General features: G+C 33.7%; 5 protein-coding genes and 1 long non-coding RNA gene across 6 annotated transcripts in view; 5 read left to right on the top strand and 1 right to left on the bottom strand.

Moving 5' to 3' along the window:
- Positions 1–1917, top strand: part of LOC11413239 (phosphoenolpyruvate carboxylase 2) — a 5141-nt gene extending 3224 nt beyond the window's left edge. The window contains exons 8-10 of the mRNA XM_003597076.4: positions 1–722; positions 815–1201; positions 1479–1917. The exon at positions 1–722 is cut by the window's left edge and continues 277 nt beyond it. Of these exons, the coding sequence (XP_003597124.1) occupies positions 1–722; positions 815–1201; positions 1479–1775 (1406 nt within the window). The 3' untranslated portion in view covers positions 1776–1917. The remainder of the gene's footprint in view (positions 723–814; positions 1202–1478) is intronic.
- A 34364-nt stretch (positions 1918–36281) lies between these two features.
- Positions 36282–39554, top strand: LOC25487801 (myosin-11). Its single transcript, XM_013609807.3, has 2 exons — positions 36282–38366; positions 38881–39554. The coding sequence occupies exons 1-2, from the start codon at positions 36641–36643 to the stop codon at positions 39552–39554; spliced, it is 2400 nt and encodes a 799-aa protein (XP_013465261.3). The 5' UTR covers positions 36282–36640.
- A 66-nt stretch (positions 39555–39620) lies between these two features.
- On the top strand, positions 39621–40349 carry LOC120578097 (uncharacterized). Its single transcript, XR_005644027.1, has 2 exons — positions 39621–39787; positions 39885–40349. It is a non-coding gene; the product is annotated as an uncharacterized lncRNA (long non-coding RNA).
- Positions 40350–44242: 3893 nt separating this feature from the next.
- Positions 44243–46121, top strand: LOC120578096 (gelsolin-related protein of 125 kDa). The gene has a single exon (XM_039830170.1). The coding sequence runs from the start codon at positions 44595–44597 to the stop codon at positions 45570–45572; it is 978 nt and encodes a 325-aa protein (XP_039686104.1). The 5' UTR covers positions 44243–44594; the 3' UTR covers positions 45573–46121.
- Positions 46122–57915: 11794 nt separating this feature from the next.
- Positions 57916–61385, top strand: LOC120578263 (structural maintenance of chromosomes protein 4). The gene is made up of 3 exons (XM_039830808.1): positions 57916–59386; positions 59531–60010; positions 61163–61385. Exon 1 carries the CDS (start codon positions 57963–57965, stop codon positions 58884–58886), a length of 924 nt encoding a protein of 307 aa, XP_039686742.1. The 5' UTR covers positions 57916–57962; the 3' UTR covers positions 58887–59386; positions 59531–60010; positions 61163–61385.
- Positions 61386–62846: 1461 nt separating this feature from the next.
- Positions 62847–66569, bottom strand: LOC25487795 (spindle pole body component 110). Its single transcript, XM_024776346.2, has 4 exons — positions 66405–66569; positions 64238–66027; positions 63411–63592; positions 62847–63316 (listed from the first exon to the last, which is right to left on the bottom strand). Exons 2-4 carry the CDS (start codon positions 66009–66011, stop codon positions 63194–63196), a joined length of 2079 nt encoding a protein of 692 aa, XP_024632114.1. The 5' UTR covers positions 66012–66027; positions 66405–66569; the 3' UTR covers positions 62847–63193.
- Positions 66570–72089: the final 5520 nt, after the last annotated feature.

Below are 72089 nucleotides of genomic sequence, written 5' to 3'. Positions count from 1 at the left end.
ATCTCCCTAAGACAGAAGAAATTTCCGATGTTTTGGAAACTTTCCATGTCATTTCAGAACTTCCCTCAGACAGCTTCGGTGCCTATATCATTTCAATGGCAACATCCCCGTCTGATGTGCTTGCTGTTGAGCTTTTACAACGCGAATGCCACGTCAAACAGCCGTTAAGAGTTGTCCCACTGTTTGAAAAGCTCGCTGATCTTGAGTCTGCTCCTGCTGCTGTAGCGCGACTTTTCTCTATAGATTGGTACAGAAACCGAATCAATGGAAAGCAAGAAGTTATGATAGGATACTCAGACTCGGGAAAAGATGCAGGTCGTCTATCTGCAGCTTGGGCACTATACAAGGCTCAAGAGGAACTCATAAACGTAGCGAAGGAGTTTGGCGTTAAGCTAACAATGTTCCATGGCCGAGGTGGGACAGTTGGAAGAGGAGGTGGTCCTACTCATCTTGCTATATTATCACAGCCACCGGATACTATTCATGGCTCACTTCGGGTAACAGTTCAAGGTGAAGTTATTGAACAATCGTTTGGAGAGGAGCACCTATGCTTTAGAACACTTCAGCGTTTCACTGCTGCTACACTCGAGCACGGAATGCATCCTCCCGTGTCTCCAAAACCGGAATGGCGTGCCCTTTTGGATGAGATGGCTGTCATTGCAACAAAGGAATATCGCTCAATTGTTTTCCAAGAACCTCGTTTTGTTGAATACTTCCGATGTGTAAGTGTCAATGAAAATACTTGAGTTATGACATTGCAATTTATTTGTCTTTTGTTTTTTCTTTTGTTTATGAATATTATTATGAACTGCAGGCAACACCGGAGTTAGAATATGGACGAATGAACATTGGCAGTCGTCCATCAAAACGAAAGCCAAGTGGAGGAATCGAATCACTCCGAGCTATTCCTTGGATTTTCGCTTGGACGCAAACAAGGTTTCATTTACCAGTTTGGCTTGGTTTTGGAGAAGCATTCAAGCATGCAATTGAGAAAGATCCAAAGAATCTTCAAATGCTTCAGGATATGTACAATCAATGGCCTTTCTTTAGGGTTACCATTGACTTGGTTGAGATGGTTTTCGCCAAGGGAGACCCCGGGATCGCTTCCTTATACGACAAACTCTTAGTTACGCCAGAGTTGTGTCCATTTGGTGAGCGTTTGAGATCTAAATATGAAGAAACCAAGAGCTTTCTCCTAAAGGTAAATTCTATTTGCTTTGAAACTTGCCATTTGGGATGTAGAGGTTAAATATATTTTCCTTCCTGCAATTTTTGTAATCATTTTTAAAATAAAAAAAATACAAAAATGTAACCCTTGATATTAGATTGATGAAGGACTAAAATTTTCATAGGAAACAAATAAAAATATATTTTAACCAAATTTCAATATAAACTATTGCTAGAAGTGGGAGTGGCCAAGATTTGAGAATTCTGAAATAGAAATGAAGTTAGTTCTAATGAGCTCTTTTTATTCCTAGGTTGCTGGTCACAAGGATATTCTTGAAGGAGACCCTTACTTAAAGCAAAGGCTACGCCTTAGAGACTCGTATATCACAACCCTTAATGTCTTACAAGCCTACACATTGAAGCAAATTCGTGATCCAGATTACCATGTGAAAATGAGGCCACATTTGTCAAAGGAGTATATGGAATCAAGCAAGCCAGCAGCAGAACTTGTTAAACTTAATCCAAAAAGTGAGTATGCTCCTGGTCTTGAGGATACCCTTATTTTGACAATGAAGGGTATAGCTGCTGGCATGCAAAACACTGGTTGATTAAGCTCCATATTATTATATATGTATTTGTATAATTTGGCTACATAGACAATGTAACGTATTATGCCTGACAGAGATTTGGATTGGCATCAAATAACTATTACTATATATATTATATAATAAAGAATTTGGTTTTGGACTAGGTGTTTCTACAAGTAATATGTATTTATCCTATAAATGTTTAATCAAACTGTTTATTTGTGAAGGCATTCTTGATTTTTTTTTCTTCAAATTTTCACTTTGTTATTTAATTTGTTATTTTATCAGTATATAAAAAATTATGTTTCTATTAATGTAATGTAGCATATGTCTAGAAGTCCTAACTCAACTAGCAAATGTCGAAATTGCAAGGCCGGACGTCGTGACCCGGGTTCGAACCCGGGACCTCACAGTTTTATGTGAGTTTAATTTGAGCGGATTACCACTTCATCTAAGACAAAAAAAAAAAATGTAATGTAACATATAAGAATGACACATGTCATTGTCATATATATATATATATATATATTATGGGTGTGTTTGATTTGCAAAATGATGGATACTGCACAGAATAGTACAGGACAAATGTCTAAGTTATAGGACAACTTTTTGTACTTTACTTGTTTGATAAATGGTGCACAGAACAAACAGTTGTGTCTGTACCTTGTTTGATATGTTAATGTACTGGACAAAATAATCAAAATTGACTATAATACCTTTTATGATGTGAAATGTTTGATTTGCACTATGTAAAGCTTATAAAACAATTTTTGAACATTTTCAACTATTTTATTTATTATTATATTATAATAATATTATTAACACACTTGAAAATTATTTAAGCAATATAAATTTATTAATATACCAAGAAAACTACTTAGTATATTCCTAAAATTTGAAATAATTAAAACTAAAACATAAAAAATGCATAAAATTAATATCCAAAATATAGGCTAAATAAACATGTTAACCATGTTCCAAGTTTAATGTTGATAAGATTCAAAATAAGTCTTAACTAAAACATAAATTATAAATGTGACTTGTATAACATGTCTTCATATATCATCGTCAAATTCAAACATCTTGTCACATTCTCATAATCTTTCTCACAAAAGTCATTCTTTGGGAACCTTCAAACTCCCAAAAGAATTTTTCATATTGTTGGTTGTGAGAAAATTTGATTGCCAAGTCAATTTCATCTTCATCAGTTAATCTCAATTTCTTAATCTCTTCAACCAAGTTGGATTTTGAAGGATCCGGCTTCGAAGGATCTGGAAATTTGCCTATAACTTTAGCTAAATCAGTTGACACAACTTTTATTTTACTGTTAAAACTCTCCAGAAAATTAGTGGCTAATTGAGCAAGTCGAGATCGTTTAGAAGATGATCCTCCAAAAATAGGTGAATCATCATATTGGTGTACTAACTCATCATTCGATATTGAAGAAGGAACACACAAAAGATGAATGAAAAAGGTACAAAAGCATAGTAAACAAGCACATGCAAAAAAAAAAATATATTAAACAAAGGAAGGTAGCAACATGTGTAAATGAGCAGAAGCAGCAGGTATGACGTGAGATGAATACAAAAATATTAACCAAAGAATTGTAAAAAAGCACAAAAAATCGTTATCCGACAAATGAGGTGTAGCCGCAGTCAATTCAGCAAGTACAACGTGAACAATATTACAACAAAGTGAGGAAGCGAGAAAACCAATTATATAAAAACGTATTTTTAATTTAGTAATTCGTTGGACAAAAAGTTGTCCCCAACTAAAGTGGTGGACAAAAAAGCGGCTACTTGTCCCGTCTTTGGTTATTTATTTTGTGCCGTCATTTTTTTTTAAACAAATCAAACGCGTTACAAATACTTTTGTTCGGTCCAATCCCTTATTTTTTAGCAAATTAAACGTACCCATTCAAAAAAAATTGTAATATTATAGGTGTAGAGTTGTTGAGACTTGAGAGAGTCATGTAGAAAGGATAATGATGGATCTCGCGAATATAAAGGATCACGAACTATTCACGACAGTGTAAGTAACTATATTGCCACACAACTCTTGTATTTCCATTCCATCAACCCCTGTATTCCATTAATCCCCTAATCTAACGGTTTCCAAGACTTCGTGATACCTTCGCTGTGTATTTTCTCGTTAGAAATAGCATCACCCACAATTATAATAGATTAATCAATGTAAAATTATTCTTTATGTTTTTTTATGACATTTCATTTAAAAAAGTTATGACATTTTCATTTAAAAATTTAATTATATCAAATATTTTTTATTAACATTTTTTTATTAAATTGTCATTAATTAATATAACGACAAAAAATTAATTATATTGAAAAAAATATACTAATATCTTTCTAATTAATTGGTATTAATCACTAAAATTTTAATTCAACTTTCTTAATTTTGAAAATTTAAATATTCAATTTTTAAGGTGATATTAATGTTTTTTTGGACTACCTTATAATTAATTAATACTACATACATCACTCTCAATTTAATATATTTTATTTTGTATTCATCAAAATTGTTGTTGAAGTTTCTGCGAAATCGTGGCATGATTTTGGTTCGGAAATTTGGAGGAAGTTACTTAAAATATCATGGAGCAATTGGCAGAAATCACGACGCGATTTTGGATTAGATTCAGTACTGTATTGGTGTACGGAGCTTCAAATCGCGGTGTGAACCCGACAAATGCAACACGATTTTGCCTAGGTCTGAACACTGTATAAGGCCTCATTCCTCAAGTTTTTGCGAGAGCTTCAAAGAGAGAGAATCTCGGTAAACCAAAGGAGGAAATTTTAGGGTTGAGGGTCTTTGGTGAGATGCTTATGGGTTGGGAAACACTTCACAAACACATTGGGTAGTGAGATCTCATTACAGAAATGATCAAAATGTTTTTTTTTTTTTATTGTTTTCTCTTGAGATTCATTGTAGACTTGTGTGACTTAAAGAATGTGTAGAAATTAGGATATGTTCTTTGTGAGCTAATTCCATGTAACCTCTATGTATCACTCTTATCATAGTGGATTGAAGAGTTGATCTCTCCCCATGTGTGACTTGAAATTTGATATTTCTTATCTTTATTGCTTAGGTTATGTTTGTGGTGTTGCTTCGCACTTAGATTTAGGTCTATTTATTGTTGTTGATTTAAACTACTTTGCTCTTGATTACTCATTCCTTTTGCTCCACACTCAAAGGTTGTGTTTGGTAAAAAAAAGCTATAAGCTAGCTGATAGCTGATGGCTGAAAAGCTAGTTTATAGCTTATGGCTGATAGCTTATAGCTGAAAAGTTAGTTGATTAAAATTAAAAGTGTTTGGTAAAATTAGTTGTTGAAGTGACTATAAATATAAAATGGCATAAAAAGACATGCTTGTTTAATTTTTTTTAATATCATATATATAATTTTTATTACTTAACACATTTATTTTTAAATATTTAAATATATTTCAAATTATTTTCATCTCCAAATAATAAATGTATTTATGAATTCAATCGAATTTTTTTATTTAATAATTTTTCTTTTATTTTTATGAATTTTATTTAACTAAACTTGCATCACTATTATAAATTTTATATAAAATTATATATTATATGAATTATGAGCAAAGTAAAAAAAAACAAAAATGTGGACAATAAAATTTAAAAATCCATATATGCTACACGTGGTTAGTTTAAGAAGATCGTGGGTAGTTTTTTTTATTATAATAAAATAAAATAAAATTAAGAAAAGGTTAAAATGAGAAGAAAGTATAAAAAGCCACAAGCTATAAGCTAAAAAGCTACTTGGATTAGCTTCTTAAAAAACGCTATAAGCTAGTGAGAAAAGCTTTTTACCAAACACATCTCATTTTATCAAAACAAACTTATAAGCTAGTCCAACAAGCTATAAGCTAATTTTTTTGTGTTACCAAACACGACCTAAGTTTATTGTTGTGATTTTATTGTTTAAATTCATAACAATAATAATATGGGTCATGCTAACCGGTGCCTCTGAGACACTGGTTAAGCATATCGAAAAAGAAAATATTACCATAAAAGAAAACTGGTTTTGACTCTTTATAAATTAATTACACAATTTCAATGCATTAACTACTATATAATTTCCTTTTTAGTATGTTTACCCAGTACCCCGGAGGGACCATTTAACATTTCCCTAATAATATTTATCTTTCATTTACCTTTTTTAAAATTTGTGTTAATTGATTAAATATACATATTATTGTTTGACAAAGGGAGTAATAATGTTTTAAAAGTGAATAACTCTTTTTTCTTTATCGAAAGTGACCAGATACTCACAATGAACCAAAGTTTAGATTCTAGTTTTAAGAAATAGACACATTTAGTGTTTAACACGCTTATAATAGGATCACATTAAGCTGGTAACCTATGAAATAAATAGCAATAAAATGTCTTTTGGTTTTTTCTCTATGATCACATTTAATTATGTGATCCTTTACATTGATTTCTTTGCAGAGTATGACATATTTCCGTGTCGATTGGCCTATAAATGTAAACTGAAACCAGTGTCCTCCTTCACTGATAATGACTTCATCACACACCACAATCCATATTGCAAAAATCATCACAAATTAAGTATTTGTTTCAATTCATTATGACTCCTAAAATCCTAAGACCTCTTCTTCTATGGTTTCTTTTATCCAACATATTCATAGCAAATGCTTCACTTTTCCCAATCCTTAGCCAAAAGAGCCTCACCATCAACAACTATGATGAAGAAGCCAAAATTAGAGCTCCAACTACTACAGGATATCCTGTCAACAACAAGAAGAATCCAAGCTTAGTGTTCCAGGTTCTTCCCAAAGGGCAACGAGTTCCACGGTCCGGCCCTTCAAAGCGCGTAAACGTCGCTCAAAATTGATTACATTGAAGATCGTAGACCAGGACCATGCTCTTGACTGAAAAAGGGACCAATTCAAATCACTATAGTTGTTGATGCTTTGTGTAAATTCAGCCATTCCTATTATATGATATGATTAAGGTTATATTTTAGTTAGTTACCAATTCATGTTTTTTTTATTAGGATGGAGAGTAGTACTCTATTCCTCATTTCTACAAGACTATTTTGAGATTTCTGTTTATATTTTTATAAGATTTTTTTAGTATTAATTGTTCTGTCTTCAAATTACTCTCGGTTCTTTCACCATCTTTCTGGCATGAATTGGAATAAAAGATGTGATGTAATGGATTCTAATCCAAATCAAGTTAATTACAAACTAAATTAACAATTTTAAATTTTAATGAAGAGTAGTACTAGCTAGTTAAACGAGTCTTGTAATATCAAGGGGCCAAGGGAATATCACAAGGGTTTAGTGAAGTGTTTGATGTTTAATGTGTGTGATTATTATAAATTTATGTGCGGAGTTTGTTTCCTCTATTCATAAGAAAATGGAAACAAGGGAGTAAAATGATAGGAAAATATGCTGACATGATGCAATTAAACATTAAATCGATTTCTCATTTTCAGTTTGCCGATGATACACTTGTTTTGGAAAAAAAAAAAAAGTGTTGGGTCTGTGTGAGGGCTAAGCGGGTTGTTTAGTTTCTTTTTGGATTGATTACTGACTTAAAAGTTAATTTTAATAAAAACTTGATGTTGGGAGTTAATGTTAATGATTTGTGGTTGGCAGAGGCCACGGTTGTTTTGAATTGTAGAATTGGTCGTTTTCTTTTTGTATAGTTCGGCATGCCTATAGGGGGTGACGATGGTTGACTAGTTTTTTTCCTAAAGTTTGTCATGTCATCTCTCTTCGAGTTCAGATCCCATTGGAGAACCCATTTAGGTTCCCCTTGCTACTGCTCTCTAATCTATGTTCTTCCCCTAAATGGGTTCTCCAATGTGAACCAAAAGCACCGACAAGTGGATGAAGGGGAGACTGGCGTTGATAAACTTTATTTCTCCGATGGACGGTGGACGGGGACACGACTTTGAGGACTGGCCTCCGCCGTATGAGCATCGTGAATGTTTTTCTGTTTAGATCAGAATGTTTTTTGTGTTTTTTTAATTAAAATGTTTGAATTAATGTTAAATAAATCTGGGCCATTGATAAACTTTTTTACACGTGTCAATTGTGTATGGCTATAAATTGAGATTGCCATTTACTCACCAAATGGAGAGGATCTGGACTCCATCTCTTCCGGTCTACTTTCTTTCCTTCTTCAAGGCTCCCACATGTATCACTTCTTCTCTAGAACTTTTATTTAATCGCTTTTTTTTTTTTTTGGTGGTGACAATTCTAAAATATTTTTCAGGATTGATTGCGATACTATTTGTTTGGATAAGGAGTTTTATAGTTTGAGGGTTAGGAGAATGAGAGAGTTTAATATTTCTCTTTTAGGAAAGTGATGTTGGAGGATGTTGGTGGATAAAGGGAGGTGTGGTATAAGGTATTGAGGGTGAAATATGGTCAGAAGGGGGGCACTTGAAGGAGGGGGTAGGGATAGTTTTATTTGGTGGAAGGAGTTGATGTGGATCAGTAATGATATTGGGTTCTGGGAGGGAAATTGGTTTGAACGAAAATTAAAGAGGGTGGTGGGTGATGATGTTAGTACTTACTTTTGGTTTGATCATTGGTTGGGGGGTATTCCTCTCAAGGAACGGTTTAAGAGGTTGTTTAAATTGTCTATGAATCAGTGGGTGTCAGTCACATATATGTTTTCTTTGGGGTGGAAAGAGGGAGGAGAGACTTGTAATTAGAGGCGTCGATTGTTTGTGTGGGTGGAGAAGTTGGTAGAGGAGTGCAGGGCTTTACTTAACAATGTTACTTTACATGTTAACATGGTGATCATTAGCAATGAAAACTAGATCTGATTGTTGGTTACTTTGTCATTAGAACTTATCAATTGCTAGTTAATTTTATTCCCCATTTTTATTCACTCGTTTCAGATCTTATTTGGCATAAGGACATTCCTCTGAAGGTATCTGTGTTTGTTTGGTGTCTTCTTAAAAATTGGCTTGCTACCAAGGATAACTTATTTAGGTGAGGCATCCTTAATCAATACTCTCAACTTTATGTGAGTGGGTGTGGTGCTACATAATCTGCTAATCACTTGTTTTTGGATTGTAATTTCTTCTACAACTTTTGGCAACATGTTCATCATTGGATTGATTTCTCTTTAGTTAATTCTTCAAATATTTTAGACCATTTTATGCAATTTGTTTTAAAATCAGGCGGTTCGAAATATCAACGTTCTTTTATGTATGTTATTTACTTTTATTGTGTTTGAGTAGTTTGGGAAGAGCAGAATAATAGAATATTTAGCCAAAATGAAGACTATAGTTATGATCCATTGGATAAAGTCAAGTTATTTAGCCAAAATGAAGACTACAGTTCATGTTGTAGCGCACGATGACGTGCAATCTTGTCCTCCTACAAGTTCTCAGCTAGTTCGGTCCCCTCACGTTGAGACGGTGGTGGTAACAGATGTCAAGGGGCAACCTAAGGAAGTTACTCCAGTTCATGAGACCCAAGTCGTGGTCCCATATGATAGCGGCATTATTATGGTTGTGCATGAAGATAGACTAGCAACACATAACAACTCGAACATACAACATAACATGGAATTATGGTGTCAAATCCGTTAGTATGATAAGGAGACCGTTGATATGCCGTTCATGTGACACCCTAAATCCTAAAAAATAATTATTACTACTATTTATTCAAAAATAGAGTTTGATTCACAGCGGAGAATGTCAAATAAAAAATAAAAACATTTCTATTGATATAGAAATTATTCTACAAGATTTAGGATAACACATTAACTCATAACAAACATAATTCATATTTCACTTCCTTGAAACTTATAATAATATTAACATCGAATCATTTACTTTTGAAAATACTTTCTTTTACATCATAGAAAATGGTTTTCTTATATAAAACTAAATAAGTAAGCACACCCCTTTTCCAATGTGACTATCGGAGCACATTTTTTCCCAAATTAAAAGACGACACAAGACAAGTCCAAGACTCATAACCTATAGAACTGCGATTTAGCAACCGCAGGGTCAAGCCAGCAAACACAAACAACGAATGGGTGAGTTTCGAGAACATGTAATAATATAAAATAAATGAGAAGAACACATAGGCAATTAAGTCAAAACTGTATCACATCCCAAACATAATATTCAAAACTTTGAAGAATATATTATATCAGCTCATTCCACATTAATAAAAACATATAATTACAACATAAGAACCAAAATCTTCACAAACACAACGTCACAATTCAATTCCAAAAGAGTCACAACACAAATAATCAACAATAACAATCAAGGCAGTCAAAAACATATTCCGACGAGGTAATCAAAAACACATTCATAATAGGAATAGTCACAATTCAAGTAATGGTAAAAATAGTCACAAATGGCATTCAAGACAATCAAGAACACAATTTCACCAGGTAATCAACATCATTCACAGCACTCACTAATTTAAACATCAACAATTACACATCATTCACAACATGCACCATGTTCAAACATCATCATTTACATGCAAATGCACTTCATTTCTATCACCTATATGCATGCCGGTACCTGTCTCTACTCACCAAAATTTAAAGACATAGTTATGTTACTGAGAAATACACATCACCAATTGTCACAAGAATCTTAATAATGATACAATGCATGAAGAAAAACTCATCAATAACAACACTTGAGATATGATGCATGAAGAATCTTAATAATGACCAAACTAAAAAAGGATTTAGCATAATTCATTTTTTAATTGCTAAGATATGTCTAGTAACCAAACCAAATTGAATTTTGGAGTAATCCCTACTAATATTTTGAATTCATCTTACATTATTTCTACTATGTTTTAGAGTCAGTTTAGTAGACATTAGAAGTCATTAATGAGGAGTTTTAGAAAAGTTTCTCATAGTTTAAGGGACACTTTGTATTGTTTTCAATTGAGTCGTGCAATTTTTTTTTCATAAGCCAAACAATTTTATAAGTGTTCGAGTCTTTTCATGATAAATCATGTAATTTAGAAAACAAGACACCTCATGGTAGTTTTGGAAGATAAGGAACGAAGATTATCAAGGTTTTAGAAGGCTTTGAAGACATTGCAAGTTGGAGAAATTATGTCTCAAGTCCTAAGAACAAGTAGAAGGAAAACACTCGAAGAACAATGAAAAAAAGGCATTTTCCGCACCTGATGCCACACGCTCCGCGCATGCTATTCTTTGAAAAATCATATTTTTGATTATTTTTTCCTACGAGTTGGCGGAAGAAGCCCATAATTTCAACTTAAAACCTAGTTGAAAATATGCCTATGAATAAAGCTTCTTCCACACATAAACATGCATTCAGAAGAACTTGGTGGTTCAAGAGGAAGGCAAACATTTGGAGCATTAATGAGGAGTCTCATACGTCGTCCACTTTTTTTCTTGATTATGTTTTATTTCTCTCTGATTATGTATTTTTCTAACATGAGTAACTAAACACCTTGATTAGGGTTCTAAGATGAACCTATGTTTATTTTATTGGATTTTATTAGTACAGGTGGTTTATTCAATTATGATATGGGTTATATTTAATTTTCATATGTTTTATGCTTAATGCTTTCTTGCACTAGGGAGGTGATATACCTAACCATTGGTTAAACTTAGATTAAGGTTGAAGATTGGTATCTTGGTTTAATTAGAATCGTTACATATGCATTTTATCATGGTATGTTTCATTTACTAGGGATCCTTAAGGTATGTGGTTAGGTTCTAAGAATCGTGTGTGGCAGCATTGCTTCATGGACATTTTCTAAAGCCTCTATAAATATATTTTCATATCAATACAACATCAAGAAACTTTCATATTCAAGAAATCAAAGATCAAATATCACTTTATCACAAAAACGTTCAAACTTCAATTTTGTGAAACCTTGATTATATTTTCATATCCAAAATGGTTTCTAAGAATTAAGATATATTCATTTGAAAGTGATATTGATATTGTTATACCCTGATTTTGGACCTAAAAATACTCGTTCAAATTTCTTTTCTAAACACTGATACTTGTCGGTTCGCTGTTATTTTTCTCTGAATCTTTACTCTCTTTTTAAAACGAATTTTACTGCCTCTGTCTTTTCTTGCATTACAAGTCATTTAAGAACTCTCTGAAACGTCGCATTACTTTTCTTGCATTTTATTTCAAAAAATCATACAAAAGGGTATTTTGGTCATTTCCTGCAGTGGAACCCATTTTAGTCCATGTGTTTGCCTCTGAGTCTTTTCAACTTGTCTGTACGAATTATTGTTGAGTCTTTGTTTAAAAATCATTTCAAAAAAATTGCATCTGAGTCAGTCTGAGTCAGTTTAGTCCCTAGGGGCATTTTGGTCTTTTCCTGTTAAAATTTCGGCAGAGAGGTATTTTAAAATACCTCATTTTTGTAATTGGTTCGTTTTAGTCCTTTTGTTGATTTTAATTTTAGTTTCACTTTACGTTTGTCAAAATTACTTTTTTTAGTTCAATTTTATTTTTAAATCACAATTTAGTCCAAAACTTTTTAATTTTTATTTTTTGTCCATTTTTAATTGTTGTCCAGTCCTTTTTTTTTTTTTTTTTTTTTTGCAGAAAAGGTCCCAGGGGCATTTTTGTCCAGAATTTTCGCACACTTCAGTCCCGGTCCAGATGGCATTTCCTCATTGGCCCACAAATACACATGGCAGGCTATAAATAGATGTGTCAGATCCAAATAAAAAAAAGAGAATCAGTCACATCACAAAATCAGAAATTTCTTTCTCTCTCCAAAATCAGTTAGATCCAAAACAGAAAATCACCAAAAATTCTCCAAGAACACCAAGAACAAATCTTCACAAAATAACAAATCCGAACCGGATTCACTCGAAACCACCGCGAAACATCACATCAACACAAAAAACGTACCGGATTTTCGAGCAAAAGCGGCACCACCGGAGCCACACGCGCGCGCGCGGGGAGGAAGAGAAGAGGCTCGGATTTTTTTTCGTTTCAACGACGAAGGTAACGCGTTTTCTTCGCTTTCTAGGCCATTTCCGCGTTTTTGTGCTTGAATAAACATGTGAAAAAGTTTGTTACGGATATGTATCGGTAGATCTAGGCTTGTACGTTCGGATTTTGAATATTCTAAGGCCGTATTCGGACACTAGAGCAAAAAGGATATATAGATCCGTGGTTTTTTTTTAAAAAAAAAGTGTGAAAAAATTTTCAAAGAAAAATGTAGATCTAGTCCGAACCGAACCTTTCTCGCTAAAACTAGTGCCGGATTTGTGTAGAGGAGGAGGAAACGAAGCTTTTGGTATAAAAATTTTGAAAAAAAAAAATAAAAAAAATTCCGACGCGGTGGCGCCGCCGCCGGAAACCGGCCGCCACCTCCTTATCAGCTCCGGCCGCCACCTTTTTTAGAGAGAAGGGAGAGCTTCTCTCTCTAAGTTTAACTTAGAGAGAGAAGAGGAAAGAAATTGTGAGATTTTTGTGAGAGAAATCCTTTTTATACTCCCTCCGATCCCACGCGCGCGCGTGCGTGCTCTTGTTGTGTTCCCTCGCTCTGTGAACCATCAGATCTGGATTGTTCCAAGATCTGATGGCTGCTGTGTGTTTGGTTTTGAATCCTGTGCATGACTTTTTGTGTGAAATATGGTATATCTTCTGTTTGAACCGTTAGATCTTTGATCTAACGGTCACTGTGCTCCCTGTATTTTACACTATCTTTTATGCTTTTTTCTGGACCCTTTGATCTTTGATCAAATGGCTGTGATGTGATCTTGAGGGCTTGATCTGGACCTCTGGATTCATCCAACGGTCCAGATTAAATCATGCTGAGTTTTTTTTTAATTGCTTTTTAATTGTGTTTTAAATACCTTTTTTACACTTTCTTGGTGTTTTATGCTTCTAAAAAATTTCTAAAAAAATATTTCCCTATCATTTTAATTTTTCCTCTAAGTATTAGAATTTATTTGCTTATTTTTGCATTTATTTCCTTTACTTTGTTCTTTAATTCTTGCTCATTAAAATTCCATATATGTTCTTGATGCATTTTTACATATTGTGATTGATAAATTCTCATGTTTTTACCCCTTTTTATTGCATATTCATTTGGTGCATTTTTCATCATTCCCATTATATTTTTCCTTGTTTCACTAACATTTTGTTCCTTATGTGACTTCACCCATAGCATTTCACTATCTCCTCCACTTTCTTTAGCTTAGCATTTATTTTTGCAAATTTTAATTCATTTGGTGATGTAATTTGTTATCATTGGTTTGTAGCTTGGCAAAGGGGCCATAGAATGTATTTAGGCAATTTTTGTAATATGGACTATGGACACTATGACGCACCGGCACGCACACACTCACCTTAGATGTATGCATAGGATTGTATGGTTAGATGAATGCTTAGGCTTAAACACTTAGATAAAAATCAACTTTTTTCCAAAACATGCAAATAACACTTGAAAACCTTTTTGAAAATAAAATGGAGTCAAAACTCCTTATTTCCCCCTTTATTTTCTTAAGTAAAATTTTCAATAAATCTTAATCCTCCTTGGACTTTATTTTTGCAAAATGACTAATTCCACCTCACACTTTCCAAATCTTATGCCCTTGAGGCCTCTCATCTCCTTTCTTCAAAATCTCTTTTCAAACTTAAAATCAACCAACAAAAACAAAAACCATTTTTGAGAATGAACTACGAACGGTTTTGATCCCTTAAAAGGGTACGTAGGCAATGAGTCAAAACTCATCCAAGCCGAAATAAAAATCAAATTCTACTTCTTCTTCCCCCCCATTCTTCACTAATCATACCTCCGTTTTTACAAATGAGCAATAAAACTAAAGCGTAGAAATAAACTTAGGAGAGCGGTTCTTATGGAATACCATAATCGCTCCGGGTGCCTAACACCTTCCCGTAGCGAAAACGACCCCCGAATTCGGAAACTCAAGGGTTTTTCTCCTTTTACCCTTCCCAAGAAAAAAGAGAGATATCAACGGTCAAAAGGTTCAAGTCCAATTAATGGCTTGGCACTGATGTAGTATTTTTTTCATCAAACAATTGTAAGTATTTATATCGTCTCCTCAGGGACTAGTGCGATATCGCGGACCGTTCGACACCAAATACCATTCCAAGTTGAAAAGATAATTGGTTGTTTGTTTTAGTAACTCATTTGCAAACGATAAAATTGAGATTAATAGGGCGTGAAACTTGTTAGGATTAGAGTTCCTTGATCAAGCGTCGCACGTAACCTAATGATCATACATGGATTCTAGCTTTTCTTTGATATTATCACGTATCCCTCGACAACACTATTCGTGTCCAAACAATATTGTGAAATCAATTGTATCATTCAATCGTCGATGTCTCAAACTATTGAATGATTCAAGAGTCGATCTTATCGTCCAATCGATGATTTCTCGATCTATTGAATGCTAAGAAAACTTTAGGTTTGGATACACAAAGTGATTATCAAAACATCGATTCCATGTCTAGAACCTATGTTTTGATAGATGATTATTCTAAACCTAGATTCAAAAGTATTTCTCAATCACAATTAAATCAAAGATAAAGATTAAAGTGCAAGAATAACATCAATATCAAATCAAATGCTAGAACCATATATTTATAGATCAAAAGATTACATGTTAAGCTAAGATCAAGTACCTCTAATCCCAACAAAGGAGATTTAGCTACTCATTGTCATGGAAGCCTTGCAAGAATGAATTGAAGGAGAAAGATTCATTTACAACTTGTGATTTCTCAACAAAGAATGAAGAATCCACTCTCTATCACTCTCACCCTATGAAGAACAAGCCCTATCTCTCTCTCTAGAAATATTCCAAGTGAAAAACTCAGAGAAAAACTAAGTAAAAAAAAACTATATATCAATGAAATGGTTGAGTGGGCTATTTATACAATTCTGACTCTGCATCAACTCGCCTCGCGAGCTCATTCATTCGCCATGGCGAGTTGAGGTTCCTTCGCCATTGGGTTTGTGCCACGTCAGCTGTGAGAGGCTAAACCGCCCTACTCGCCTCGCGAGTCATTCCACTCGCCATGGCGAGTGTTCTCGCCTTCCACTCGCCATTGCGAGTTGGTGGCGAAAGATCTTTGATGCTTACTGGAATTGCTCGCCTTTGATGCTTGCCATGGCGAGTTGGAGGCGAGTGATCTCATTTTTCTACCTTTTTGTACTCTTCTCCATTTTCTTCTCTTTGCTTGATGTCTTGAGTTCGAATCCTGCACAAATGGGTGAAGTAAGATAGATAAAGCGTAAAAGGGCAATAATCACTTATTTCTCGGCTTTTCCCTCAATAACTTGCAAAACAAGTAACAAAAGTGCCTAAAATATATCACTTAAAATACAACTTTCTAGCACTTATCAAACTCTCCCCAACTTAACTCTTTGTTTGTCCTCAAACAAAAGATTGAAAATCAAACAAGTTAATATGACAAGACACAAGTACAAAAGGTTTGAAAACATTTTCAGATGAATGATTCAAAGTGAATGGGCGGGCAAGTCTGAGTTTCCAACTAATCTGGAATTCTACCACAAATATGAAATGAGTCCTATGCACAAAGTTCATGTCAAATAGTTCAAGTCAATAAAATATTTATTCACGAACCACACCTAACACACTTCTTTGCAAGTGGATATGCAATTGAAATCAAATGAGTGAGGGTTATGAACACACATCCGGCAATCAAGTTAACATCCAAATCAAGTTATATGTCCATCCAATTATCATTTCAAAAAGCATAAAAACATGGATCAAAAGGTCTTTGATGGTTGTAACTTGGCTAGGCTACAAAAGAATTGACATTTGTGGGGCAATTGAATTCAAATGGCCAAGCATAAGGGAACATTCCTTCTATTTACATTCAAAAGACAAATTTACTAAAATTCCCTAAACAAACCCTTGGTGTTTAAACATGATACTCCTTGATCTTGACAACTTATTCTATTTTTGGATTTTTCTTCCTTTTTCTTGGTCTTCTTTTCTCATTTTTATCATGTACATATTTTTCTTTTTCTTTCTTTTTTTTTTATATACAAATAATGTTGTCTTGATCAAAATTTCTGATTACACCAATTTACTTGACAAATGATGACATCTACCTTTTTCTCCCCAACTTGAATGAAAACATACCCTATTTGAATGTTCCCTTAATCTATGGCAAAAAGGGACAAATAACGATGAAGGTTTAGGGTTCAACAATTAAAACATATCAAGGTCCGATAGTGCAACAAAAATGAACTGGATTTTGAAAAATTTAGGGCGAATTCATCAAGCATTGTGCTTATGAATTGACAGTTCATGATTGAGGACCTTGATTCATTTGGCTCAAGTGGGTTAGCAAATACTCGCTCTTCTCACAAGGTAGGCTATTTGTGGTCAAGTATGTTTTTCTCATTAAACAAAATATGCCTTGATCCTTTCCATGTCTTTACACAATTTAAAACAAATATTGGATTTAACATAAAATAACCGAGTTAAAACAATGAATGCCGGTCTCCTTGCATATAGTACAAATATTTGAGGTTTCCTCACTTTTTGGCTAGTACTAAGTGGTTCACAAACAAACACATTATCGCGGAGAACTAGATGAACTGAAATTTGTGCAAAGTACTCATTTCCTATTCAAGTAAAACCTAGAAAAACTGGAAACTTGTACCTTGGCTTTGCGCTTTATCACAAACTCTCTATCATTATCAATCATCTGAGAATTTTTGCTCAAATTTTGGCTATCTTTCAAGCGCTTAGAAATTTGAAGCTTTGAGCATTTTCTTTTCAATAAGCAAGAGTGATAAACTAGAGAAACTTCCACAATTTTCAAAAACAAAGTACTTGATATAAACCAAAAGTGCTAATATAAAACAACACAATACAACTTTGAACAATGTGAACATCACAATACTAATTAAAGCAATTGTTTAAACATAATATCCCATAATAAGTGAACAAAGTAGTAGTTAAACAAAATTATGAGTCATAAGTGCCAAGATAAAACAACAGAAGCAAATATTTGTCAAAATAGCTGGAATCGAAAGCAAAATAAAGGAAATGAAAGAGAAGGAAAGAATCGACTGAAAGCTTATAAAATGTCACTCAATAAAGGTGAGCTTTCACGTCTCTTCTCTTCCTCCTCAACCCTGCATGTCATCATCATCTGAACCACCAGTTGCACTTGGGACTCTGTCTGGATCGTCTCTGTCAGAATCTCCCATCAATATATCGTCAGAAAGCGTCCCGAACGATGAGCCACCCCCTCCGTAAGGATCTGGCCTGCCCTCAGGCCAAGAAACATGAGCCTGAAAAGCCTCTGGTGTCATGAATTGTGACATCACCTCCGGAGGGTACCCTGCTTGCTGCTGCACTAAATACTGAGACTGCTGAAGATAAGTATTAGCATGGTTTGTAGCTTCCAGCATATTCCAAGTATGGGTATGGCACTGGTATTGCCATTGAGTGTAGCTGGCAAAGTCAAAGGCAGTTGTGGTTGGCATCTGAAATGGTTCGGACCCTGATTGTGGATGATGTGCCTGAGAAGATGAGGTTTGTTTTCCTTTTTCCGGCTTTGGGTCACTCATGATGTAACGTCTGATGAAGTCATCATCAACGGGGTTCCGGAGTTCCTCATGTACAGCGATGGGCAACTTCATTCGTGAATCTTTAATCAAGCCCATGATGAGTCCAGGAAAAGCTAGGCGGGTTTTTGGCTCACTTTTTCCTTGAAGGGTGACCAGCCTTAACTCCCATGCTAATGTGCGGGCTATGTCAACCTTGAAGCCCTTGAGAATGTAGTATATGAGTGGGCATACATCCACAGTGCAATCGGACAAGTGGCTGTTAGGTCTGACATTGTGAAGGATAAACTTTAGGATGAATTTGCAAGTTTTGTTCATGAGTTTATATTGTGCTCTGTGATGTCTTCCAGCATTACTCACGTCATAAGTTTCACCCTCTAGTAAGATAGCCCTTTTGATTGTTTCTCTCATTGGCTCAATGTTAAAGGTGCCTCGATTTTGGTTGTCATGGAATTCATCCATCTCATCCTCATCACTTAGTGGAAAGCTGTTACCGAGATAGATGTTAATAGCTTCGCGATCGAAGCGGATGGTGCGACCTCTCACAAAGGTTTCATAGACAAATGGATCGGTGAGGTTTTCAGGAAGAGCATTGGCGTAAAATTCACGCACGAGCTCAGCATTGATTGCGGTGATAGGTTGGAGCAGTCTTCCCCACCCTTGGTCAGTTAAAAGCTTCAAGAGGTCTTGGTAGGGTCCTTGAGGGTTTATGTTGAACACTTTCTCAGGCCACATGCTCTGTTTAAGCAACTCCCTGTATCTGTCTTGGTGGTAACGAGATTTAAATCTCTCTCGGTCAAATGGTTGGTTTCTAGGTGCGGGTTGAGATGTGGATGTTTCACCTTTCTTCCTTTTGCCGGTATTCACGGGTTTCTTAGGAGCCATACCTGCAAACACAACCAGGAAATACCATACACAACAGAATAGATAATTAAACATCAGTATGGAAACAATAAAGAGCAATTGGAGTGTCAGAGGCTTGTTTCACAAAAAAAAAAAAAAAAAAAAAAAAATTCAGGTTCTGATGCAACTCGCCTCGCGAGCAATTGAACTCGCCATGGCGAGTTGAGAAAAAATTCTGGGTTTCCAGATGAATACTCGCCATGGCGAGTGATGAATCTCGCCATGGCGAGTTGCCCAGAAAATGGCAAAAACGACCCTTTTTCAAAAGTTGTTCCAGTTTTGTGATTCCTAACCCTAATTATGACCATTGCGACCCTGATGATGACAGTAAGATGAACTAAATCATGCATTTGGTGAAAAATCGAATTTGTTCCACAAAAACCCATTTTATTGAACTTTTTACAAAAGGGTTTATCAAAAGATGTGAATATGAATGAAGGACATTACGAATTCATGCATGATTTTGTTTCATCTCAGTCATGTGGGTGCCATTTTTACAGATTTAGTACACAGCAAAATCTTCTACCCTAGGGTTCATACAATAAAGCTTCAAAAACAGTGAATAATTGAATTACGAACCTGAGTCAAGTGAAATGCAAGTGCAGAGAAGATTATGCAATAAGCTTGACTTGGATTGACTTGATGAATTGAAAAAGGGTAGTGTTGATGCTTAGGGTTAATGTTTGTCTTTGAGAGAAATTTTTTTTTTTTTGAATGGTTTGATGAGAGAGAAAGAAAAACGAAAATGATAAAGGAAAGTTGGTAATGGGTGGTTAAGTGAAGTAAATGAGGGAGTTAGTGGCTTTGAAAACCGTAACTGTCAGAACTGCTATTGCGCGCCTCGCGAGCGGATTTACTCGCAATGGCGAGTGAATTGGTAGTCAACGCAGTCAAAGGACAGTTTACTCGCCATGGCGACTAGTTGTACTCGCCTCGCGAGTAATGACAGTTCAGACTTTGCTTTCTTTTGGCTTCTGATTTTTGATTGATTTTGGTATGCACATGACTCCTACACCTAATATGCATTAAAACTGTAAATATACTTACAAAATTGGGGTGCCTCCCAACAAGCGCTAGTTTATCGTCATTAGCTTGACGCCTTTTTCATTAAGTTCACGGATTGTCAAGTGAAATTGTCGACGTAAGCCGATCAATCTCACCTCCAAAATAGGGCTTGAGTCTCTGCCCATTCACAGTCCAGCTAGCTTTGGTAACTGGATCTTCAAGCTCTACTGCACCATATGGTTTTACTTCTTTAACCATGAAAGGTCCGGACCATTTAGACTTTAACTTGCCCGGAAAGAGTCGTAATCTTGAATTGAACAGCAGCACCATCTGTCCAGGCATAAAGTTTCTCTGCATAATCCTTTTGTCATGGTATTTCTTGATTTTTTCTTTATACAATCTTGAGGATTCATAGGCTTTGTTCCTCATTTCCTCAAGTTGATGCATTTGAATTTTCCGTCTTTCACCGGCTTTCTCTTGATCGAAGTTCAGAAATTTGAGTGCCCAAAAAGCTTTGTGTTCGAGCTCTACCGGTAAATGACATGCTTTTCCATAGACCATTTGAAATGGTGTGAGACCTATAGGAGACTTGTATGCTGTCCTATAAGCCCACAAGGCTTCATCAAGCTTCGTCGACCAATCTTTCCGAGATGTTGAAACTGTTTTTTCAAGAATTCTTTTCACTTCTCGGTTTGAAACCTCGGCTTGGCCGTTGGTTTGAGGATGGTATGGCGATGCTACCTTGTGTTTCACACCATAGTGGTCTAATGCCTTAGCAAGCTGTGTGTTGCAGAAATGGGACCCTCCATCACTTATTAAAACTCTTGGTGTTCCAAATCGGGTGAAGATATTCTTTTTAAGGAACTTTACCACCGTCTTGCTGTCGGCTTTTGGCGATGCGACGGCTTCCACCCACTTGGAGACATAGTCTACAGCTACCAAGATGTATTCATTTGAGTATGATGATGGGAACGGGCCAACAAAATCAATACCCCAACAATCAAATACCTCCACTTCAAGAATACTTTGTAAGGGCATCTCATTTCGCTTTGATATTGATCCGGTTCTTTGACATTCATCGCAAAACTTGCAATGAGTGTAGGCATCTTTGAAAAGTGTCGGCCAATAGAAACCGGATTGAAGCACTTTTGTGGCGGTCCTTTCCCCATTGAAGTGTCCTCCATAAGGAGAATTGTGGCATTGCCACAATATTTTCTTTGCTTCTTCCTTATCAACACACCTACGCAAGAGGTTATCTGCTCCAATTTTAAACAAGTATGGTTCGTCCCATACATAGTGATTCGCTTCATGGAGGAACCTCTTGCGTTGTTGCCAAGTGTAATCTTCAGGAATGAATTCGGTTGCTTTATAGTTTGCCATGTCGGCAAACCATGGTCTTTCTTTAATAGCTAGCAACTTTTCATCCGGGAATTCTTCGAGAACTTCCGGTTCATTCTTTGTTACCTCTTCGTTCATGAGCCTTGAAAGATGATCAGCTACAAGATTCTCTGTTCCTTTTTTATCTTTTATCTCTAAGTCAAACTCTTGTAGTAGCAACATCCATCGGATGAGCCTTGGTTTTGAGTCGGACTTAGTGAGAAGATACTTGATAGCTGCATGGTCAGTGTACACAACAATTTTTGAACCTACGAGGTATGAACGAAACTTTTCCAATGCATATACAATTGCGAGTAACTCTTTCTCGGTGGTAGCATAATTAATTTGTGCCTCATTTAAAACTTTACTCGCATAATGTATAGCATGGAAAACTTTGTTCTTTCGTTGACCTAGTACGGCACCAACAGCATAATCACTAGCATCACACATTAATTCAAAGTTTAAATTCCAATTTGGAGCTGTGATTATTGGTGCGGAGGTCAACCGCTCCTTCAAAGTTTCAAATGCATTCAAACAATCATTATCAAAAAGAAAAGACTTATCTTTGTTGAGCAAATTGCTCAATGGCTTTGCTATCTTTGAGAAATCTTTGATAAATCTCCGGTAAAACCCGGCATGACCAAGAAAGCTACGGACCCCTTTGACATTCACCGGTGGTGGGAGCTTTCCGATTACATCAATCTTCGCCTTGTCAACTTCAATGCCTCTTGATGAAATCTTGTGACCAAGAACAATGCCCTCGGTCACCATGAAATGACATTTTTCCCAATTAAGCACAAGATTGGTTTCTTTACACCGCTTCAGCACGGTGTCCAAGTTGTTCAAGCAAACATCATAGGATGATCCAAAAACAGAGAAATCATCCATGAATACCTCAATACTCTTCTCAATCAAGTCGGAGAATATCGCTTGCATACATCTTTGGAATGTTGCAGGCGCATTGCATAAACCGAACGGCATTCTTCTATAAGCGAAGATTCCAAAAGGACATGTAAAAGCCGTCTTCTCATGATCTTCCGGATTGACTGTGATTTGGTTGTAGCCCGAATAGCCATCAAGGAAACAATAAAAAGCTTGACCGGAAAGGCGTTCAAGCATTTGGTCCATGAAAGGCAATGGGAAATGATCTTTCCTTGTAGCTTGGTTAAGTCTTCGGTAATCAATACACATCCGCCACCCGGTGACGGTTCTTGTAGGAATGAGCTCATTCTTCTCATTTTTGACTACCGTCATGCCACCCTTCTTCGGCACTACTTGCACCGGACTTACCCATGCACTATCCGAGATTGGATAGATCATACCGGCTTCAAGCAACTTAACCACCTCCTTGCGGACTACCTCTTTCATTGTTGGATTTAACCGGCGTTGAGGTTGGGCCACCGGTTTGAAGTTCTCTTCCATGTTGATCTTATGCATACAATAGGAGGGGCTTATGCCTTTGAGATCCGACAACTTCCAACCTATCGCTTCTTTATGTTGCTTAAGAACTTCAATCAACTTGTCTTCTTCATTGCTTGATAAAGAGTTGCTAATAATGACCGGTTTAGTGCCGTCTTCTTCAAGGAACACATATTTAAGATGTGACGGCAAGACTTTCAATTCATTCTTTGATTCTTCAACCTTTTCTTCCTCTTTCAACTCCTCCACTTTTGCTTTCTTTGGAGGAATTTCCTTCAAAGTTTCCAACTCTTTCAAGCATTCTTCTATCTCCTTTTCCTCCTCCGCACTAAGGACACTAAGTGCGTCGGTGAGCACTCTTTCAAGGGCTGTAGGTTTATGCAATTGTTTCCTTGTTTCCATGATGACTTCATCCATTGCATCCACCTTGAAACAAGCTCCTTTGTCTTTGGAGTGCTTCATTGCACTATGGAGATTGAAGTTGATTTCTTCATCGTCAAGCCGCACCTTCATCAATCCATCATCATAGTCTATCATCATTCGTGCGGCAAGCATGAATGTTCTACCAAGAATTAGCGGCACATCATCGTCCTCTTCTATGTCCATGACCACAAAGTCAACGGGAAACACAAATTTATCCACTTTAACTAAGACATCTTCGGCAATTCCCATTGGTCGTGCCACGGACTTGTCGGCTAGTTGTAAAGTCATCCTTGTTAACTTCATATCTAGGCCACCAACTCGTTTAACAACCGAGTATGGAATAAGATTAATACTTGAGCCTAGATCAATTAAAGCTTTACCGACATTGACCTTTCCAATAGCTACCGGCAATGTTACTCTTCCGGGATCTTTTTCTTTCTTTGGCAAACGTCTTTGGATGATTGCGCTACAATTTGCATCTAGTTGAATTGTTTCATCCTCTTTGTAGCGATGCTTCTTGGACAAGATCTCCTTCATGAACTTGGCATAAGTTGGCATTTGTTCAAGAGCTTCGGAAAAAGGAATGTTGATCTCCAATCGCTTGAAAATATCAAGGAATCTCTTGAAATGTTTTTCCAAGTCCTTCTTTGATTGAGCTTTAGGATATGGAAGCTTATGAGCCGGCACATTCTTTCCGACTTCTTTCTTTTTGTCCTTCTCCACATCCTTTTCAACTAGTACTTCTTTCTTTTTTTGATTTTTTTCTTTTATCTCATTTTTTTGTTCTTTTTCGACTACACCTCTATTATCTACATCTTCCGCATCACTATGTACATCTACCTCTTCCTTCTCACTCTCCACTTCCTCTTTATTGTCAACAACTTGTCTCTCCACCTCTAAATTATCACCAATCCCTTTCCCAATCTCCTTGCCGCTTCTTGTGGTAATTGCTTTACATTGTTCATTCTTACCATTGTTGGGATTGTTTTGAGTATTTGCTGTGAAGCTCCCTCCTTGTTGGTTGGCCAATATTTGTGAAATTTGACTCAAATGTTGAGCTTGTTGGCCCATTTGAGTCTCAAGATTCTTTATGGATGCGGTGTTGTTTTGTTGGTTGGCCATGGTTAGTTGCATGAATTGGTTGAGGGTGTCTTCGATCTTTTGTGTTCGGTCTTGTTGAGGCGGGTATTGTTGGAAGTTGTTGTTGAATGGCTGTTGATTTGAAGGTCCGGCATTAGATTTCCACGGTTGTCCGAAGTTGTTACCTCTTTGAAAGTTGTTATTGTTCGGAAACCGTTGTTGATTTGCATTTCCTGAATATTGACCCTGAAATTGTCCCTGCCTTTGTTGATTGCCCACATAGTTTACTTCTTCTTCGAGTTGTGGTGGACAATAACCCGTTGGATGGTCTCCGGAACACATTTCACAAAAATGGACTTGTTGATGCCTTTGTTCTTTTTGAATTTGTTCTTTGACAAGTTTGGGCATCTCCTTCATTTGCTTCATCATTTCTTCCATTTGTTGAGTCAATAGCTTGGTTTGAGCAAGGTTTGCATCATTTGAACCTAACTCGAGAATTCCGGACTTTCTTTGTGTACCGCTTCGGTTGTGTTTGGCTGCTCGGTCGTTGAGTGACATTTTGTTGATGATGTCTACAGCTTCTCTAGGACTTAAAGCCATCAATGAACCATGTGCAGCTGCATCTAGAATTAGTTTCGGCTCCGGTTGTAACCCTCCACGGAACATATGGATTTGAGTTGCATCGTCAAATCCATGCTTTGGACATTTCCTCAATAATAACTTGTAACGCTCCCATGCATCACATAAAGATTCATCGGCACCTTGAGCGAACATGGCAATTGCGGTTTTAGTGTCCATATGTTTATGATCGGGAAAGAATCTCTCTTGAAACGCTTTCTCCAATGCATTCCAATCTTTCAAAACGTCCGGTGATTGATCAAGATACCACTCTCGAGCTTTGCCGATGAGTGAGTGTTGGAACAACCTTAAGAACCCTGCTTCTTCTTCATCTTCGGACGCACCAAGACTATTTGCGAGAGCATAGAACACCGAGAGATGTTGATAAGGATCTTCATGATCTAGCCCGGCAAAAGGATGATTTGAAACAAGTTGTATAGTTCCGGACTTTAGTTCTACTTGTTTCTCTTTTTCCTTTCCAAGATGTGCTAAACGTCTTGGACTTGTCCAGCAAGGCATCACACTTTGATTACCTTCCGGAACGCCTTGATTGTTTCCATTTCCAGCCATTGTTTCTTCTTCAAATATGGTGGTTAGTGAAGGATTGAAGTTTGAGGTTCCTTCTTGTTGTGCCTGTCTGGCTTGTCTCTTCTCCCTTCTTGTTCTACTGTTGTTTTTACGGGCCGTTCTTTCGATCTCAGGATCGTATCTCAAATCTTTTGCTGGAACTGTACCTCGCATACAAGGGTTCAAAGATCTAACCAGAGAAAGTTAGCAACAAAAAGGATAATAAATGAATGATATGATATATACAGAATGAATAAGTGCAAAATTGTCTTAAAATGATAAATTAGTCGCAATATCTACGATATCTAAACGCCAGTCCCCGGCAGCGGCGCCATTTTGATGTAGTATTTTTTTCATCAAACAATTGTAAGTATTTATATCGTCTCCTCAGGGACTAGTGCGATATCGCGGACCGTTCGACACCAAATACCATTCCAAGTTGAAAAGATAATTGGTTGTTTGTTTTAGTAACTCATTTGCAAACGATAAAATTGAGATTAATAGGGCGTGAAACTTGTTAGGATTAGAGTTCCTTGATCAAGCGTCGCACGTAACCTAATGATCATACATGGATTCTAGCTTTTCTTTGATATTATCACGTATCCCTCGACAACACTATTCGTGTCCAAACAATATTGTGAAATCAATTGTATCATTCAATCGTCGATGTCTCAAACTATTGAATGATTCAAGAGTCGATCTTATCGTCCAATCGATGATTTCTCGATCTATTGAATGCTAAGAAAGCTTTAGGTTTGGATACACAAAGTGATTATCAAAACATCGATTCCATGTCTAGAACCTATGTTTTGATAGATGATTATTCTAAACCTAGATTCAAAAGTATTTCTCAATCACAATTAAATCAAAGATAAAGATTAAAGTGCAAGAATAACATCAATATCAAATCAAATGCTAGAACCATATATTTATAGATCAAAAGATTACATGTTAAGCTAAGATCAAGTACCTCTAATCCCAACAAAGGAGATTTAGCTACTCATTGTCATGGAAGCCTTGCAAGAATGAATTGAAGGAGAAAGATTCATTTACAACTTGTGATTTCTCAACAAAGAATGAAGAATCCACTCTCTATCACTCTCACCCTATGAAGAACAAGCCCTATCTCTCTCTCTAGAAATATTCCAAGTGAAAAACTCAGAGAAAAACTAAGTAAAAAAAAACTATATATCAATGAAATGGTTGAGTGGGCTATTTATACAATTCTGACTCTGCATCAACTCGCCTCGCGAGCTCATTCATTCGCCATGGCGAGTTGAGGTTCCTTCGCCATTGGGTTTGTGCCACGTCAGCTGTGAGAGGCTAAACCGCCCTACTCGCCTCGCGAGTCATTCCACTCGCCATGGCGAGTGTTCTCGCCTTCCACTCGCCATTGCGAGTTGGTGGCGAAAGATCTTTGATGCTTACTGGAATTGCTCGCCTTTGATGCTTGCCATGGCGAGTTGGAGGCGAGTGATCTCATTTTTCTACCTTTTTGTACTCTTCTCCATTTTCTTCTCTTTGCTTGATGTCTTGAGTTCGAATCCTGCACAAATGGGTGAAGTAAGATAGATAAAGCGTAAAAGGGCAATAATCACTTATTTCTCGGCTTTTCCCTCAATAACTTGCAAAACAAGTAACAAAAGTGCCTAAAATATATCACTTAAAATACAACTTTCTAGCACTTATCAGGCACCCAAAAACCATGATAACAGATATGATATATCCATACAATTATTTCTTCATTACTTCTCTGTAAAATTCTTATCATTGTTTGGTGAGAATTATTGTTAAAGATATTTGGGTGCTATCTTGTTTGTTTGTGAGAATTTCATCCTAGGGTTTGGTGAATATTCTTGTTATAGAGATAGTGGGGTGCTATCTTGGTTTGTATAGAAAGATTGTTAGGGGGCATTGGGGTAAGGTTGCTTGTAACGAAGATTCTATCATAGTAAATTCCTTCACATGGTGTAGAGGGAGTGAATGTACCATTAGGTTAGAAGGGGAACCACTATAAGTGCTTGTGTTCATTTTCTCTTACCATCAGTCTTTTTTTTTTTTTTTTTTTTTTTTGCATTTCCTTCATACATTCATCATAACTTTCCAGAAACAGAATAACAACGCTAATCTCTCTAAAATAACCAAAAACGTCACAAAACTTAATTAACACCCACCCAACCTCATCCCCCTAGGTTGCACTTTGAACGTACATAATTGGCAAAAAAAAATCTATAAATACTCACTTCATACACTATATTTGACAAATCCAATCAATCAAACAAGGTTATTTTACATTTTCATCTTTCCGCCTCTATCTTTATTTTTTATGCATTTCGTATTTTAGCTTAAATAATCCAAAAATAGTCATACTTAACATTCTACTGGAGAAGTTATGGAACCCACATATGAGAGACAAAGTTCCTCCCTTAGAACAAGTCGCTTCAAGCAAAGGGAATTACACTTGAGGACATTCGGCCGAACCTTGGCAAAATTCTTGCTCCATTAACACTTACTAATAGAAATACTAATAAAAAAAATATTTAGGCATTAACATGTATCTATATGATTTGGTTCGGTTTGGTTCAATCTTGAAAAATCAACCTAAAATCAGATCCGAGCAGTTTTTAAACAAGGACATCCAAACAAATTAAAAAATATATTTGGTTTAGTGTTTTTCAGTCTTTTCAAGCGATTTACGGTTTTAATTTGAATCAGTTTGTAAGAGTGGTTCTTAGAGTTTTTGAGACATTGAATTACACAACAATGATATTTAATTTTTCGTAACTAATTGGATTTAGAACGTCAAATGTATTTAGACTAGAAAAATATTTAACTATTTAGATTCATTTGTGTATATTTTTTTATACGGAGATTCTTTGACTAAATTTTTTGTTTTGACGTTGGGTTTTCTATTGGCTACTTCTTTCGATGAAGATGAAGTTTTCAAGCTTTTTGGTTTTGCTGCTCAGCACGAGATAGCTGTAGAGCTGTTTGGAACTCTTGGTTTTGCAGATAAAGCTTCCGGTATGTTCGTTTGAGAAATGTTTTGTTTCAAACACTCTACTTATTACTTATTTTCTTCTCACTTCATATTTGAAGTGTATGTTACATCAAATGTGTTAATATATAAATACAACTATACTAAGATTAAGATATTTTCTGGTGGTAGGAAATTGATCTGATATATAATTGGCTTGATGCACTAGATGCAAAGGTTTCATTTTATTTCTGCCAACTGTTCTGTCTCATTTGTTAAGAGAAATTTGGTATCTTGGCTAATGCTTGGAAAATGAAATAGACTTTAAATTAGTATATCATTTTTTATCTATGAAGCATCGAGACTCTTAGGATTAGGCCCGTTCCCGTGTCAGACAACTCAAACGAGTACCACAATTTCTTTCTTTGCTTTCACACACCTTAGACACCATTCAAACACATTACAAGTCATCTACTATAATACTGGACCCTTGTTCAAACGTTGTTCATAGCTTTTAAAAGTACCATAATAGTATTTTAATTAGGCATTTGATTTATTTTTTTTGCATATGCATGTCTTATCACATACAAACATTCTACAATTCGTCATGGATGATGATTTAAGAGGGTGTTAAATGGTTTGAGGTGTTCTCTGCTTCACAAATCTTTAGTCTTTATATGTTATATGTTCGATTTTTAAATGGTTTGAGATGTTCTCTTTTCTTATTAATTTTTAGATATCATTATTCAGTCCAATCTTAGTTTTAGTTAATTTGAACCGACTTGATGGCATAATAACTCATTAGGTTTGATGAAGTGAAATTTTGTTGTACCTTGCAGATTTTGTTCAGAAACTTATCATGCAGGAACAAAAGACTGAAGCTGCTAGATTCATTCGAGCTTATTTAATGCCAACAAAAATCAAACCACCAATCTCTTGCATTCAAGAAAATGGACTCCATTGAAATCAAGGTTCTTTTTTCATCTTATGCTAATTCTATTTTATAAATTTATTCCATGTTCATGCACCTGCATGTTGGTTATAAATTAATGTGTTAAATGTGAAATCAGGACCATCCTCCAGATGCTCAACGTGCAAATGAAGTAACAGGATTCTCTCAAGAGAAGATTATCAAACAGTGTTATCTCAATTTTGTTGATGCCTGTTCTTTCTTTCTTTCTTGTATTTTGCCTTTTTTTTTTGGTCTATAAATTTATCAAAGGCTTGAGTATGATATGTAGAAATGTTTTACATGTAGTCATTTTTCAACTGCTCCGGGGAGATTTGAAATGTCTGTTGAGGTTTGAGGTTACAACTTACAACTCCCTTTATTTGACTGCGTTTGGCCCAACTTTTTTGAGACATAAAAGTTACTTTAAACTTAAAGTTAAAAATATGAGCTTTAGAAATTAAGTTTAAGTTGTTTGGTAAATTTTTCTTTTTATTTCAAAATCTATTTTATGTTAAAGTGTTTGATAATATTTTTAAACAAAATGAATTATTTTAAGAAAGTTCATATTTCATAATAAATTATGATAAATAAATAAATATTTTTAAAATGAAACAAACATTTATTTTAGGGGAAAATGAATAAAAAATTATAAAAATTTTATATATAAAGAGGTGAATAAGATTTATAAAAATTCTTTGTCAAAAAAAAAGATTTATAAAAATTTATACATCATGGACCTATGAATTTACATCACAATATTTGTTTAAAAGAGCACGTCATAAATAATATACCATTCCTTTAAAAAAAAATAGTATACCATTGTCAATAAAAAGTGCCCATTTATATAGTAATTTGTATCACTAATTTTTTTTTGAAGAAAAATTGTATAACTAATTTGTTAATACCATTAATAAAAGATGACCATTTTTTAACCTAAACAAATTATAGCAATTAAAAAAATGGTAAAAACAAACAAAAAACAGCAATTGTAGACCACATGCATGCCGTAAGAAATCAAATAAAATGAAATATAAAATGTGCTCAGTGGGATTCGAAGGGGAAATCTTAGAAAAAAGTTATCGAGAATTCTTAGAAGTAGGTTTCAACAACTTTAACAAAAGTCATTTATTTGTGTATTTTACACACAAAAAATAAGCAACTTTTTATATCAAGTGCTTCTCAAGAAATATGTTTGACCCAACTTCTTCTTTTATAATGTAGAAAAGTCAAAAATAAGTCGGGCCAAACACTACCTAATTTTTAGAACATAAGTAAAAGGATTTTGAAATTTTATTTCAGAATGAATAAATTCTGTGTTTCAGAAATTAAATCGTGGTAAACCATTTTAATATGCATTGATCCCCCAACCGTGTGTTTTTTAATAGTAAAATTGACAAAACCTTCTAGAGTTTGATCTCAATTTGCTGTGGAACTCAATTTGTTCTCCCTCCCTTTTCTATGTTGGATTTGGTGTCAAAACTTTCTCCAACATGGGAGTGTATATACTTTTAAACTACATGGTCACTCTACCTCCTTTAGCAATAAGAAATATAATCTTTTTATGTGATGAGAAAAATCAAATTTTCAAAGCTAAATCTTGTTAGTGCTCTTTCATATTTCAAGTGTGCAAAGAGAAGACCATTTCAATTTTCAAGTGTTTCCTTTGCGATATATGTGAGAAATTTTAAACAATCTAGAATTTGATATTTTCAAGCAATTGAACGAACAATTTAAAGTTTTCTAGCATTGATGCTTTCTAGCATGACCAATGACAGAAATAATGGCATTGGAGAGAAATATTTTTCCTCACTAATTAACACTTGTAAAATCTATGTTTTTCTTAAAAAGGAATACAATAAAATTTATGTTATCATGATATGAAAATTGTTTGTGTACAATGATTTCACGCAATGTTACTTTTAGATTAATTTTTGAGTAAATAGTCAATTACCCCTAAAATTATAAGTTTCGTCAATTATCCCTTTGAAATTAACAAAACGTCAATTATCTCTCTGAAATTGCACAACGTTAATCAATTTACCCCCTCCGTCAAATTCTTCTATCAGTGAACATGAAGTTTTGCAAATACTCCCCTGAAGTTTTGCACTTATGTGCAAAATGCCCCCCAAACTTAAAAATTTATATGTTTTTTTTCTTATCTTGATTCAAAAGATATTAAAGACAAATAATTAACGGTTAACTTTAATATTTAAGCTTAAAATAAGAATATATCCTCTAAAAATAACGCATAATTAATAACTTCATATTACTTTAGCAAAATGCATGTTTAGTTCAATTTTTAAGATAGAATAATTTTATTCAAACTTATCTTAAGAAACTGTTAGAATTAATTATTCATGAGGAATGAGTGTCTCTAGCTTACTTTGTTGTGAGTTGACGTGTCTCTGTCTAAATAAGTCATAATTTATGGAGAATTGAACAACCAAATGACATAACATAAACAAAATTAAAATAACAAACACCTTTAAGAATGAAAGAGCCATGTAAAGTATTAAAGTTAACTGTTAATTGCTTGTCTTTAATATCTTTGAGTTAAGGATAAGAAAAAAATATATAAATTTTCAAGTTCGGGGGATATTTTGCACATAAGTGTAAAACTTCAAGAGGGTATTTACAAAACGTCATGTTTACTAACAGAAAAATTTGACGGAGGGGGTAAATTGATTAACGTTGTGCAATTTCAGGGGGTAATTGACATTTTGTTAATTTTATGGAGATAATTGACGAAACTTACAATTTTATGGGGGTAATTGACTATTTACTCATTAATTTTTATACTAAAATATTTTGCTCACCGAACAATAAAAGAATTTAGTGTAATCATTTTTTTTTAATTGCAAGATGAGTGTAGTAACCAAACCAAAGTGGATTTGAAGTAATCACTACTAACATTTTTTATTTAGATTTACGTATTTTTTATTATTATTTTGTAATGGCGAAATAGTGAGGGCCGCTCCCACATCTAAGTGACCGGCTTGCTGCCCCATAATTGACTCACTAGACAAAGAGTCGAACATCCACTAATTATGGTATGGCGAATTTCGGATTCACAATTTCTTTCACACTTATTATGTGTGAATTTAATCACTCTATTTGATAAAACAATAAACTTAATCCACTATTGACATGATTAATATTTACCGAAACAAAAACATTTAACAACACGGATCAAATCTTTTATTTTAGAATCAGCGAGTAAGCTTCAAACTAAATAATCGGTGTTGTTTTCAAAATGAATCAAGAAGTCAAATAACCTAAGATCAATCATTAGATAAATAGTAGTGCAGGCTACATACATTATTACACCTACAGCCCATATATAGAATAATAAAAAAATTAATTAAAAGATAAAAGTGGGTTAAGAGAAAAAGATTAATCAGAGCAGGTTTGCTGCAAGCAAAGATAGTTTTTCCATTTCAAGCTTTGGTCAACATCATATATCAAGCATAGCCTGAGTAACCTCTTCTCTGATAAGGGTGCATGTGTACGACCCAATCCAAAGTTGTGAAATTAAACCAAATTTTGTTAATTTTTTGTTAGGCCTAACCTAACAGCAATGGCTGACAAGTGAGAAGATAATGTCCTTTTTTTCTCTTACGTATTTTTTTTTTCACTCATATTTATTATTTGTATAGAGCAGTAATCTTGGCGCAACTGGTAAAGTTGTTATCATGTGATTTTAAGGTCACAGACAACCACTTGTATAAAAATAGGGTAAAGCTGCGTACAATACATCAAATGGTGGGATCCCTTTTCGAATCCTGCGTATGCGGGAGCTTTAGTGCACCAGATTGTCTTTATTTATTATTTGTAAATTTTGTACTATGCTATTGCTTGCTAGTGCCTAGTGGTGCTATCAACCATGTTGTACTATTGTTTTTTCTTTAACCAAAAATAAGAAGGTAAATTATGACCTGGATTCTTATTTATTATTTTGTCAGCCAAATTAAATTTACAGAGGAAAAGAAATATAAAGTGGACAAAATTGAAGTAAACATTCGTCATCAAACCCAATCAAATGATACAAAATATAGGCAAGTACATAATATCATTGTGAAATACTCCAACAATTAAACAAAAAAATAGTTGCGACTGATTTAACTTCTTCAACTTCAAAAATAGAAAACTATAGAAATTAGTAAAAATGAAGTTATTTGTGCGGGAAAGGTAATCTTTAGGATTTCAATATGAAAATTTCAAGAGGGTTTACTTTCGATTTCTTGAGTCCAATAATTCATACTCACACTTTATTTATTTACGGTCGAACTTCAGATTATCAAGATTTCTTTTCTTAAAACCAAAGGATTAACACATTTTTTTTAGGCTTAAATATGTATTTGATCCTTGCAATTAGGGATCGTTTAAAAATTGGTCCATGTATTCGCTAATCCTTGCAAACTAGCCTTGCAATCATTAATCATTTAAAATTTAATCCTTTGACCAACTTAATCACTGCCACGTCACTAATATGATGACGTGGCAATCACTGCCAAACATGAAATTCCAATTTTGCCCTTAAGAAGAGGACAAAATATTGAAGAAAGAATTGGAAACCCAGGGGTAAAATTGGAATTTTATGTGGCGTGGCAGTGATTAAGTGGGGAGAGGGACGAAATTTTAAATGATTAAACAATGTAGGGGTAAATTGCCAGGATTAACGATTACAGGGACCAATTTTTAAACGACCCCTAATTACAAGGATCAAATACATATAAGCCTTTTTTTTATTATTATCATCGATGTAGAAATATATGATCTATGGGTAAAGGTAGTAAGCAAAAATAGTCGATCAAAAATGACGAAAATTCAATTGTAAGGTCAACGCTTCCTTCCCTAATTCCCTTGATAGTGTAGGAGGCGTCGGGGTTTGCATTAGAGATGATCAAGGAGTTTTTGTACTGGCTCGAACTAGGTGGTTGTCTCCTATGCTTGATGTGGACATTGGTGAGGCACTTGGCCTCTTAACCGTTTGGAATGGGTTAATTATCAACAATTATAGACGGCTTGGTACGTATTTTACAAACACTAATGTTAAGTTCATTTAAGAGACAAATAATTGAATATGTATATAGTTTAGTTAAGGGACTCCATTCACATAGGGATGTTAATGGGTATTCATGGGTACATGTAGTATGATATCCGCCCCTGCCCCGTTGGATAGATATGGTACCCGTGTCCGTCCCCATACCCGTGTGGGTATCTTTATACGGGTAATCCACGGATATATAGATACCTTCGCATATTCACGGGTACCCATTGATTTTTTAATTAATTTTTTTGTACAAAGAAAAATATTTTTTTAATTACCTACAAACTTCAAATTTTAAACATCCATACATAACAAGTTCCATTCTAATTTCATAATCCAAACAAATTCATCTTACATAATCTCATGCAAATTCACCATATCATAAAGCATACAAAATTCATGATTCTTACCTAATCTATACAAATTCTTGAAGTAAAATAAAAGGCTAAATTCATCCAAAATCTTAGTGTTTGAGACATGAGTAAACTAGGTCTTTTTTTAGACACCAAACTCACATAGATATTTTAGTAAATTACTTGATTTATTAACGGGTATGGATACCCGCGGGCACGGGTATCATCAAATCCGTATCCATGCCCATAAAGTAACGGATAGTTAAATACCCGTTTAACTACCCGCTCTGTGCCCATGAAAGATTTTATCCACAGATGCTCGCGGGCACGAATTTTTTTGCCACCCCTACATCCACAACTAATTTTCATATTTTTACCAATATACAAATATTAGTAATTCAAAAAGCCAAAAAAAAAAAGTAATATTTTTTAAAAAAAATAAAACCTAATGTAACTTTAAAATTTCAAAAATGACGTTCACGTCGGATAATTCAATTGATAAGGACATTGCATAATATTTGTAGAGATTGGATTTGAACCTCAAACCCTTATTCATTCATCTTAAGAGATGAATTTTTGACCATTAGACTACTTAATGGAAAAAAATTGTTAAAAAATAATACAATAAAAGAGAATAAGATGCAGTATATTTATTTTGGGTGATAGTCATTTTGGTCCTGAATGTATATTAGTCAAAATAGTCTCTTATGTTAAAATATTTCATTAATATCATTATATCAATTTCTATAAATACTTACTGTCATACCAGTTCATATATGAAAAGATTTAATGTCATCATCAATGGATTATTTTAACATCATAGATTATTTTGGCTAACAAAATATGAATTATTTTAGAATTTTGATAGATTATTGTAGATACTCGTTACACATGCAAATACCAAAATGATTATGGTTTACTTATTTATTTTTTTAAAAAAGGACAGCAAGGCAAGGCTCCATTCAACTTGAACTTTGTAAGTTGGCAAGGAAGTTTTGTCATTTGAAGAGTGGTTGTTGTGGGGCCCACACAGACACTCCCTCTCCCTCCCTCCCTCCCTAGTACCACACTGTCTCACTCAAACAAATCTTAACAAAGTTCTTTCCTTTTCATCCACCAACTTTTTATTTATTTATCTTTTCTTTTAATATATATATATATATATATTCTGTTAATGGTACTTGTTTGTTATTAGTTGTTATTTTCGAAACAAGATTATCAACAACCTTATTACTAGTATCACTCAAACATTGGTTCTGTAAAAAGCAGCATTGTTACTACGTACTAGGTGTTTATGTTTGTTTTATTTTGTGAGTGAAAGGGTTTAAACTTTGAAATCACCAAACAACCTTATTACTAGTATCACTCAGACATTTTATCATGATGTTTGTGATTTCTACATGTTTAAATGTCTATTTCCTTGGTGTTTACTGTTTACCATTTGAACTGTAATAAAGTATCACTTATCTTTTTCTTTATAATTATTAGATTTGTAGAAATTTCTTAAAGGAAGCTTAGATATTGTTTTTTTTTCACAGGTTTTTCTGTGGTGAGGCTACCGTTGAAAAATGGCTTTTAAGGGTTCTGATAAGTCAAAGTTCTGTGGTGTTGGTGGTGGTTCTGATAAGCGGCACACATCATCGTCAGAGAAAAGTACTTGGCCTTCAGAAGTGAGGAATCCAGTTTCTTATGATGATGAAGATGTCCCTTTGTCACAAAGGTTATCCCGGATGTTGAGTTCTGGAACATGGAGTACCGACCGTGATGTTACTCTTAAGAAGAGGCATAATACTGCTTTAATGTCATTGCCAGTTAAGAGGCCATTATTTGATAACAGAAGTTCCTTGAACACTTCTGTTAAGAAATCAAAGGTGTCACCATATGTTAATCAACATAAAGATAAAGATGATACTCCTTTGTCGAGGAGACTTGCAATGCCGGTTGGTAAATCTGATTATAAATCACTTTCTTCGCTAAAGAAAGAACTTGCATTGGTAGAAAAATCATTTCACGAGTGCAAAAAGAAAAGACACGAAGAAGAGGAGAGATTGCAGTCCATAAAGAGAGATATTGAGGAGCGCTCCAAAGAGCTTGGAAATATAAAAAAGGAAATGAGTTTTGTTGAAATAACTAACGAATCCCATAAGAAAATGCAGGAAAAAATTGAAGAATGCGTCAAGGATTTTGCAGCAAAGCAAGCACAGCTCTGTTTGATGGATGACTTGATTGGAGAGCGCAAGCAAGAACTCAAGACAAAAGAAACAGAACTTCGTCCAGTCATGGATAACGGTGATAAGGTCTGTGAAGGGAAGGAACAGGAACTCAAAGCTCTTTCCCAAAAAATTGCTCAATGTTCTGTGGAACTTAAGGCCAAAGAGAAAGAGTGTGATACAATGAAAAAACTAATTGACGAACAAGCTGAACGATTAGAGTTGGAAAGGATAAAGTTACTTAGGATAATGCAATTAAGTAAGAATGATCCACGTGCTCAAGTGAAGGACTTTGAGTCAATGAAGAAGCAATTTGATGCCCAGGTTAAGGAGCTTGAGTTAAAAGAGAAAAGGTACATAGAACGAGCGGTGGAGCTTGAGTCAAAGGAGAAGCTCTTTGAAGGTCGTGTAAAGAAGCTCAAGTCAAAAAAGAAGCAACTCAAAAGCCAAGTGAAAGAGTTTGAACCAATGTTGGAGAAATTTCATGGCCAAATAAAAGAGCTTGAATATGAAAAGCAGCATTTTGATAGCCGGGTGAAGGAATTGGAATCAAATGAAAGGCAACTTGAAAGACGAGCGAGACAGCTAGTGTTGAAAGAGGAGCAACTCAAAGGTCTAGTGAAAGAGTTTGATTCAAAAGAGGAGCAATTCAAAGACCAAGTGAAGGACCTTAAGTCAAAACAAAACCAACTTGATGTCCAGGTGAAGGAGCTGGAATCAGAAAAGGAGCAATTCAAAGGACAATTGAAGGAGTTCCAGACAAAAGAAAAGCTGCTTGAAGACCGAGTAAAGGAATTTGAATCCAAAGAGGAGGAATTCAAAGCTCGAATGCAGAATCTCAAGGGTTTTGTAAGCCAAATGGAGGATTTCAAATCGGAAGAGAAACAATTTGAAGGACGAGGGAAAGAGCCAGAGTCAAAAGACAAGAAGTTCAAAGCACACGTGAAGGAGCTGAAGCCAAAAGAGAAGCAGTTTGACGGACGCATGAAGGGTTTTGAGTCAATGCCATGTAAATTTGATGGAAAACTGAAGCGGCCTGAGTTAAGAGAGAAAAAATATGATGCTTTAATAGAACCAGAATTGGGTAAATGTTCTTTTTCATTGCAACCGTTTCTTTTATTATTGTTGATCTTTTTAATTACCTGATCTATCTAACTTTTTAAAACATCTTTAATCATTTTAACGTTGAATGTCTTAGTCAAGTTGAAAATCTTCACTAGTTTTCATATCTCACATTGTTGTTACTAATTTGGTTTTTTTTTTTTTTTTTTCATTCTTGCACATATTTGGAAGCTTTTAAACACGATATTTTCCTCGTTTTAGTGGTTTATTTATAATATTATGTCAATGTAAAGTGACGATCATTGCACTGACGCAATTTTAATTTTAAGTATATTGCAAATATTGTTAAGCTTATGAGTTTCAGTACTGGTTCAAATTTCAATATCCTTACAGAATATGAGGAAGAGGTTTTGCACTTTTTATTTTATATGATATTTTATGAAGTTTATATAGTCAACTTGATTTACCGATTCTTCAATAAAATATTGAGAAAGCTAAAATATGCGCAGCTAATCATGCAGTTACATCATACACAGGTAATCAATTAAGTCCCGTCATTGATGAAAGAAGTTTGATGTTGCTCTCATCTGAGCAAACTGATGAGCTTGAGTTGTTTGATGATGACATTCTTGGTTATCTGCAAGGATCATCAGATCCATCAAAAGTTGTTTTGGATATAATACAGAACCCCATTATTAAAAAGTGTAAGATAGGAGACGATGCTGCAATTATTGATGATAGCCACATTCTTCTGCTCGAAGAACTGAGGAAAATCTCACCAGATATTAGACCTCATGTAAAAGAAGAAGCAATGAAGCTAGCACTTGATATGAAAGCTAACATAAGTCAAAACACAGAAAATTCAGTTGCGGTTCTAGGTTTTCTACTCCTTCTGTCAATTTATGGACTGGTTCCATCTTTCGATGAGGATGAGGTTTTAAAGCTATTTGGACTTGTTTCTCAGCACAACATTGTTGTGGAGCTGTTTGGGGCCATGGGTTTTGCAGATAAAATATCAGGCAAGATATCTATAATTTGCCTTATTTTTCTTTCATATGGTGTTATGGATCACCACATTTATACACATGAAATTGAACTGATATGTTGGCTTCATACACTTGATGCAAAATTTAACATGTTGGTTAATTCTTGGAAAATAAAATACACAAATTTTGAACAATTTATTCAAGTGTACTTTTTTGTTTCCTAGAGCTTATTGTATAGCTGTTTTGGTCAGTTTAATGAAGTGGAATTTTCTTACACCTTGCAGGTTTTGTCAAGAATCTTATCAAGCAACGGCAATATGATGAAGCTGTCAGATTCAGCCGTGTATATAACTTCAGCGACAATAATCAACTAGTTGATCTCTTTGAAGAACATGTGCAGAATCTAAAACTAATTTCTGAGAGCATTTGCAAGGAAACCAACTCCATTGAAATTAAGGTTTTTTTTCTTATTCGGTTTCTATTTTATGAAATATTCCATCTTCATACCCCTTCATGAATCATGATAGTTATAAATAATTTGAATATGAACTCAGGACAAGGCCAGAGATCAAGAAGTTGCTAGTCTCAAAGCTGTTCTACAGTGCATTATAGATAACAACCTAGAATTCAAGGATCTACTTAACAAGATTGACAATCGTATTCTTGAGCTACAGAGAGGCAAAGAGTGTTTTTACTGGAAACAGCGAGTGTTATCCTCCTAATAAGAAACAACCTAATGTAAAGATATGTGGTAGAGAAAACCCGCTAACACATTCCCTTGTAAACGAGTTAACAGATTTATCGCAGAACTAGTCAGTTTTGATAAAGTGAAATTTTGTTGCAGCTTGTAGATTTTGTTCAGAATGTCATCAGAAAGTAGCAATATATTGAAGCTGTTAGATTCATTTGTGCATATAATAACACGGCTGAAAGGTAAATAGTATTGGTATAGGAAGCACATCATGTATTAACAGGGTTCTCTCTATTCCTCTTTGTTGAGATAGTGTAGTATTTGTTTAGATATTATTCCCCTTTAGTTGATTCTTTTCCCTAATTTAGAGATTGAGCAGGTTAAGCATCATGTATATAAACTGAATTCTCTTCTATGTCGTTCATCAGAAAATACAGTATTATTAGATAATGTGTTTTTAAGGTATCACCCTTATCATAAAGCACTCTAGGAAGTTGAACAAACATGCGAACCATCTAGCCAAATGTGTAATATATTTTAAACATAATCAAATTTTGGAGTAGAAAATCATTTTAGTCTCATAGAAAGAGTCACTGCATTAAGAGTCTTTTAAAATTGGTGACTGCTCCAAGAGTCACTGCATTGCTCAATTTGTAGGAAAGACAACTAGGGGAAGATGTTTTCGGACAAAATCGATGAATGTGAAAAATTAAACCAATCTAAATCACTTGATCTTTTTGGTTTGGATCAAAAACCAAAACGAAGGAAACCGAACTGGATTGGTTTTTGTTCTCGGTTTTCAATTTTAAAATCCAATAAACCGATGAATCGAACTGATAAGTCTACTAAACTTGCTAAACCCACATTGACTTAGGCCAAATCAAACACTTAACTAACATTATTACTCAAACAACACGAGTCAGCAAACTAATTTCTACTTTTGGTTGATAAAAAGATTATTGGATTTGCAATGTATAGAAGTTTCATAGTAGTTTTTTTTTTTATTGGAACTAACTACAATGTGATTAGGGATATATCTGACTTTTTAATCATTTGCTCAAAATGTATTTTTATCTTTTAACTTATATATTCAATTCTATGTGAACACATTTTCTTATAAACATCTAATCTAGGCATCTCCTTTAAAAAAAAAAAATTCTAATCTAAGCATCTAGCTACTCTGTTATTTGAAAATACTACTTTTTTTAATTGCATTTCCAACAATATCAATTTTTATGTGACTTTTTTAATTTGATTTTTTTTTACAATAAGAGCTGTTATCTTTCATCATTAGTAATAATCCTACTAATGTTTTTTTTAAGGGAGTAATTATATTGCAAAGAGAAATGTTAGGAACATTATATTTCTAACACACACTGTCATATAAAATGAAATTTATATGGATCTCTCCACTTTATGTTAGATCCGTTTTTAAAATGTAACATCCACATGAATTTTATCTAATAAAAAAGATCGATGTTCAAAAAAGTGTCAAAATCACTTCTCATCCTTCTAATGTTATTGTTCTAATTTCTACCCAAAATAATATTAAAGATCTTGCTAACAAGTGTTCTAAAAATATTGTTTAAAGAATCCATAAAAAGAAATGTTGTCTTCAAAATACAAATCAAAACATAAGTAAAAAATCATAATTACACAATTTTCAAATAAAAAATTTACATTTTTATATTCTTAAACAATGACTTAAAAACGCTTATTAACATTTTTTCTAACTATAATGTTCTAATTTAAATTTTGCCAGCACTAGTTTAGTTTTATAATTTTATCTTAGACCACCCACAATGGGGTTATTGAAAGCCATTTTCAACTATTTAAACCATTAGAGAAGGGTTATTGAAGATGATGTGGATGAAAGAGATGATGAACCAATTCAACAAGTTGAAAGTTTGCCACGTATGCCACGCGTCGCGTTTATGTTCGTTGATTTGGGCGCGTGTGATGCACGCGCCGACAGGGCGCGTGGATTGAAGCTGGACGTGGAGAGAGAAGATTTTCTAGATAATGTAGGGACACGTGGTGCTTCCTGATTGGCTGCTTGAATTTTTATCTTCTTAATAATTTGGACTCAATTATTTCATTGCAAATGATTTTTTATTTTTTTTACCAAAATTCGTGATTTTTTTTTCTCTACAATAATAATCAATTTGCACCACGTGATTTTATCTTCTTTTGAAGTTTTAGTCTTTCATTGTAAAATTGATTATTATTGGAATCCATTTCACTAAAGAAAGACTAAAACTTCAAAAGAAGATAAAATCACGAATCAATTCAACACCCAAAATTCTTCTGATTACTCATTTAGCTACCAAAATCCCAACAATTATCAACACTCAAATCAATTTCCCAACCAAAAATAAATAGTTAACTTTATGTAATTATAAAAACAAAAATATAAAATTAAATAAGAATAAGAAATAAAAGGTGGTGAGGTAGAGTGTTGAATGAAAAATCATTGGAGAGATAAAAATTGAATGAGTGTTGAATTAAGAGAGAGAGAATGATTTGGAGTGTTGGGAATTGAAAAAGTGGGTGTTGAAGGGTATTGAAATTTTTTTACCATTTGGATATGGTCTTAGAGAATTGTTGTTCCCACATTTGGTTTGGCTATGCCACACGGGTAAATTATTCAAATGTCCCTCGGCAGTTAACTGCTGAATTATGAAACCGGCTGCAGTTAACTGCCGAGGAAAACTTCGGCAGTAAACTACCGAGGAAAACTGAAAACCTCAAATCTGTTTTTTTTTTTTATTCTTTGAGAATATTCCGCGGTCTTTATCATTTTTGATTGATTTTTCTTAATAATTCGTTTTTAATTTTATTGATTTGCCTTCCTTATTTATTTTAATTGTATTACTCCTTTAAATCTTTTTTTTTGTTATAACTGTTTTGATCTTCAACAATAGTGAATATTTTATTTCCAAATAACTTTCACGAAATTTTCTTCTTTTATTTCCTTTTTCTTTGTTTTAGGCTTAACATTTAAGTCCTCGAAAAACATTTCAATAAGTGTAAAAATTAAGTATTTGAATATTGTTTTGCAAATTACTTAAATAAATAAAAAATCTTTGTACACAATTATTTTAATGTAGAAAATATAACAACATATTATACCTTAAAAAAAATCGTTGTGCACAATTATTTGTATTTAAGTAATGTGCAAAACAATATTCAAATGCTTAATTTTTACACTGATTTAAATGTTATTCTTATTAAGATATATACACATAAGTATAATACTGCAATTGTTTAAAACGTACCAAAATAATGATTGAAACATTCAAAATCAATAAATATTATTAAAGACAATTTATGGTTTTTGTCAAAAAAAAAAAAAAGGTTTGTTATTAATGACAATTTGTCAAAAAAAAAACAGGTTTAAGGTTTCCTCGGCAGTTAACTGCCGAAGTTTTCAGTTTTTCTCGGTAGTTTACTGCCGAAGTTTTCCTCGACAGTTAACTGCAGTCGTATTTGTAAAACTTCGGCAGTTAACTGCCGAAGGGTATTTGAGTAATTTACTCGTGTGGCACAGCCAAACCAAAAGTGGGAACTGCCTTATGAGTTATGAGGAACGGCCTCACTGCCTCAGCACAGTTTTGTGGACCCCACTCCAAAGACAACACTAACCTTTTCATCTTCTTTGTGTCTGTCTCATTTTCATTTTTATTTCACTTTCAAAACCCCAACCAATTTCTAAATACCCATTTTCCATTTCCTCTTCCATTTTTGTCTTCTTGAGCTACTCTATCTTTATGTTCACTACAAGAAGATAACGCAAAGCATTTCACAAATGGAACTAATTGGTAAAATCATCCACTTTTTTATTTTATTTTATTTTCTTGCCTTTTGTTGAGAAAATCAAATATCATGCAATGTTAGAGCTACTGAATGTGTTTTTATATGTTCAAACTTTAAAAGTTTACATTTATTTACATTGGCATTGTTTTGTTATGATTAAAAGTTGAAATGTTTATTTTTTAGGTTTTTTTCGTTTGATATCACATCTGGAAATGTATAATATATTTGAGTAATAATTGTCCTAGAAATTTTTCAAAGCCTTCAAAGTTAAAAGTTGAAGTTTTTTTTTTATCCCAGGATTTTGAGGTGTTCTTGTAATTGCTGATGTTAAAAATTCCAGTTTCTATACTTGAATGATGGATTTTGAAGCTTCTAATAAGCTAAAATTTTGTGGTGGTGATGATGAAGAACACTTAAATTTTAAATGGCTCGCATCATTTGATAAAAAAACATCGCATTCAGCTTCTCGTGAAGACTATGAATCTGAAGATGATGATGATGTTCCTATTTCCTGGAGAATTAAAATGCATGCCATGTCATCTGAGAAATCATTTTCCTTGCTGAAAAAAGAACTTGCATTGGTAGAAACCTCATTTGAGGAATGCAAAAGGAAAAGGCAAGTAGAAGAGGGGAGACTGCAGTCTATAAAGAGAGATGTTGAGGAGTGCTCTAAAGAGCTTGAAAATAAGAAAAAGGAAATTAGTTGTGTTGGAAGAATTAACGAAGTTCACTAGAAAATGCAGGGGAAAATTGAAGAATGTGTCAAAGATTTTGTAGCAAAGGAAGGACAGCTATATTTGATGGAGGACTTGATTGGAGGCACAAGCAAGAACTCGATACAAAAGAGACGGAACTTCGTGAAGTCATGGATAACATTTCAAAACAGAAGAAATTTGAAAGCCAGATGAAGGAGCTGGTGAATGATTTGTTATTCAGACATAACCATTTTGAAAACCGAACGAATGAGATTGAGTCAAAAGAGAAGCAACTTGATGGCCGAATGAAGGAGTTAAAGTTAAAAGAGGATGAATTTGAAGGCCGGGTGAAGGAGCCCGAATCTGAAAAGAAGCATTCTGAGAGCCGACAGAAGGAGCTCGAAGCACAAGAAAAGCAACATGAAGAACAAATGAAGGAGTTCCAGTCAAAAGAGGAGGAATTCAGAGGACACGTGAAGGAGTTTAAAACAAAGAAGAAGCAATTTGAAGAAAGATGGAAAGAACTCGAGTTTGGATTACGTCATATATCCTCTTCACAAGAACAGCTTTTGAAGCGCACTCCCTTCATTGGAAACACTCTCACCTCACCCTACAATAACCACTGCCACGAGGTTCACACCACCAACATCATCCCCCTAGCGTCCTCCGCTCCCATCTTCATCACTTCTCCTCCCACTACCCAGCACATCCCCCAAGATGTTTTTCACACTCCGTTGGAAGAATCGTCACTTCCCTCTTTTGATATTGATGTTACTCGTTGTGTGTTTAATCAGGCCATTGTTGATGTCGACAATGAGTCTCAAGTGTTTTTTGATATGGCTGGGTTTGAGGATAACGAAGAGTTTATGGACTTTGCAAAGGATTCTGAAAGGGACTGCAAACGAGTTCTTTTGTTTTTGGTGTACCGAAAGTTCTTTTGGAGACCACTGATGAAGAAGATGGTGTTCTTACTGTGGTCGAAACTGGGAAGCGTGCTGGTATTACTTTTCCTCGTCCAAGCTGGTGGCCGGACGATATGAAATCCGAAATCTTCAATTTTGATGATCAGGTCAACAAGTAGAGGTGATGAAGCTCTTTCCTGATTGACTTTTTTTGTTTTTTGAGGGCACACTGTGTGACTGTGATGGAACATTATGTTATAAAAGGGAGGGAAGGGTAGTGAGTAGTTCATTGAGAAATATTGTTAGAGTTGGTTAGAAGAGTTTCTCTCCGGTTAGGAGCACTTTACTCAAGTAGGAGTGTTCACACTCTGGTTTATCTCTTTCTTTTCTGTTACTCCATCATTAGAGAGCTCTTTCAGCTCGTCATTATCATTCAACAAAATACAGTTTCGGTTCTTGATTTTACGGGTTCCATCACATTGATGTTGCTTTCATGGAGGATTCTCAATACTGTGTGTGGTTCTTGTACTTCAATCTGTGTTTGATACTAACCGATTATGTGTGGTTCCATCACATTGATGTTGCTCCACCACCTTCTTCAAATAACTAAGTTGAGATAAGAAAAGTTCGTCTTTGTCACGATTCCTCAAGATATCAATTCCAAGAACTCTCTTTGCCGGACCAAGATCTTTCTTCTCAAATTCACCATTTCACTTCTTTTTGATGTAATCTCATCCTTGCTAGAGTTTGTCATCAAGATATCATCCACATATAAAAGAAGATAGAGAATGACTTTCCCACCCCTCTTCAACATGTACACACAAGAATCATATCCGCTTCTCACAAAACCAGTCTTCAAAAGAAATTCATCAAACCGACGATATCATTGTCTAGGGCTTTGCTTCAACCCATACAAAGATATCTTCAAAAGACATATCTTAGACTTGTCCTCCACAAAACCTTCTGGTTACTCCATGTAGATTGTCTCTTCAAGGTCAACATGTAAGAAAGCGGTCTTCACATCCATTTCTTCCAACTCAAGATTGAATTGATTCACAATAGCCATAAGTATCCTTATGGAACAATGTTTCACCACCGGTGAGAAGATCTCATTGTAGTCGATCCCCTCCACTTGAGTGAAACCCTTAGCCACAAGTCTTGCTTTGTACCTAGTACTTTCAACACCCGGAATACCTTCCTTTTTCTTGAAGATCGACTTGCATCCAACTACCCTTTGGTGTTTAGGTAGCTTCACAAGTTTCCAAGTTTGATTCTTTTCCAATGAATTCATCTCTTCATTCATCGCCTTTAACCAATACTTGCTCTCTTTGCTCTTAAATGTCTTTTTGAAGTTTCTAGGTTCCGAGTCTTGCACATCTTCAGCCACATTTAGAGCAAAACACACCAAGTCCGCATAACCATATCTACCAGGAGCCGTAATGGTCCTCCTTTCTCTATCTCTAGCCAAGAGATAATCAGGATCCACTACCGGTTGAGTTCCACTTGTATCCGATGTCGAAGCTTCATCTTCTACATCATCTTCTTCTTCATTTCGAAGCTCCATCTCAAACTGAGTTTCCTCCACCATTGTTTCCGGTACTAAAGTCTCTAGGTCTTTGCACTTCATCCTCATACGGTTCTCATATCTCTATTAATCAAGACTTTTGATCCTCCACTAGATTCCAATTTCCACAACTTGTAACCCTTCACACCTTCCGGATAACCAATGAAGACACATTTCAAAGCTCTAGGCTCAAGCTTGTCTTGCTTGATATGCGCATATGCCAAAGCTCCGAAAACCTTCAAAGATGAGTAAAGGGTTACAAGTTGTGGAAATTGGAATCTAGTGAAGGATCAAAAATCTTGATTAGTAGAGATGTTACCTTTGATGAGACATGTATGGGAATGAAGTGTAAAGACCTAGAGACTTTAGTACCGGAAACAATGGTGGAGAAAACTCAATTTGAGGTGGAGCTTCCAAATGAAGAAGAAGATGAAGCTTCGACATCGGATACAAGTGGAACTCAACTGGTAGTGGATCCTGATTATCTCTTGGCTAGAGATAGAGAAAGGAGGACCATTACGGCTCCTAGTAGATATGGTTATGCGAACTTGGTGTGTTTTGCTCTAAATGCGGCTGAAGATGTGCAAGACTCGGAGCCTAGAAACTTCAAAGAGGCATTTGAGAGCAAGTATTGGTTAAAGGCGGTGAATGAAGAGATGGATTCATTGGAAAAGAACCAAACTTGTGAAGCTACCTAAACACCAAAGGGTAGTTGGATGCAAGTGGATCTTCAAGAAAAAGGAAGGTATTCCGGGTGTTGAAGGTCGTAGGTACAAAGCAAGACTTGTGGCCAAGGGTTTCACTCAAGTGGAGGGGATCGACTACAATGAGATATTCTCACCGGTGGTGAAACATTGTTCCATAAGGATACTTATGGCTATTGTGAATCAATTCAATCTTGAGTTTGAACAAATGGATGTGAAGACCGCTTTCTTACATGGTCACCTTGAAGAGACAATCTACATGGAGCAACCGGAAGGTTTTGTAGAGGACAAGTCTAAGGTATGTCTTTTGAAGAAATCTTTGTATGGGTTGAAGCAAAGCCTTAGGCAATGGTATCGTTGTTTTTATGAATTTCTTTTGAAGACCGGTTTTGTGAGAAGCAGATATGATTCTTGTGTGTACATGTTGGAGATGGGTGAGAAAGTCATTCTCTACCTTCTTTTATATGTGGATGATATCTTGATTGCAAGCTCTAGCAAGGATGAGATTGTGAAGCTCAAAGAAAAATTAAATAGTGAATTTGAGATGAAAGATCTTGGTCCGGCAAAGAGAGTTCTTGGAATTGATATCTTGAGGAATCGTGACAAAGGCGAACTTTTCTTATCTCAACTTAGTTATTTGAAGAAGGTGGTGGAGCGTTTTAGAATGTCTAACTCTCAAACCGTGAGCACTCCCTTGGGGCACCACACAAAGTTGTCCATAAAACAATGTCCTCAATCCGAGGATGAGAAGCAATTGATGGAAGGTACTCCCTATGCAAGTGCGGTTGGAAGCATCATGTATGGAATGGTTTGTAGTAGATCGGACTTAGCTTATGCGGTTAGCATTGTGAGTCGGTTTATGGCAAATCCGAGTATTGTGCATTGACAAGCTTTGAAGTGGGTGTTGAGGTATTTGAATGGGTCTTTGAAGGGCGGTTTGAAGTACACAAGAGCAGTTCAAGAGGAAGACGATTTGGAGGGGTATGTTGATGCGGGCAATGTGGACACAAGAAAATCTCTATCGGGTTTTGTGTTTATTCTCTATGGCTCAACTATTAGTTGGAAGACAAATCAACAATCTGTGGTAGCATTATCAACAACTCAAGCGGAGTACATTGCCCTTGTTGAAGGGGTGAAAGAGACCATATGGTTGAAAGGTATGATTGGTGAGTTAGGAATTACTCAAGAATGTGTGAAGATACATTGTGATAGTCAAAGTGTCATTCACTTGGCGAATCATCAAGTGTATCATGAGAGAACTAAGCACATTGACATTCGCTTGCACTTTGTTAGAGACATGATTGAATCAATAGAGATTGTGGTGGAAAAAGTGGCATCGGAAGAGAATCTGGCGGATGTGATTGATCAAGGTTCAAGCATTGCTTGGACTTGATCAAGTTTATTGAAGAGTAATTCCCTTTTGGAGAGAGGAGCATGGTGGTTGATGGTTAAATTGACATCACCACCAATTAGAAGTCAAGGTGGAGAATGTTGTTTATTGGCTTCAAATTTGTGGTTTGGAAGAACAGAGAAATTGTGACACGATTTCATCAACGTCTCACGATTTCCAAGCAGCGAGCATGGTTTTTCAGGGTGCTCAATCGTGTCACGATTTTGGGAAAACGTGACACGATTTTCAAACTTGTTGGGTACGTTTTCAGGATAAGGTTGGTCGTACCTTGGGTCTTACGCACCAATCGTGTCACGATTTGGACAAACGTGGCACAATTTTGACAGCTGAAGACTGCTATATAAGGAGATAACTTTAGGGTTGAGTGTCTTTGTTGTGAGGATCTCTTGGGTTGGGAAATATTGTAAACACCTTGGGTAGTGAGATTTCACCATTGGAATGATCAAAAAACTTCCTTTTGTGTTTTCTCTTAGGATTCATTATTGAGAGTGTGGGTGACATAAAATGGGTAGAAATTAGGTCTTGTTCTTGTGTAAGCTTATAAGCTAATTTCTTGTAACTCTTTTGTAACATTTTCATCATAGTGGATTGGAGGCCTGCTCTCTCCCCCATATTAGGTCATATTGGACCGAACTAGGTCAACAATCTTGGTGTGTTTGTTCCTCTCTTTCATTGTTTATCTTTATTGCTTTGGTTATGCTTGTGGTGTTGTTCTACACTTAGATTTAGGTCTGTTTTTTGTTGTTGTTGTTTGGAGACACTTTATCTATTGTTATTCATTTGCTCCACACATCTTTGTTATTCATTTGTGTGATTTTGTCTGAATTCACAACAATATTAAATGAAACTAATGTTATAGTTGCTATGTTTGTCAAGAATATCAATATCATAATGCAATGTTTGGTTAGAGATACTAAATGTGTGTTTATATGTTGAAACTTGAAAAGTTTACATTTTTTTTACATTAGCATTGTTTTGTGATTAAAACTTGAAATGTCTATTTTCTAGGTTTTTATCGTTTGGTCCAGATTTACTTTTGGAAATGTAATGTATTATTTGATTAATGTCCTAGAAAATTATCCAAAGCTAAAAATTGAAGCTTTTACACAAGTACACATGACTACATGCTATTGATTGTTAAAATAGACATGTTTAAACTTATCAAACACAATCAAGAAATTGACAGTCCAACTAGGAAGCAACGCAAATAGAACCACAACATTGAAATGTAAGGCATCTTTGAATATGGTTACTCTTCTATTGCATTCACCATTTTAATTTGATTTCTTTCATCATTTTCAGTCATTGAACATTCTGTTTTTTCTTTCAAACCATACTCACGAGCAATAAACAGCTGCACTCGACTTCAATTTGATCCCTTCTTCCTTTGAAGAACAACCTACAGAGGAAGACCTGGTTTCGTTTTCCCTTAAAACATTCTCTTTTATGTTTCTGTGTTCTCATCTTCGATGCACCAAAACAGACACAAACACTTGATATGATACTAACACATCAACACTAGTAATATTTAAGGAAATGAATTATTAATTGAATGTAATCACATTGTTGAACACTGGACTCACCTTTGGTCATAAATGTCGGTGCTATAGAGGTTCTCATTTCTTTTCTTTGGTACTAATTTTGTTAGGGCGGTTGTAGATTGATGATTGACACACACCCATGATTTCTTCTATTTCAGGTTGGAAAAGAATCTTATACAATCTTTGCCCTTCTCAATTGTCCAAAGTATTTAAATTAATGTGAAGGAAGATCAGTTTGAGTTAGAGTTTCATAGTATATTTATTACCGACACTGGCTGGAAATCGTCTTGATGATGTTTGGTTACATCCTGCTATTATTGATTACAAAGTAACGATCAATAGCTCACTCTAATATGTGGTTTAGTTGCTTTAAGAATGCCTCTAATTTTATGTTCCGCAACATTTTGGTTTTGGTTTTGGTTTTTACAATGGTTAACTCACTCTAGACAGATTTAAGGCACAGTTGCACAACATCAGTTCTGTTTTTTTTTTTTCCTGCATTTACTGATCATAATTACTGTTTGAGGAAGGAAATCATGTGAGCACTTAAGTAAATAATTTTGATTGTTTGATTTAATCGAAATGGAGGGATAGGATCTTGTCTCAAATAAACTTTGACACTTTGGTCAATTAATCATATCCCATAAAATCCTAACACATCAAGTACTGTTTTTTTTTTGTGCAAAAGAGGGAAAAAAAAATAAGGCATAGGTTACTGTTTTATTAAGTAGTTTAATATTATTTATTATGTGTGAGCTTGTTTACACATTCATCCTTTTTGTTTTTAGCGAATTTGCATTATACTGATGTAATGTATTAATTTGAATGAATGAATATCATTTATTTTTATCAAAAAAAAAAAATATTATTCATTATGTTAATGGATTTTTATATATTGGTCTAGTAGACATTCTTAAAAAACTTTACTTTTGATAACTAGTTCTACTTCTCAATTTCATAGCTTCTTTCTTCACTTTTGGCCGGTTCCCACCAGTTTCATTACATGTCCAATCCAATAGCTAGACCGGACCAGTTACCACTCCTGTTCTGGTTTGGCCGTGTCCGGTTTTTAAACGATGCTATTATCACTATTTATCCCCCAAAAAGAATGACATCAAATTTTATTTACGTAACAGTACTAACACTACACAAGTACACATTACTACATGCTCTTGATTGTTAAAATAGACATCTTTGAATATGGTGGCTCTTCCATTGCATTCACCATTTTTAATTTGATCTTCATTTTCTGCCATTGAACATTCTGTTTTTTCTTTCAAACCATTCTCTTGAGAAGTAACCAACAATCTAAGATGAAGAACTGGTTTCATTTTCCCTCAAAAGATTCTCTTGAGGCCTAACAAGCTGCTTTCCATGTTCATCATCAGAAACAAGACCTGATGCATTTGTAAGAGTTGCATCAGTCTCATGTGAGCTGGATTCTGAGTTCACAACTCTACTTTTTTGTTTCTTAGATGCATAGAACATAATGAAATTATTTTGAATACAAATTTTAAGATGTATCAGCATCCTCATTTGTAAAATAAAAGAATTCATAAAAGTTAATACATTTATATCAATCACTTATAGGCAATAAAATGGAGCAACAGTTCTAGAATAACATTTATATCAATCAATCAGGGAAAATAAAATTATGGTGAAGTTTCAGACACAATATTTTGAAGCTGAACATGTGCATCATCTATATTGCTATTGAGTAATAATGTCGGTTCAACCACCACCTTGCCTTTAACAAACTGAATAGGATCCACCACGACTGCCACTGCCTGTTGATTTTAAGATGTATCAGCATCCTCAAAACTCTAATTTGATGAAGAAATTAATTAGGTGGTTGTAGGGTTAAATGTTACTATGATTTAAGAGAGTAGGTTTAGAAGAGCATGAGCAGTTATTAGGTGGTCTGGGATTGGGATTATACATTTCATAACAGGGTAGATTATACACAAACTTCCTCCGTTTTTCTCATAATAACTTGCAATTTTAGAGACTTAGACCTCATAAATCTGTTTATCGATCGATTGTAAGTTTGACCTATGAATCTTTCAATTGAATCATGTAAGAATCTCTTAACTTGAAACAATTTTATTTTCATGTCTTCTTCTACAACAGATCAACACCATGCAATGTTAGAAGCTTAGAAATGCTTATATTGTCATTGTTCTTCGTGTTTATCCTTTGATTTTGATTCTGGAACCTTAATGTAGCATTACTTGATCATTCAGTTTTACCTATAAATTTTTCAATTCAAGAAGCTTCTTGTTTATTTATTTCGTTTTCTTCTTCCCAAGAATTTTTCCTTCAAGTTGCTATAGTTGATTAATGATAGATTTTGAAGCTTCTGATAAGCGAAACGTTTGTGTTGGTGATGATGATGATGATGGGAACTTAAATGTTAAATGGATCAATTCATGTGACAAAAAAGCATCCCATTCAGATGTGATGAGGGAACCTGTTTCTTGTCAGACTTTGAATCTGAACATGATGATGTTGATGATGTTCCTGTGTCAACGAGGTTTTCTCCGATTTCGAGTTTTGGAACATGTACTAATAAACGTGATGTTTCAGTTAAGAAGAGGCTGTTTAATAACAGGAATTCCATGCACATTTCTGTTAAGAAATCAAAGGTGTCACCATATTATGATCACGGCGAAGATGAAGATGAAGATCAAATTCCGTTGTCAAATAAATTAAAAGGTCGGGAAAATCGACTGATAAATCATTTTCCTCGCTGAAGAAAGAAGTTAAATTGATAGAAAAGCTGTTTAAGAAATGTAGAAGGAAGAGAAATGTAAAAGAGAAGAGATTGCAGTCCATAAAGAGAGATATTGAAGAGTGGCGGAAGGAAGTCATTTGTGTCAGAAGACTTAATGAAATTCACAACAATATGCTGGGAAAAGTTGAAAGGAAGGAAGAGGAACTCAAGGCTCTTACCGAGAAAGTTTCTGAATGTAATCTGGAACTTAAGACCAACGAGCAAGAGCTTGATGCAATGAAAATATCAATTAGCGGACAAGCAGAAATATTAGAGTCTTAAAGGAAGAAGGTACTAAAGGTAATATCAGTAAGGCAGAATGATCATGTTCAAATCAGGGATTTTGAGTCAATGAAGAAGCGACTTGAAACTATTTTTTAAATCATGTTAAAGCTGTATGGTTTTCACCCTTGAACATTTTATGAATCTCTTAAATGCAAAAAAACTCTTTACGTTTTTATCCACGGCTAAGGTTTAATTATAATCCACTGTGCTAATGATAGATTAGTATTTTAATGTAGTTTAAATTTTCCAAGTATATGCAAATAGTGTAATCTCTCTGAGTTAAAATGTAGGTTTGATATCCTAACAAACATTGAGGGGCACTTGATAGTCCTATCTGTGCAATTATTTCGGGTCTTGTTTATGAAGTACGGACCAATCTAACACTGTCTCCATTTATTCAGTTTAGGCGCTATATCGACATTGATTGTAACTATTAGTATAATTATTTCCTATGTCACCCATACCATACATTTCAATCTAGGAAAGGTTTTACATTCTCTCATATAGTATATATTTTTTTTAAATTCCTGTTGTTACCTTCATTTAATGATGTTTTTATCATTGAAGCTAGCACATGATTTGAAAGCTTACATCAGAGAAAATACTGAAAATTCTTCGGCAGTTCTTGATTTTCTACTGCTTTTGTCAATTTATGGATTGCTTACTTCTTTCGAAGAAGGTGAAGTTTTGGAGTTTTTGCATCTGTTGCTCAACACAAGACAGCTATGGAGTTGTTTGAGACCCTGGGTTTCGCAAATAAAGTTTTTGGTATGTGACCAGTATCACTTCTTTTATCTTTATGCTTTGGTATGTTACATCGTATCAAACGATTATGAAATGTGTCAATATCTTATCTGCAGTTGCTATAAGGTTGTTATGTCAATTTTTACTCATTTTATCATTTATGGTAGATGTAGTTTGTATGAATTTGTTATTGCAAATTCAAATTAAAATGATTATGCGTGTTTGGATGTGAGAATGTTTTGAGGTAATGTAATGTTTTGCTGAAATTTAAATACTTTAGGTGAATTTTATTGAACATCAATCAATTTGATCACTTAACTTTTTTAAATTAACGCAACTTGATCCCTTTAACTTATGTAAGGTAATATACAACTTGATCTCCTAATAAATCGATATGATAGTATAATTTTGTAGGATCACTTCCAAAAAAAAAAAATTAAATCAAAAAACTAAGTGTTCAAATTATTACATGTTTGCAAAATTTGGTGTTTTTTTTTTTTACGATATTTTTACACAATTAGTTATATTAACCAAATGCACTATATGTTGGAAATGTTTGCATTGTATATAATACTTTATGTACGGAGAAGTGGAAAATTTATTAGGGTTAAACTCCAATCCCTATAAACAATGTACTTGATCACTATCAATTGAATACACTTGCTTGATAACTATCTCCATCTTTTATCATAATAAATAAATTGACCGATGAATATAAATTTGATGATTAAAAAGCCTGGTCACTCAAACTTATTATCTCGAAGTGCCACAACATATTTAGGGATCTACTATCTAAATTTTAATGGTAATTTTAGCTATTGTACTCGGTGTGTTCATATGGGAAAGGTTAATCATTTCCCACCATGGGAAAGTTGGATTCAATGATTAGATTAAGTGAAGAACATATTCTTAACATGCTCTCTCAACACTAGATTTTTCTTCACACTATCTTCCAACAATTTAAAAATTCTAAAAATTAAATTTTAGAAATTAAAAAAATCGAAAAAATATAAAAAAATTCAGATAATTTTTTTTTAAATTCTGTAATTCATTTATTGAATGTTAGAATTATTTTTTTTGAAAAAAAAAATTATTTCAATAAAAATAAAATTTTGGAAACTAAGATAAGTTTTAATTTTTCTAAAAAGAATGTATTTTTTAATTTCATAATAAAATAAGATATTCTGAAAAATAAAATAAAAATCCTAAAAAAAATATTTTGAAATTAAAGTTTTTTATTTTTCTAGGAAAATAAAATTCTGGAAAATTCCGAACAATTTTTTTTTTCATTTTTTCAAAAAAAAAAATTCTAACATTCAATAAATGAAGGTTAATGCTTGTTACTACGAATCCTAAGAATTACACACCATCCACCCATGTTTTGCGTCAAACTTCTAGATTTTATTTTTTTGTTATAAAATAAATAGAAACTGATACAAAACAATACTATAGTTCGTGGCTTTCGTGGAAATCCCTTCGTGGGATATAGCGTTGCTCATAAATGAATTACAGAATTTAAAAAAAAAATTATTTGAATTTTTTTATATTTTTTTAATTTCTGAAAATTAATTTTCAGAATTTTAAAATTGTTGGAAGATAGTGTGAAGAAAAATCTAGTGTTGAGAGATCATGTTAAGAATATATTCTTCACTTAATCTAATCATTGAATTAAACTTTCCCATAGTGGGAAAGGATTAACCTTAACCTTTCCCATGTGAAATGTCACCATTGTACTAATATTGAAATTGATAAAAAAAAAAAAAAAATTGAAGAGATTGAAATTGATAAGAATATTGTATTTTGAAAATCAGAAGTCTTAGGCCAAACGGTCCTTTCTCAGTCCCTCAACTACTTAGTCAGGAAGGTATTTGCCATTTAAGAGACTATTTTGTGGACCCCACACAAGACCCACTCTTTTTGACGCCTAAACCAAACAAACATTCTCAATATTCATTTTTTGTTCGCTTTGAAATACAACCTTACAAATAAAAATTATGTTTGAAGAAGATCTTTGGCCCCACTTCATCATTGAGTAGGCATGGTTTTATCCACGTGGCAGTTGTTGGTTGTGCAACTTTTGCCATGAGGCGATGATGTGGCATGCCACATAATAAAAAAAAACATAAAAAATATTTTTTTAAAATAAAAAAACTGAAAATAAATTATAAAAAATAAAAAAAATTCCAAATATTTTCTTCGATCATATAATTTTTAAATATATATTTTGTTTAAAATATAAAAAAAATTGGAAATTAATTTTTATTTTTAAATCTGGAAATAAAATATGATAAGAAATTTTTTAAAAATTATATAATCTCAAAATTCATAAATTTTGACAATATAATTGTCGATATTTAAAAAAAAATTTGTAAAAGAACAAGAAAATAACTTTTCAAAAAATAAAAAAAAATTCTTGGAAAAAATCAGAAAATTATACGTTCAATTTTTATTTAAAATATTGACAATTTTATATTCATATTTTATTTAATTAAATAATTTTCCATATTTTTCATATTTAAAAATTTATATTTAAAAAAAATTAAAAAAATTTTATGATTTTTTTTTATTTTTAAAAATTAGTTTCAGATTTTTTAATTTCAAAAAACAATTTTCATAATATTATGTGTCATGTCACGTCAGCACGACATGGCAAAAGTTGCACAGTCAGCAACTGCCACATGGCCAAAGTCATGTCACTTCAGCTGAATAGTGGGGCCAGGGACCATTTTTAAACAAAAAAAAATTTGCAAAGATGTATTTCAAAGTTTTTTTCTACAGGAACGAAAATCAAAACTGGATCAAATTACAGAGACGATTATTATATTTAAGCTTTTTTTCTTTTTGTTTTTATTTCTCATTTCACCTTTCAGCTTACATTTTTCCTCTTCAGGTTTTAGCTCAACCATCACTAACAAGACAACATCAAGGACAACGATCAACAACGTTTTTGTAAGAATCTTAAGATTATTTTTTGTATATTTCTCTTTCACATTGTCATGCTTTGTTAAGAACAAATCAAACACCTTGAAATGTTGAAAGTTTTACCCCTGTTTCTATTGCCATTGTTCTCTACTTTACTGTTTTATTTTCATTTTTCAAGTGTTATGTGTATTTAAATCTTGAACTTGAACTTGAAACTTGAAAAGTTTACATTTTTTACATGGGTATTGTCTTGTGATTAAAACTTCAAATGTCTATTTTCTAGGTTTTTATACTATTTCTCAGCAAAATCCAATGTTAGACCTGCTAAATGTCTTTTTATATGTTCAAACTTTATAAAGTTTGAATTTTTTCACATGGGTATTGTTTTTTGATTAAAGCTTCAGATGTCTATTTTCTAGGTATTTGTTGTTTGATTAAAGTTTTACTTCTGGAAATGATATGTATTATTTGATTAATGTCCTGGAAATTTTTCAAAGCTTAAAGTTGACGTTTTTATTTTTTTCTTCCCAGGATTTCGACGTGTTCATTAAGAGCCAAGAGTTTACAGTTTCTATAGTTCAATAATGGATATTGAGGCTTCTGATAAGCCAAATTTTTGTGTTGGAGATGATGAAGAACATTTAAATTTTAAATGGCTAACATCATTCGATAAAAGTACATTGCATTCACCTTTTCGTCAAGACTTTGAATCTGAAGATGATGATAATGTTCCTTTGATAGCGTGGTTTCCAAAGAAGAGGGGTACTATCACACTGCCTGTTAAGAGGGTATTTGATAACAACAGTTCCTTGTGCGGTTTGATGAAGAAATCCAAGGTGTCCCCAACATCATATGATGATGATGATGATGTTCCTGCCATGTCAACGGATAAATCATTTTCCTCACTCAAGAAAGAACTTGCATTTGTAGAAAAATCATTTGAGGATTGCCAAAGGACGACGCAAATAGAAAAGGAGAGATTGCATTCCATAAAGAGAGATATTGAGGAGTGCTCCGAAGAGCTTGAAAATAAGAAAAAGAAAATTAGTCATGTTGGAAGAATGAACGAAGCTCACAAGAAAATGCAGGGAAAAATTGAAGAATGTGTCAAGGATTTTGTAGCAAAGGATGGACAGCTCTATTTGGTGGAGGAATTGATTCAAGAGCGCAAGCAAGAACTCAACACAAAAGATATGGAACTTTGTCAAGTCATGGATAACATTTCAAAACAGAAGGAATTTGAAAGCCAAGTGAAGGAGCTAGTGAATGATTTGGTATCAAAACAGAAGCATTTTGAAAGCCGCATGGAGAAGCTTAAGTCAAAAGAGAAGCAGCTTGATGGCCGAGTGGAGGAGCATAAATCAAAACAGAGAGAATTTGAAAGCCAGGTGAAGGGGCTAGAATCTAAAAAGAAGAATTTAGAAATGCAAGTGGAGGATCTCAAATCAGAAGAAAGACAATTGAAAGGACAAGTTAAGGAACTTGAGTCTGACAAGGAAGCAACTTGATGTCAGAGTGAAGGGGTTAGAACCAAAGGAGGGTGAACTTGAAGGGTGGGTGAAGAAGCCGGAATCAGAAAAGAAGCATTTCGAGAGCCAACTGAAGGAGCTCGAATCAAAAGAAAAGAAATTTAATGGACAAGTGAAGGAGTTCCAGTCAAAAGAGGAGGAATTTAACAGTCAAGTGAAGGAGTTTAAAACGAAGAAGGAGGAATTCAAAGGTCGGGTTAAGGAGCTTAAATAAAAAAAGAAGCAATTTAAAACCAAGGTTGAGGAATTCAAATCAATAGCGAAGCAATTTGAAGAACGATGGAAAGAACTCGAGTCAAAAGAGAATAAGTTCAAAGTACTAGTGAAGTCACTCAAGTTAAAAGAGAAGCAGGTTGAAGGAGAAGTCGAGGATCCCGAGTCAAAGCTAAATAAACATGATGGAACACCGAAGGAGCCTGAGTTGACAGAGAAACGATATGAACCATTAATAAAATATTTTGATGAGGAAATAGAATCGGGTAAATGTTCTTATTCATCTGGTATTCATTTAGCATATTGAAAATTTCATTCAACCATTTCTGTTAATAATGTTGATATTTTTTATAACCTGATCTGCATTACATCTATGAGGGAGCTTAAATATCTGCTATCTAAATATGCAGCTACATCTTACATGGATGATCAATTAAGTCCAACCACTGATGAAACAAGTTTGCAGTTGCTCCCAAGTGATGAAACTGACATTCTAGTTGATCTGCAAGAATCATCAGATCCAGCAAAATTTGTTCTGGATATAATACTGAACCCGATTATTCCACGGTGTAAGAAGGGAGACCATGCTGTGATTATTGATGGTAGCAACATCTTTCTGTTGGAACAGCTGATGAAAATCTCACCGTCACTGAAGATTAGCCCTTGTGTAAAAAAAGACGCATTGAAGCTCGCACTTGATTTGAAAGTTAACATGAAAGAAAATACTGAAAATTCTTTGGTAGTTCTTGGTTTTCTACTGCTTTTGTCAATTTATGAATTGCTTACTTCTTTTGATGAAGATGAAGTCTTGGAGCTCTTCGCATTTGTTGCTCAGCACAAGATAGCTGTGGAACTGTTTCGGACCTTGGGTTTTGCAAATAAACTTTCAGGTATTTTAATTTAGATATGGTTTGGTCAGTCACCTGTATCTCTTTTTGGTATGTTACATGTATGTTTATCAAATCCATATTGCATTTTTGGATCTTATTATGTCTTGTGTGTGCAAACTGTGAACTTATCTATATTGATAGAATGTTGATTACATGTGTAACTCTTTTTTGAAGGAAGGAATTACATTTGTAACTCTTATGAGGTTTGTTATGGATATTCTCTAAAATCCAAATTGCAAGTGTTAGCTGCTGATGCTTGAGAAAAAAATTAAATAAAACATATTTGTGTCATTGTACAATTGTTATTGAATATTTTTGAATTTTATATCCTATTTTGAGAATGTGGAATCTTAGAACCGTGTTTGAAATATGGTTTGCAAGTGTTTCACATCTGTTTTCTTAATTGATGTCTGGTTCTTTGGATGAATATGGAACCGTTAAATATGACTCAGTTCTCCTGGAATGTCCTTGTAGTGTTGTATTATGGATAATGAATTCTTAAGTGGTACATTGAGTTGAACACAAGTGGAGCCAAATTGGAAAATATAGCTAATGTATTTCATGTTTTCTGTGATGCGAGTCTCTTTTTGAATTTATTTTGTATAATAGTGTTATAAGGTTCTGGTTCATGTTTCTGCCATTTTCTCATGTTTCTATCTATATCTATCTATTGTAATTTTCCTGCCATTGTTATCTGCTATCAGGATGAGGTGTTTAATGGCGGCTATTCATGATGAAACCCGAAAGCTGCTAGTCCATGAGATAGTAAAGGAAATGTGTAACCCTTTTTAAGAAATAGGACAACTCTTTTTGAAATTTTAAAAATTCAAATACATTTAGATGATAAGTACAAACTATGCATCAGATTAATATAGTAGATGTTTGTAACTTGGTATGAAATTGAACTCACGTAATTGGCTTTATTTTGTGTCCGCTAACAGTTCTATCATTTGTTAAGAGAAAATTGACATCTTGGTGTTAATGATTGGAAAATGAAATAGACATGAATTTTACCTCTCTTTTATGTATCTCATGCATTTTCGAAATGGTTTGAAATTCAGTCCAATCTGCTTTGGTTTTTTGTTACCTAGAATTTATTTAATGTTTGTTCTGGTATGTTTTGATGAAGTGAATTTTTTTTGTACCTTGCAGATTTTGTTGAGAAAACTTATTAGGAAGAAGCAATTTGTTGTGCTTGTTACTTGGCTGAGAAGAATCAAAAAGTTTTTGTGCTAGAAAAAACTTAATGTTAAGGGACGGAAGGAGAAAGCAAATTTCAATTATATACTCCAACTTCTTGAACATTTTTCACTTCTTAATGTTAGGTTACTCTCTCTTTTTTTTTCTTATGCCTCTTTTTCTTATTGTAACTGTAAGAACCACATTTCTTTTCAGTCTTTATTTTAATTTATATATATTTTGTTAATGGTAAATGTTTATTTTATATATTTTGTTAATGGTTCTTTTATCTTCATCATTTGTTGTGCATTTTTTAAATCGAAATTAAGGTTCTTTTATGTTATTAAATTTCTATATTATGAAACATTCCATGTTCATACCATTTTGTGATAGTTATAAATACTGTGAACATGAACACAGGATAAAGCCAGAGAGATAAATAGATTGCTAGTCTCGGAGCTATTCTACTATGTATTGGTAATAACAACCTAGAATCTGAGGATCAACTTGACAAGTTTCCTAATGACCTACATAGACAGAATGGGCAAATAGTATTTTTACTGGAAGTAGTGAGTGTCATCTTCCAAATACGCAACAACCTAATGTATAGTTACGTGGTAGCGAAAACCTGCTAACATGTTTCCTTGTAAATGAATTCACAAGATTCTTTCTGTTTCTTACTCTGTAAAATATCTAATTGGAAAGAATGAAAACTCATGATAATAGTTAACAGGGTCATCTCTATTTTTGGTTCTGTATTCTTTCTATCTAACTCATGATAATAGTTCATTTTTAATTTCTCAAAGGCTTAAGTTTGATGCGTAGAAAATGTTTTCATAACAAACTAGTTATTTGGAGTACATGCCACGCTTTTGTTCACAATGTTTTTGTAATTAGCTTCAATACACTTGATGCAAAAGTTCCTCAAGATTTCTCTCATTTGTTCCGAGAAAGTTGAAATCTTGATTAATGCTTGGAAAATGAAAGACTTCAAATTTATATCTCTTGCTATATGTACCACTATTGTATTTTTTATTTTTTTAAATGGTTTGAGGTGTTTTTTTCCCTTCACTGTAGTACTTCTGAGTTATTATTCAACTATACTCTTGGTTTTAGTTAACTATAACTGATTTTATGGAATAAATGGTTAGTTATGATAAAGTGAAATTTTGTTGCACCTTGTAGATTTTGTTAATTGACGGATTCAACTCAATTGAACTCCATTTCACTCAAAATCAAAGAATCAATGTGAGGGATATAGAACAATGCTTGAAGTGAAAATGCAAGAAAGAAGAAAAGCGAAAATAGAATGATCGGAAAAGTGAATTCACCGTGGTGCGGTAGTGGATCGAAGCATTTGAGTCGGAATCTGAGTTGGCGTCGAAAACCGTCTGAATCTGAAGAATTAGAAACCACAGTGGAAGAGAGAGTGTGGAGGGAAACTCGAAGGGTTCAAGGGTTTTGGTGGATTTTCATGTGATGTGGTGGATCAACGTTGGCACTTAACGGTCAACAAACAGTCAGCTAACGATAGAAAATAAAATGACGTAGAAGAATTTTATTTGACGATAGTTTGCATGCTAGCTGAATAAGATGTTTTTTTTATCAAATGATGTGAGCCATTTAAAATTCAAGAGTTCTTCATCATCACCAACATAAACTTTGACTTGACTAGAAAAAAGAAAATTTTGAGCTATTACATGAACATCTCAAATTCCTGGGAAGAAACTTCAACCTTATTTAGCTTTGAAATCTTTGAATAGATTCTATGACTTTAATAAAATAATGGAAAAATTACAAAATTCATCGCTTAAGTTAATTTAACATTTTCGTCTTTTATCTTCTTTTTTCCTGATTTAAAAGACGAAAGAGTTAGGTATGAGACGAATGTTGTAATATTTCTTAAAATAATACATTACCTTCTCTACCACATATTTTTACATCTGCTGCCTATTTGGAGGATGGCACTCACAGGTTCCAGTAAAAACACTAGTTGCCATTCTGTTACTGCAGCTCAATAATACGATCGTCAATCTTGTTAAGTAGATCCTGGGATTCTAGGTTGTTATCTACAATGCATTGTAGAACAGCAATGAGACTAGCAACTTCTTGATCTTTAGCCTTTTCCTGAGTTCACATTCAAAGTACTTATAACTATTATGAAGGAGTATGAAGATTGAAATGTTTCATAAAATAGAAATTGAATAAGAAAACAAAGAACCTTAATTTCAATGGAGTTGGTTCCCTTGCAAATGCTCTCAGAAATTAGTTTTAGATTCTGCACATGCTCTTCGAATAGATCAACTAGTTGATTACTGTTGCTGAAGTTATACGCATGACTAAATCTAACAGCTTCATCATATTCTTGTCTCTTGATAAGATTCTCAACAAAACCTACAATGTCTGCGAAAATTTCGCTTCATCAAACTGACCAAAACAGCTATAAAAGAATGAAGGTCACAAAACGAATTTAAAAAAATATGTATACTATGAAAGAATGTACAACTTTTCCTAGATTGAAATGCATGGGTGACAGAGAAAAGAATTGTACTAATAGTTACAATCAATGTCAATATAGCACCTTAACTGAATGAATGGAGATAGTGTTGGATTGGTTCATAAACAAGACTAGAAACAGTTGCACTAATAGGATTATTAAATGCTCTTAATGTTTGTTAGCATATTGACACAACATTTTAACTCTAAAGTTTACACTATTTGCATATACTTGAAAAATTAAAACTAAATTAATATACTAATCTATCATTAGAAGTACAGTACCATGTATTACAATTAAACCTTAGCCATGGATAAAAACACAAGCGTTTTTTTGGATTTAAGAGATTCATAAAATGTTCAAGGGTGAAAAATATTATCCAAATACAGTCTGACGGTGGTGAGTGTCATATAAAAACTGCAGAAGCTTTTCAGCTTGGCTAAGCATACAGTATTAACACGAATAAAAATATTTTTAAAGAATTATAAACATCATTAAAAGAAACAATTGAAATGTTTTTTTCAATAAACTAGATGAATAAGAACATTTACCAGATTCATATTGTTTCCCTTTCAACTCAGGCTCCTTCGCTTGTCCGTCAAACTTAATCGACTTTGACTGAAGTTCCTTGACTTGTCCTTCAATCTGCTTCTCTTTTAACTTGAACTCCTTCACCTTTACTTTGAACCGATTCTCTTTTGACTTCAATTCTTTACACCGTTCATCAAATTGCTTATCTTTTGATTTGAAATCCTCAACTTGACTGTCAAAATATTTCTTTTTTGATTCGAGCTCCTTAACTCGACCTTCGAGTACCTTTGCTTTTAAGTCATGCTCCTTCACTCGGGCTTCATGTTGCTTCACTTTTGAATCAAGTTTTTTCATTCGGCTTCCGATATGCTTCTGTTTTGATACCAGTTCCCTCTCTTTGTATTCAAACTCCTTCACTCGTCCTGCAAGTTGGTTCTCTTTTGACTCCAACTCCTTCAATTGGCTTTGAATGTGCTGTTTTTTAAATTCCAGCTCCTTCATCTGGCCTTCAAATTTCTCCTCTTTTGATTCAAACTCCTTCTTCCGGCCTTCAAGCTGCATCTCTTTTGACTCTAGCTCCATTGCCCGTCCTTCAACTTGCTTCTTTTTTGATTCAAGCTCCTTCACCCAGTTTTTGAAAAGCTTCTTTTTTGATTCAATCTGCTTTATACAATATTCAAGTTCCCCCTTCTTTGATTTGAACTGTTTCACATGAGCTTCCAGCTGCTTCTCTCTTGATTCCGATGCCTTTACTCGTCCTTCTAAGTGATTCTCCTTTGACTCTAACTCCTTCAATCGGCTTTCAAAATGCTTCTGTTTTGATACAAGCTCCTTCTCTTGGCCTTCAAATTTCTCCAGTTTTGATTTAAACTCATTCTCCCGGACTTCAAGTTGCATCTCTTTTGAGTTTAGCTCCATTGCCCTTCCTTCAACTTGCTTCTGTTTTGACTCAAGTTCCTTGACCTGATCTTCAAATCGCTTCTTCTTTGACGCAAAGTCTTTCATTCGAGCATGTGGATCATTCTGTCTGATTGATATTACCTTTAGTAACTTCTTCCTTTCGGACTCTAATATTTCTGCTTGTCTGCTAACCAGTATTTTCATTGAATCAAGCTCTTTCTCTTTGGACTCAAGTTCCATATTACATTTAGCAACTTTTTGAGTAAGAGCCTTGAGTCCCTCTTCCTTACTTTCAACTTTTCCCAGCATTTTGTCGTGAATTTCGTTAATTCTTCTCACACAACCAACTTGCTTCTTCTTATTTACAAGCTCTTTCCAACACTCTTCGATCTCTCTCTTCATGCACTGCAGTCTCATCTCTTCCACATGTCTCTTCCTTTTGCATTCCATAATCAATTTTTCTAACAATCTTAGTTCTTTCTTCAACAAGGAAAATGATTCATCAGCTGATTCGCCCGGACTTTCAATTATATTTGACAACAGAATGTCATCATTGTCTTCGTTGTGATCATGATATGGTGACACCTTGGATTTCTTAACAGAAATGTTCAAGGAACTGGGTTGATTCAATAGCCTCTTAACTGGAAGTGTAGTAACATCCCTGGAATCGTCACATTTACAACTATATGTTTCCAAACACGAAATCGGGGAAAACCTTGGTGACAAGTGAACATCATCAACATCATAATCTTCAGATTCAAAGTCTTGACAAGATACATGTTTTGTCACATCTGAATGGGATGTTTTTTCTTCACAAGAAGTGAGCCATTTAACATGCAAGTTCCCATCATCATCACCACAAAATTTTAGCTTGTGAGAAGCCTCAGAATCCATGATTTAACTACAGAAACTGGGAAAAAAAATGAAAATCAAAGAAATGAACAATAAGGTTCTTGAATTGAAAAATATAAAACTATAGGTGTAAAGGTTTCAAATTCCTTGGTGAAACAGAATGATGAAGTTGTACACTACAGTTCCGGAATCAAAATGAAACTATAAACTAAACTCTGAGAACAATAGCAATGTAAATAAACAGTACAGGGGTAAAGGTTTAAACTTTGTAGGTGAAAGTGAATGATGAAGTAATAAACAGTTCCAGAAGAATCAAAATCAAACAAATAATCTAAGATTGCATGCATGTTGTTGATTTTTACTGACAAAACATGAAAATGTAAATGTGAAATAGAAAGAAAAAATAAATAAAGAGAATGAAGTTGAGAAGCTTACAATAAAATGGTTGAAGTTATCTTGTTACTGAGGAAGAGGAAGATGAAGAGTGAGGAAGAAGAAGAAGAAGAAGATGAAGTTTCTAGAGTTTCAATGGGAATTTGGATAGTCAAGAAAATGAGAGTTCGTTCGTTGCACTGGGCTCCACAATAAGCGGCGCTTACGTTTGTGTTGTGTGGGAGTCAGTGGGCTCCACAACAAACTCAATCCTCAATAGCTTTACTTGCTCACCAAGTTCACACAAAAGAACCTCAAAAAAATTTGGGTCCGGCTAAGGTGTGTTCGAGACACTCTTCAAGGATATTGAAATAAAAATATATTTTTAAAAAACTTAAATATTTTAATTTTTAATGTATTAATCATACAATTTTTATAAAAAAAAAATATATTATTTAAAGACTTTAAAGAGTGTTATGTGAGCATTCGTTAGAGGTGAAGATCTTCTCCATTTGACAAGTTTGAGAGATAGATACAAAAAATAGATGGTGGGTCCCACCATCATTAATTATATTTTACTTTTTTCAAGATTTTATGTGTTTTTATCTCTCCAAATTGAAAAAATGGAGAAACACATAAATGGAGAGGATCATCACCTATTCGTTAGTATTTTCCATAAAAAAAAAATGAAAGTTTAAGTCTGATATTAGTCTGATCTTTCGAAAGTCTAGTATGATTGTTAAAACAAGTAAAAACGTCTCAAATGGAGATTATTTTATTTAATAATGTCTTTAACATATGATAGTTTTCTACAGTAGGAAGAAAAAACAAATATATATATATATATATATTAGTTATCGACAATTGTATAAGAATTCTTTCTCTTTCTTCAACGACTAATGCATTCCAAGATCAAAATTAAAAACAACATAAATAAAAGTTATTTTCGTCATCTCAAATTCATGTGATTCTTGCTCTCTTTTATGTCTTTTTATTTATGTTTTAAATGTACACGTTAAAGTGCACGGTAGTAAGTCCTAATTGAGGACTCTTTTTAGTTTACCACTATTATGGATGCTCTAGTATTATTCATGTTTAAATTGGCATATGAACTAATAAATCAATGAGATTAAACTTCCTATTAATAAACCAAGCAGTTGTATTTAAGTGGTTAATAAGCTTTATCAAAAGATGTATTGTTTAAGAGAGCATGAGTTTGATTGTTGGGCTGAACAATTCTCTAACATACTTTTCTTATCTCCTGATCGAACTTCAGATTATCAGGGTCTTTTTTCCTAAATACTGGGTTAACAAAAAACACCTTCTTTTGACTTTTTAACACGACATTTTAGTTGTTTCAAAAACATTCTTAAAAAATGGAGTTTTTTTTTAAACATACAAAAAAGTTTTTTTTAATCCCTTACAAAAAGATTCTGATTAGAAAGAACTCAATGGATCTCCTCAAATTCATCAAAAAAAGAGTGGATTCCCATTGAGTTCTTATGCTATCATTTTGAAAACTTAATTCATCATATTATTACAGGGATGATCACAATCCGAAATATGAACCATAAAAGAAAATACCAACTAAACCGATAACGACAATACGTATTATAATATCATATTTCAATTATAGATTATAATAATACATTTAATTTGTGAAAAAATTAATGTACGCTAATTAGTTTAAATTCCTAAAAAAATTAACAAATTATAATTTAATATAAGTACACAATTTAATATAATAATAGTAAACAAAAAAAAATATATTATTCATATTCATATTTACTTGGTAGGTCTAAAAATAAACCTCTAAAAAAACACAACCTTCTTTGTTTAAGAAAAAAACTTGATCTAGTGTGACCTGGTCTGACACAGACCCTCTAAATTGATATGGCCTATTCTCACCTCTAGTGCTGATCCACCTGGGGACGTTCAACATTTTCTTTCTTTTTTCTCTTAAATAAGAAGGACAAAGCTATGTAAGACTTAAAAATAATAGGAGTATCAACTAGTGATAAAAAGATTTCTTTAAAAAAAAAAAAACTAGTGATAAAAAGATAGAAACTTTATAAATGAAGGAATTTTATCTAGGAATAATAATCTGCACTTATTGGTTACAAGGGCTAAATTAGATTAAGGTCATGCTGAAAATACTAGAAGTTTTGTGTTGAAATAAGATTTTGAAGACTTTTATAAAATTGATAATACAACTTTTAAAATATCATTACCATATTTATTTATTTTTTAAAAACAAATAGGACAAATGTTAGCATTTTCTTAAATTTGACAGAGTTACAGAGAAAGTAAGCAAAGCTAAAAATAAAATTTAATGTAAGTATTGAATTTTTATGAAAAATAATGTTATTTTATTATATATTATTTCCGAATTATTTTTTAAAATTATTTCTCATGAATCCAATGATCGACTTAGGCCCCGTTTGGATAAACAGGTTATACATATGCTTGTAGCATTAGAGCTTATTGCATAAGAGCTTACATTAGAAGCTCTTGTACTCAATAAGATTTTTACGTTTGGATAAGTACACTTAAAAGTACTTACACAAATTGAAGTGTTTGGATATGTCATTATATAAGCATTTATAAAATATTAATATGATTTTAATCTAGAAAATTAAAGAATCAAACCATGATTAAAAATCTACCACAAAAACATGATTAAAAATTTAGTAATAATTTTAATACATACAAAAAAAAGATAAATATTTGTATTGGAATAAAATTATTATCTAAAAATAATAATTGAAGAATCAAACTAGTGATATAAACATTACAATATTTATTTAAAATGAGATAAATAAACAATCAAATATCACTATTCACAGGTATAATAATATTTTTTATCCTATAATAATATAAATAAAATAAGAAACAATATATCGATAAATAGAATAATATAGGTTCTCTTAAAAAAATAGAATAATATATAGATAAGCGTATAAAACTATAAGATAATTAAAAAAAATTGCATGTATTAAAAAACAAATATAATTGTGAGTTTGGAAAAAGAAGGTTAAGTGAGAATCGAAAGAGCAATTTCAGAGAAGCTCCGTCTTAAGTCCAGTGATAAGCCTATAATATGAGCTTATAAAAATACAGCTCGAGCAGCTTATGAAATTGTGATAAGCACTTTCCATTGATTTACCCAAACACTTTTATAAATGCTTATATTAGTAAATATGTTCGCATAAGTTTAAAATAAGCCAATTCAAACCGGCCCTTATTCAAACCAATTCCTTATCTCAAAATTGGATTGGTTTGTTTGATGTAAAATATGGTTTTTGACCCAACCAATCTAACCTTGAACACCGCTAAATAAAACATGGATGATATGTGTAGGGGTTGGAGTTCGAACCTCATACACCCCACTTATTCATCTTTAAAGTGGATTTTTCTAGCCACTAGGCTTGAAAAAAAAAAAAAAAACATGGATGATATTTATCATTTTCTTATTTTATCGTAAATTTAGTACACCCCCATATATACAATACCATCCATATTTGGAAGGATTAAAATTACGAGTGATATAGCAATAGTGATATCCTTTAATTGAAATAACACTTGAGAGGTTCTAAAATACATAATAATTTTAAGAGAACCAATAATGGTAAAGGAGTGAGGAAGTGTACCTTGCATTAATTTTAGGTGATTTGATGTTGACACATATCCATTGGCTGAGAAACACGAGTAATTTATCCAAATGCTCCTCATCAGTTAACTGTCAAATTATGGAACCGTCTGTAGTTAACTCCCAAGGAAAACTTTGGCAGTAAACTACCGAGGAAAACTGAAAATTTATGCAGTTAACTGCCGAGGAAACCTCATACCTTTTTTTTTTGTTGACAAAAACCATAAATTGTCATTAATAATATTTATTGATTTTGAATGTTTCAATCATTATTTTGTATGTTTCAATCAATTGCAGTATTATATATATATTAATAAGAATATCATTTAAATCTTGACAAAAAAATAAAGAGCATTTAAGTCCTCAAAAAACATTTCAATAAGTGTAAAAATTAAACATTTGAATATTGTTTTTGCAAATTACTTAAATTAAAAAAAATCTTTGTGCACAATTATTTTAATGTAGAAAATATAACAACATATTATACCTTAAAAAAATCGTTGTGCACAATTATTTTAACGATTTTTTTTATTATTATTTTTATTTAAGTACTGTGCAAAACAATATTCAAATGCTTAATTTTTACACTGATTTAAATGTTATTCTTATTAAAATATATACGCATAAGTATAATACTACAATTGTTTGAAACGTACTAAAATAATGATTTAAACATTCAAAATCAATAAATATTATTAATAACAATTTATGGTTTTTGTCAAAAAAAAAACAGGTTTGAGGTTTCTTCGGCAGCAGTTAACTGCCGAAGTTTTCAGTTTTCCTCGGTAATTAACTGCAGCCGATTCCATAATTCGGCTGTTAACTGCCGATGGACATTTCGGTAACTTAATCGTGTGACAGTGCCTTATTGTGCAATGTGTCAACAACAATTATCTAATTTTAGATAGGCTCGTGACATAATTCAAGTTGATGTTGTTTTCTTGTGATGAAAGTTGAGAGTACGGGATTACGTGAAAGTTTGAGGATCTTGAATACAAAGGCATGTCTCCATGTTTGATCTTTCATTTGTCTGCATGAGCAAATCGAAAGTAATTAAAGTTACTAAAACCAAGAACCCATATCAAAAGATAAACCATCTTTCTATAATTGTTGTTTGTATCAACAGTATGTAAGTAAATAAACACACTTATTTCTATAATTAAGTTGTGACACTGTACGTGTGTTTGATTTGCTAAAAAATGAAGGACAGGATAGAACAATTTTAGTTGTCCAGTGTTTGATTTGTAAAACTGTTTCAGGTACAGGACAAACTGGAGGCAAGTGACAGGACAAAAATTGTTTTTGTCCCTCACCAAATCACAACAACACAACTTTTTATCTCACGTACAAGCTGTCTAAAATACCAAAATAGCATTTTGTCCCTCAAAAATCGTATAAAATAAAAAATTACTCAATGCCATAAAAAATTTGTCATGTGCTGTTCTGCCTTGTGTTGTACTGTTCTATCTTGTATTGTTATGTCCAGTACTTACTGTTTTGCAAACCAAACACACGTGAATTGGGTTTTTAAGCTTCGATTTTTTCCGTCCCAGCCTAAAAACCACCAGAGAGGACGTAGTCTTCCACTGTAAAGTTTTTGTCAGCCTTGCACTATCCCAAATGAATTTTTGGCAATGTCAAATCTGTCACACATAGTCGTTATTGAATTCGATATTTTCCTCATTCATCATCGACCTATGTGTTGCAAACCTGACATTGGGAAAAAAAACTCCCCAGAAGAGGAGAAGAATGCAGCAGCCTCAGCTCAAACATAAGGAAAATAATGCTCATTTTCATTTTGTAATTTTTATTTTATTTTATTTTGAGATTGGATTTGTTGTTGTGTTATGAGGAGAAGAACTTTTATAGCCATTAATGGGAAGGTGTTGGGAAGGGGTTAGGATCCTACAATGGAGATAATCCTAACTCGTCGGGGAGGGTTGAGAAATGCCACATAATTGTTTACGAAGTTGGTTTTACTTTTTCCTTTGTTTATTCCATAAACGGTGCTCATAGCATTTCTCAATTTCATAAATTTATCTCTGAAACCAACCGCTGTGGACTCGGTGGAGGATGATCATGGTTAAGAATATATTTTT

This window comes from Medicago truncatula, chromosome 2 (genome assembly GCF_003473485.1).
Source record: "Medicago truncatula cultivar Jemalong A17 chromosome 2, MtrunA17r5.0-ANR, whole genome shotgun sequence".
NCBI classification, from domain to species: domain Eukaryota; kingdom Viridiplantae; phylum Streptophyta; class Magnoliopsida; order Fabales; family Fabaceae; genus Medicago; species Medicago truncatula.
Note: the sequence above shows the minus strand (reverse complement) of the source record. Positions and strands in the feature narration are given on the sequence as shown.

Excerpts from the sequence above, each read along its gene's own strand:
- LOC25487801 (XM_013609807.3), top strand. The coding sequence starts at position 36,641 with ATGGCTTTTAAGGGTTCTGATAAGTCAAAGTTCTGTGGTGTTGGTGGT. Across the intron at positions 38,367-38,880 it reads TTTAATAGAACCAGAATTGG|GTAATCAATTAAGTCCCGTC; the intron begins GTAAATGTTCTT and ends CATCATACACAG.
- LOC120578263 (XM_039830808.1), top strand. The coding sequence starts at position 57,963 with ATGGATATTGAGGCTTCTGATAAGCCAAATTTTTGTGTTGGAGATGAT.
- LOC25487795 (XM_024776346.2), bottom strand. The coding sequence starts at position 66,011 with ATGGATTCTGAGGCTTCTCACAAGCTAAAATTTTGTGGTGATGATGAT. Across the intron at positions 63,593-64,237 it reads AGGGAAACAATATGAATCTG|ACATTGTAGGTTTTGTTGAG; the intron begins GTAAATGTTCTT and ends AAATTTTCGCAG. Across the intron at positions 63,317-63,410 it reads CCAACTCCATTGAAATTAAG|GAAAAGGCTAAAGATCAAGA; the intron begins GTTCTTTGTTTT and ends ATGTGAACTCAG.
- LOC120578096 (XM_039830170.1), top strand. The coding sequence starts at position 44,595 with ATGTGTCAAAGATTTTGTAGCAAAGGAAGGACAGCTATATTTGATGGA.